Raw genomic sequence first — 68,288 nt, forward strand, 5'->3', positions numbered from 1 at the left:
AAACGTTCTCTCTCGAGACACCATCAACCGTCTCCCCTCATTCATAATCTCATCCAAATCGGAGTCAGCCATCGACGTAGCTGCTCTAGTCATACTCACACCCGAACCTTGTGCAGCCGAGACCTGCACCTCTTCAACGTGATCCATATCAAAATAACCTTGACCTCCAAAAACAGCGTCAAGATCAATATCCTCTGCAGCAGACACAACAGGCACAGCAGGAGCAGGAACAGCTTGAGTTGCTATTGCCTGTCGCGGTTGAGGATCTCTGAACTCGTCCCCACCAGCAGGAACATACTCTGGGTTGATTAAAAACCCAAACAGTGGAGTATGCCTGGGACGACGTTCAGGGTTGCTCCTCGCACTCGACGTGCGGCATTGAGCAAAGATACGTTTGCTCACAGATTCCACGTATCTTATCGGGCGTCTCTGAGGTAGAGTCGGAGCGACATGGTTCAATATCATCTGGATGAACCGTGGGTACATAATGAACCGCTCCCGAGACATCGCCCTCCTCTGCCTATCAATCTCGTAGAAGACCATTTGACTGAAGCTATAACGTTTGTTATAGGTCAGTGCAGTCATTGCAGACTGCATGGTCGCGCCCATACCGTCAGTGCCCGCCTTCCTCCCAGACATGCAAACTATCATAACGTGCATGAGGAAGCGCCACTGATCTAGAAGGAAACCCTTCCTCCTCTGGGTATCTCCTAATGGACCAGAGTAGCCCATTCGGAGAAACGCTCCATCACGGAACGGAGCTACGAACTCTGTAGGGTCATCCCTAGTCTCTTCACCGAATCGTAACGCCACCCGGATCTGTTCAGAATTGAACTGAACCTGTTGATTGTTCACCGTCGCTCGCATGACCGGGGGCTCAATACGACAGTCGTATTCGACCGTCTGCCAGAAGTCTTCGATATTCGGTAGAGATATCGGCAGTGTGTTTGTGATCGCATGAAAAATCCTCGAGCGCAGGAGGAAAGTTATGATCTCGCGGTAATCGTCCACACCTCTCGCCTCCGGGTCAAGTGTAATGTACATATTGTGACCCGGGAAGAATTGACGTTGGTTATCACCATCGTCTCCTCCTGCACCTCCAGCACCAGCTACCGCAGCCATATCTGCAACAAACTAACCAAGTTAGAACGACATAAAGACATAGCACAAGTTCGCTTTGTTACCATGAGCGAAGTTGTGATAAACTCTGTATAGGCGAAGTTAAAGTTGAGGCGAAGTTGGGAACAACTTCGCTTCAGCTTTAAGTTCGTCTAATTAATATTAAGTAAAAATGATCTAGGCGAAGTTAATGTTAAATAACCTTGAATAAATAACACGTAATAAATAACACGTAATCGGTAGTAATAACAAGTTCGCCGGAAAAGATATAAGTTCGCCGGATAAGTTTGAATAAGTTCGCTGGATTTTTTTAAAAGTGATGAACAGTATGTCGATTGAACATCCTTATATAGGGTCTGAGTTATACAGGCGAAGTTACGGATAACTTCGCCTAGGCGAAGTTAATCACAACTTCGCCTGTTTGACAACATCGCCTATATTTACAAAATCAAACCTTATAGTTTGAACATTTTTCAATTAACTCTTTAAAACTTCCCATTAAGAAATAAATGACATGATCAAGTCTAAGTAACCAGTTAAAAAATCATAAAACTATCTAAGTACAAAAACTTTAAAAGTTTAAAGGATAAGGGATCAAATTTCAGTCTCGATAGGGACTGCTACGTTTTAGAAAAGATCCGAACAGGAATCATACTAACTACGTGACTGTCACATAGATCCGTGTTTAGCTGTATTATGACATATAGAGACAGGTTGTAAGCAGGTATAACTTAAAGTGGTTTTCATCGTTTATGTGATACGAGTTAGGTTCGATTAAGCCTCAAAATTTAAGTGGGCAACAACTCAGAAATATTAATGTCTCCTATCTATCCTCAAAGCGTATTTGGCTTTCCCCAAGTCACCCCGAATTGACTTCGACCCATAGTGTCTGATTAAATTGTAAGTACTCTTCATCTGTTTCCCGTTCTTCTTCTTACTCTAAAATTGAGAAGTCTTGATATTTTGTCATCTAAAATGTTTCAATAACTCCAAATATTTTTTTTTTTTCGAAATAAACATAGACTTCAAAGTAGAAATTTACTGCAAGTCCCGAATCTGGATCACTGCAGTATCTTGAGACGCTATCTTCACGGGAATCAGAACACACATGGGCTCGTGTATGACCGGGTAATCGCTTTTCTGCCTATCATGCGGAAAGATATATATGAAGACATACAAAACTCTTAAGGAGTTTCCACGTAAAATCAAGTAAATTTAGTTTGTATCACTTATACTTTTACGCACCATAAAAAGTTACCATGACATACAATGACTGTCCTAAAGCCTTTTAAGCCTAATAACTGCACTAGTTAAGCACACAGACTTAGTATATCTATCATTTTCCAAGGTTGGATCAAATTTCCGTTTAACATAGCTAACGAACTTCTTACGAAGTAACAGACTTGAAAAACAATTTCATTTCCCTCTCCTTTCAAAATTTAAACATTATTCGCCCCGACCAAAACAAAGTCTTCAGGTAAACGGCTATCCCGAAGATCCAATGGATCAGCTGGACCGACCACATACCAGTATGTGTCCTTCTAACTAAGTATGATCGACTAATTTTAAGCGAAAGAAAGAACTCATCATAAACCGCCCCGGTCACTATCAGCAATCTGGTTAATGGCTATCCTCAAAATCTATAAGTAGAAAATGAGGACCAAAACATATCCGAAGACAAGTCCTTCAAACTGATGTAACCGACATATTTTTAAGCGATTAGTGACGGTTTTTTTTTTTTTTTTTTTTTTTTTTTTTTTTTAAATAACACAAGAAAAGCATGGTTACTCGGGATTGATCATCCCATTCAGTTCAATAAGGTTTTGAAATCTGGATTTGTCAAACGCTTTAGTATATAAATCAGCGAAATTATCAAGCGTATCCACCTTTTCAAGTATTATCAGTTTCTTCTCAGCACAATCCCGTATGAAATGATGACGTATGTCAATGTGTTTAGTTTTACTATGTTTCACGGGATTGTTAGTTACTGAGATAGCAGCTGTGTTATCAATGCAAATAGTAGTAAGTAAGAAATTCAGACCATAGTCGCGCAATTGTTGTTGTATTCAAAGAACCTGAGAGCAGCAGTTGGATGCTGCCATGTATTCTGCCTCACAGGTTGAAATTGCGACTGAAGTCTGCTTCTTGCATTGCCACGACACCAATCGGCCACCAAGAAACTGACATCCTCCAGTTGTTGATTTCCGACTCTGATTGCACCCTCCATAATCAGAATCTGTGTAAGCGACTAGCTCCAAGTCTCCTCCTCTCGGGTACCACAACCCCAGCTTCGGCTTGCCCTTGAGATACCGCAGTATCCTCTTTGCACCTTTCAAATGAGATTCTTTTGGATTTGCCTGAAAACGTGCACAAAGACAAACAGCAAACATTATATCAGGCCTAGATGCAGTTAAGTACATTAAAGAACCTATTATTGCCAGATATTGAGTTGGGTCCACATCTGCATCACCGTCTACTTCAGCACCCAATTTGTGATTGACGCAGATTGGAGTATCATATGGAGAACTGTCCTCCATCTTGAAGCGCTTGAGCACATCATGAACATACTTTGTCTGATGAATGAACATCCCGTCCTTCTTCTGATCAACCTGCAATCCTAGAAAGAAAGTTGGTTCACCCATAGCACTCATTTCAAACCTTTTCTTCATGACGGCTTCAAACTCCTGACACATGGAGACTTTTGATGCAGCAAATATAATGTCATCCACGTAGACTTGTACCAGCAGGATGTCGCTTCCATCTCTTTTGAAGAACAACGTGCTATCAATTTTCCCTCTTTCAAAACCATTCTCGAGCAAGTAATCCGATAAAGTTGCATACCAGGCACGAGGTGCCTGATGTAATCCATACAACGCCTTGCTCAACCTGTACACGTGATCTGGAAAGTCTGGGTCAGGAAAACCCGGAGGTTGCTCAACATACACAACCTCATCAACTTTCCCATTCAAAAACGCACTCTTCACATCTAGCTGAAACACCTTCATCTTTTCATAAGCAGCAAACGCTAAAAACAATCTTATGGCTTCCAACCTGGCGACAGGAGCGAACACTTCGTTATAATCAATCCCCTCTTGTTGATTAAAACCTTTAACGACCAGCCTCGCCTTGTTTCTTATAATAATCCCCTTATCATCTCTCTTGCACTTAAACACCCATTTTGTGCCTATCGCATGCACATTCTTTGGTTTTTCAACCAAAGTCCAAACTTCCATCTTCTCGAATTGAGCCAACTCTTCTTGCATGGCTTCGACCCACGAGCTGTCCTTTAAAGCCATTTGATAATTCTTCGGTTCAATGTGACTTATAAAGCAGGTATACAGGCATTCATTGATTATTCCTGTCTCCTTAATGCTTGTATAAACACAGGTGTGTTCATTCAAGCTACTTCTCGTTTGTACACCTGAGGACACATCACCAATCACATTATCCAAAGGGTGATCTTTATGAATTCTCGTGGTCGGAACAGAACCGACATGCAAATTATCTTCCAAATTAGAAGAGATCTCATCAATGGTTGTTTCATGCTGAGAGTGAAAAGGATTGATAAATTCTTCTTCAGCAGAGGCAGTAGGGGTACCGATAGTGTTTGATGAGGAAGGTTGACATTTATCAATCAGCTGTCTTTGCAATAGATTTTCTTCCTCATCAAGTATCATCTTCGTCGCAGCTCTTTCTTCTTCTTCAGAAATTTCCAAATCCGGTACGTTAAACGACTTAAAAAGCTTAACATAGTCGAAAAGCTCAGCAGGTCCATTGCTAGGTTTTGGCGGTTGGTAACTTGTGATGTCGGTGTTACACACCACCTCCACCTTGCAGGTCGAAGTATTGAAGACACGTCTGTTGGGAGTACCAACAACATAACCGACTAAGATTCCTTCATCGGCTACTTCGCCAAATTTAGAGTTTGACTTCAAGATCGAACAAGGGGACCCGAATGGTTCAAGACCACTCAAGTTGGGCTTCCTTCCATGCATAAGCTCGTAACAAGTTTTACCAAGTCTCTTAACGGTTAACACTCTATTCAGAACATAGCAGGCTGTAGCAACTGCTTCAGCCCAGAACATCACAGGAAGCTTTGAATCTGCCAGCATAGTTCTGGCTCCTTCAATTAAAGTTCGGTTCTTCCTTTCAGCCACTCCATTCTGTTGCGGAGTATACGGAGCGCTGTATTGATGTTCAATTCCTTTCTGAAGACAGAAGATCTCCATCTCAAAATTCTTGAACTCCGTCCCATTGTCACTTCTGATGAACTTAACTGTTTTACTCATGACGTTCTCAACTTTCGTAATCAAATTCTTCACCATTTGAGCCGTCTCATCTTTCGATTTCAGAAAATATACCCACGAATATCGCGAGTAGTCATCAGTGATCACCAAGCAGTAAGAAGTACCTCCTAGACTTTTTACATTCACGGGACCGAAGAGATCCATGTGAAGCAGTTCTAGAGTACTAGCAATAGAGTTGACCTTCTTGGTGAGATGGGATTTCTTGTGTTGCTTTCCCTTCTTGCATGCAATACATTTGTCTTCAAAGTTAAAACTTTTCAAGGGAACGCCCATCACAAGCCCATTCCTGACAATGTGGTTCATCTTCCGAAGATGAATGTGCCCCATCCTCCTGTGCCACAGTTCGGATTCCGATTCGCTTGCTTTCGTCATTAAACATGATTCTCCCGTGGCCATTTCAGTAGACCTCATATCCATCACATAAGTGTTTGTATCACGTGGAGCTTTCGTCACTATCCACTCGTCTGGTATCTTAAAACCAGACTTCAACACGATCGCCTCATTCTTCGTGAAATGAACAGTGTAATCCTTATCACAAATCTGCGACACACTCAGCAGATTGTGCTTCAACTCTTCTACAAAGTTCACATTTTCAAGAGTTATTTTCCCATTGGACACCTATCCTTTTCCAGTAATTCTTCCTCCACTTTCACCAGCAAAGCTAACTCTCGCCCCTTGAACAGGTTTTAAGTCGTGCAACAAGTATTTGTTACCCGTCATGTGCCGGGAACAGCCGCTATCTACAATCCAAAGACTGTGGGCAGCCCTGTTCAATTGTTCCTGCACAATAAAGCAAATGATTAGAATCTAGGGACCCAAGACCAATTGGTCTTGGATCTATACATCCCGTACTTCTGCTTTCCAAAGTTAGAATTTGGATAATTCCTGTCAGTCCTATTAGGAAATCTCCTTGGAAATTGAGTGTGAGGCCTTCCAAACCTATGTGTATTGAAAGTATTATATCTAGCGGTTTGGTTATTAGCATTGTTAAACTGAGGTTTGTTTCTGTGAAAACCTGAATTAGTTACATTTCGGAATTCTGAAGGGTTTTCATTTTTAACAGTATTAAAATTACCATTAGGCTTATGCTCAGTTTTAATAGGCCTCACACCTCTGACTTTCGGCGTCAGAGGGCAATCTGCAACAAGATGTCCTAACTTATTACACCTAAAACAACACCTATACTCCATTTTCTTTTCAAAGGTTGTTTTGGATGTCGAGGCAGTGTTACCGGCCGTTCGTCTCACATAAGGTGGGACGTACGGGTTGAGTGGAGTACTCTTTTTATAAGTTTTATCTTTTTCTCCACCAGTGGGTAACACTACCTTTTCTTTTGTCTTACCCGATTCGGACAACTTATCCGAATCCGATGAGACTGGACTCGTAACAGAAATTTTCACACTTGAAACAGGCGAACTCGTTTCGCCACTACTAACACTTGGTTCTTTACTCGTAACCTTGATTGGAACTGTCTGAGGAACTTCAAAATCAACAGATTTCTGAACACTAGGGTTAAAAGTGTAATTATGGTTATAAGGTGGTGGAACCTCGTGATAACCAATTCCTCCCCTCTTCGTAGAGGTACCTTGATCACTAACAAGGTGATCAAGAATAGCTGAGGAATTTCGGAACTGCTCAAGTTTTCGGTTCAGTTCCACCACTTTCACCTGGTGGTCAGCAATCTGCTTTTCTCGTTCAGCAATCAGTTTAGTCTTTTCTTCTAAAACCTCATAACTTAGATCAATTACTTCAATCTTTTCAGCAAGTTTTGTTTTTAAGCTTTTAACATCTTTTTCACACGCTTTTATTTTAACTTTGTAACTGTTTTCTCTTGCTTTCATAAAGTGATGATCTTCTTTAAGAGTTTTAAATTCAGCGTCTAAACGAACATACTGATCAGTTATGGTATTAAGTTGCTCAGACAAATTCTCACATTTAGTACAAATAGATTTAGAACTTACCTCGGAGAGTTGATCCTTGTTGTCTGTCATGAAAGCTTTTTCCTTACCAGTAGCTTTCTCTTCTCCGGTAATCTTCTCACGTTCTTCATTCTCAACCTTAGCCATATTTGCCTGTTCACTAGTTTCATTCGAATGCAGGTTCCAGTTGTATTCACCTGCTTCTCTGGACAACATGGCATTGATTTCCTTATTATTCCCAGTGTGCTGTGCAGGCCGGCCATGACCACGTTCAACTCGCTCGTTTCTGCATTCTTTGGCAAAGTGCCCGTTTTGTTGATAGTTATAGCACCTCACCTTAGACTTGTCGAACCCTGGCCTGCCACCAACAAACTTTCTCCCCGTCTTTCTCATGAACTTCTTCACTCTCCTCACTATCATGGCCATCTGCCATTGTAAATCCATCTCCTCCAGATCATCAGCATCGATCTGGTCATAGTCTTCATCTAGCATCGCTGGATCAACCACCTTTCCTTGAATATAGTTTTCATATGAAGCAATAAATGAAGCATAGAGGCCAAACTGCTCTTCAGCAGATTTGACGCTCATTGGCATCTTAGAGTAATTATTGCTTGAGGAACTTGAAGATCCACTAATCTTGCTTGCTGTCTGTTGAGTACCACTTGATCCACCCGCAACAAAGCAAACATCCCCATTTGAGTTTACTGACACTTGCCCCTCCTGTGAAGAATTAGCACCCGACTCACCCTTCGAGTAGTAGGCGGCAGAATCAGTCTTTGAACTTGAATTGGAGTTTACTTTAGCACCGTACATGCCTGGATCTTGAACCTGATCCATAGATGTTTCTTTTCTTACCATATTAAGCTCAAAAGTTCTGAGCTTGTTGACAGTGGTTTCAAGATCATAAGTAGGGAAGTCCTTGTCTTCCCTCATTAGCACAGTATACATCTCCCATTTTGGTGGGAGAGCATCGAGAAGTTTTCCCACAATCTCTTCTTCTCGGTAGGAAATGGAGTAGTTACTCAATTCAGTCATTAGATGATAATATCGAGTGATAATGTCATCCAGAGATTCGTTCTTTAAGTACTTAAAGACTGAAAATTGAGTCTTGAGCAACTTTATCTTTGAAGCCCGAATACCTACATTCCCTTCAAATCTGCTCTCAAGAGCTTCCCAAAGCTCTCTAGCTGATGTATACTTTCTGAACGTATGGAGGATCTCATGTGGAAGAGCCATTGTGATTGCAGCATGAGCCTTGCTCTCGGCTTCATACATCTTTTTCTCCTCCTCTTCCATTTTACTGTATTTCTTGATTTGGTCTCGACCCTCATACTCCATGATTGGTGGAATATATCCATCTTGGATGCATACCCACATTTTCGCATCCTGGTACTTAACATATTGTATGAACCGATCCTTCCACGCGACAAAATCGGTTCCCTTCAGCAACCTTGGGGCCTTTGTAGCTGACCCCGCTTCAACTTCCATCTTTACAAGCTCCGAAATGTTGATCGACGACATCCTTCTTGAAGACTAAGAAACCCGAAAAAAAATCTGATTAGGCGAAGTTAAGAAATTTCTTCTGAACAGTACTGTAGGCGAAGTTAAGGATAACTTCGCTTAAGTAATAACTTCGCTGGATTCTTCTTAAAATCGCGTGACTGGGCAAAGTTGAGAATAACTTCGCTTAGGGTAAGCGAACTTAGAAAGTAGGCGAACTTGATTAGAACTTCGCTGAGCTAGGCGAACTTGATGAGAACTTCGCTGAGTTAGGCGAAGTTGAGGAGTTAGGCGAAGTTGTGAATAACTTCGCTTATCCTTATATCTTCGCTGAAACCCTACGAATCCTGACGGCAACTTCGCCTGATGAACAGCAACTTCGCCTGACGAACTTAAACTTTCTGCAGATCTGAAAATCGAATTTTAACGACGATTTTGACGGTTTAAAGGCTTGAACACACTGGTAGGAGGCTAGAATGAGAAAAAACACCACAAACTCGTCCCGTGAATACCCGAAATGAGACGAATTCTACACCCGCGTGAATATCCCGAACCACACAATCGAGCAAAAGCTCTGATACCAATTGTAGGTTCCCTGGACGGATCACACGAGATATCCCGATATACACAGGTGCGGAATCCCTGTGTAGATCGTTACGGACGTAGAACACAAGCTCACAAACACACGAACACGATACGAACACACACACGTTATATTAATAACTCGAACCATGATACTTACAGACTCTCGACCTCACGTCACTCGACTCACTGAATTACACGTAAACTGAACTACTCGATCAACTACAAAACAGTAGACCGTAGCCTATATAAATACACGACAACTTCGCCTCAGGCGAAGTTGTCCATAACTTCGCTCGTTCAACAAGTTCGCCTAGCCGAACTTGTCAACAACTTCGCTTGGTTAACAAGTTCGCCTAAGCGAACTTGTCAACAACTTCGCTTTTACAAACAAATACACAAACAATATTACAGACTCGATTACAGACATTAGACATATGAACTACTGACATCTATGCACCAACAGAGATGCTCACCTTTATGGATGCTTCCTCTGGATTTCAACAAATTCAGATGGAACCATCTGATCAAGAGTATACTGCAATCATGACTCCTACCGGCATATACTGTTATATTGTTATGCCATTTGGACTAAGAAATGCAGGGGCAACATACCAAAGACTGGTCAACATGATGTTCAAGGATCAGTTAGGTAAAACCATGATAGTCTACATAGATGACATGGTGGTGAACTCAAAGAGGGCTGAGGATCACCTTAGGGATCTTGAAGATGCATTCAATATCCTTGACCAGTATAACATGAAACTGAACCCGTCAAAATGCCACTTTGGTGTTAAGGCCGGAAAGTTTCTGGGATATGTGGTGACTAAAAGAGGAATTGAAGCAAGCCCAGAACAGATTAAAGCCATAATCAACCTAAAATCGCCTGAAAATGCCAAGGATATCCAAAGGCTCACGGGAAGAATAGCTGCTCTCAACAGATTCATCTCAAGATCCTCCGAGAAATGCAAAGACTTCTAATACATTATTAAAAAAAGAATAAGAAGTTTGAATAGACGGAAAAGCATGAGGCTGCACTCAGAGCCTTGAAGGATTACTTATCCTCAGCTCTAGCTCTGATGAAGCCTGTGGATGGAGAATCCTTATATCTATATCTAGCAGTGTCAGGTAATGCAGTAAGTGCCGTCCTAGTCAAGGATCATGAAGGTGAACAACACCCAGTGTACTATGTAAGTAAGAGTCTTTTAGACGCAGAAGCCAGGTATTCTCATTTAGAAAAGTTAATCCTTACTTTAGTTATGGCTTCTACTAAATTAAGACATTATTTTGAGACTCGTACTATTATTTTGAGAACTAACTACCTTGTTAAGAATGTTCTTAGAATGCCAGAACTGTCAGGTAGGATGGCTAAGTGGGCTGTAAAGCTGAGCGTATACGACATTCAATATGAGCCTAGAACAACTATCAAATCGCAGGCACTCGCAGACTTTGTGGCTGATTTCAGCAGTGACATGCAGAAAGAAGCCGACTTGGAGGTTCAAAAACTAGATCAAACCAAGGATCCTTGGATCCTCTTCACAGATGGAGCATCCAACGTAAGAGGAACGGGATTAGGCATACTACTGAAATCACCACAGGGGGACATAATACCCCCAGTCCATTGCATGTGCATTTCAAGCCACCAACAATGAGGCAGAATATGAAGCACTCATCGCAGGTTTACTTTTAGCCAAAAACATGAGGATCAGGTATCTTCAAGTTTATATGGATTCTTTGCTTATAGCTAACCACTTTAACGGTTCTTATACTGTGAAAGGTGAGAATATGGTCAAATATTTAGAAATTGTGAAGGAATTGGCAAAATCCTTTGAGTTGTTTAGTATAATACAGGTACCAATGGAAGAAAATGTCAGGGAAGATGCTTTGGCAACTTTAGCCTCATCTCTAAAAATTCCAGAAGAAACGAAGATCCTAATTATTCATGTTCTCTCACCAGCAATAGGAGAACAAGAAGTGGGGAAGATATCGAATGACAAAAGAAATTGTACTTTGGATCCATTATCCTTGAATAATCAAGAATCATGGATCCTCCCGATCAAGAAGTACATTCAAATAGGAGAGATTCCAACCACTAAGAATCCTAAATCCTTTAAACTCAAGTTATCACAATATATTTTATTAGATGATATGCTATACAGGAAATCTCTTGCAGGTCCATACTTGAGGTGCATCGAGGATCCTGAAATCCATGAAGTGCTCAAAGATTTTCACGAAGTTGATTGTGGTAATCACACCGGAGGTAGAGCCCTGATTTCTAGGATTCTAAGAACACGATACTTCTGGCCAACAATGAAGAGAGATGCAATGAAATACTCAAAGAAATGTGATGCTTGTCAAAGACATGCAAACATCCTTCACCGGCCAGCAGAACCTAAGTATCCTATATCCTCTTCATGGCCTTTCATGAAATGGGGTATGGATATTGTAGGCAAACTACCTAAGGCACCAGGAGGAAAAGTATTCATGCTTGCAATGACGGATTACTTCTCAAAGTGGATAGAAGCAGAAGCTTTTGTTCAAATACGCGAAAAAGAGGTGATATCTTTCATTAAAAGAAATATTATTACTAGATTTGGTATCCATTCAGAAATTATTTGTGACAATGGTTCCCAGTTTATCGGAAAAAAGAACCACTAACTTTTGTGACAGCTGGGGCATCAAGATGATTACCTCTACTCCAGTGCATCCTCAAGCTAATGGCCAGGCAGAATCAAGCAACAAGATAATTATAAACAACTCGAAGAAGAAGTTAGGAACCAAGAATGGTAAATGGGCTGAAGAACTACCATATGTTCTTTGGGCTGACAGGATAACACCCAAGAATGCAACGGGCCAAACACCCTTCTCACTGGTGTTAGGATCAGAAGCTGTTATTCCTACAGAAATGGTGGTTCCTACGGCTAGGACAAGCATCCGTGATCCTGAGGCCAATGAAGAAATCCTCCTTGAAGATTTGGACACTGTTGAAGAACTCAGAGACCTAGCCAAGATCATAATGGCATCTTATCAACAAAGGGTAGTTGGGGCATACAACAAGAACATCAGGATCAGAAGATTTCAAGAAGGAGATCTAGTTTTGAGAAAATCATTCCAAAATACAACCAATCCGGCTGATGGAAAGCTAGCACCCAAGTGGGAAGACCCTTATCTGATCGAGTCGGAGGCAGGAAAGGGGCATATCATTTGCTCACTATGGAAGGCAACAGGTTACCAAGAGCGTGGAATGCTATCCACCTCAAGAAATACTTTTTCTGATCAGGATCAAGTATCCTCTGAGGATCAAATATCCTTAAATGTAACATTCATTACTTTTCAAACCCGAAAACTCGAACCATTTTAAATTTTCGGTTTTGTTTTTATTTAAATTTATATATTTTTATAATATTATTAATTAATCTCAATTTTCATTAATGTATTTTATGTGATCATTTCTATGCAATTATACATTTCACCACCTTTGTAGTATTACATACTCATATAAAACATTCATAATCAAGATCAAATATTTAAGTACATGTCCAATGCAATTTACTATAACTATTATATAACTACAGCTACTACTTTTATTTTTTTAATTATTATTATTAATTTTATTATTATCATCATCTTTTCATATGTTACTTAACTAATAATAACTAATGAATGTTTTAATTCAATAAAATTTATTAAAATAGTTAAACATTTTGAATACCCTATTAAACAATTTTTAATTTGTGTTTTAATTATATTAAATATGATTAATTTTCATAATTTCCTTAAGACATAACAACTCTATATTTTCAATATAAAAGGAGGACAAATCCTCCATTATTTTCACACCTCAATCCATTATTTTCTTAAGTTTAAGAGCACTAACAAGTAAGTTGTTACCATTTCAAGCATTTTATAGCTTTTGTTTTGATTTTATCTTGAATGTTCATACTTGTTCATAAGTTGTTCTTCATGATCATGTTACTTTTATCATAAAAATATTATATTTTGGTTTTAAGAATCATTATGATCATGGATATCCAAGATGAACACTCTGATTTTTTCTAAATTTTGGATCAAGCATAGTTATTTTGCAAGAACAAACATGAATATATATTTATCTAAATCTTATGATTCGTTGATCATCATAACTTATAAACTTTCTTTTAAATAAGATTATTTATAAAAATTTCTTTTATTTAAAATATTTTACAATAGATATAAAATACTTTATATCTGTGAATTAATAATTGAGTAAATTAATTATTGTTTATTTTATTTCAACATAACTACTATTAATATTTTTCTTTAAGAGAATTCATGCAAAACATTTAAGTTAATTAATTAATTATGTTACTTGGAAACAAATGTTTAATCATAAATTGTTATTAATATTATTATTTAATCTTAAATTAATAAGTTATAATTATTTGTCTATAAATCATTCTTCAACTAATAAACATCAAATGATTTATATAAACTTTATTCATTTTTGTTAAACTCATTAAAAATCCCTAAGTCCCCATTTACCATAAGTTAATTAACTTTATAATTCCGGTAGCTAGTCCTTGATTTTTGTATCTTTGTTATTATTTATAGTTTCGTGAGATTCAATTGCTTCGTTTGTTAACTCGCTTTCGGTTATTATTTCAAATTGTTTCCAATATCAAAGGTGAGTTTCTCACACCCCCTTTTTACCCTTTTTAACTATTTTGGGGGTAGCATATATATCCTATCAACAATTCAATTTCGTTTATTTATTATTACAAACTACAATTCGTTACATGGACTTGTGTGTTTACTTGCTTACTTGATCAAAGATTACGTGCTCATGGTTTCCTCATTAAGTATGATCATACGCCCCCCTATGCACTTAGGACCTCGATGTTATGAATGGAATAGGGACCCCCGATCCGAGTATGTTGGTTTTTACCAACAGAAAAGACACTTACTTGCGCTATTATCCGAGTATGTTGGTGCACAATCCCAACTGGAAAGGACCTTACTTGCACATTTATAGTTGTTCATGGAATTGTATGGTTTTTATATACTTGTATCAAAACTTGTGTGAACTCACCAACTATTCAATTAGTTGACTTTATTTTATATATATGCTACAGGTACCTTATTTAGAGATTGCTGCCGTGACGAGGACACTAGAACTTAGGTTATATTAATAAATGGACAAGTTGTTAATTGTTCTTGTATTTCCATTATATTTCTTGTTACAAACTTGTGTACTTGACGTTTAAATTAATTAATGATAATAGTGTCACTTAATAGTGTCACATGTGTTTTGGGCAATCTGTACGTCACACTCGGGCGTATTCCGCTTTAGCCGGGGTGTTACATTAAAGGTTCAAGGATCCCAAAATTGGTAATATCTATCCGATCATTTATTCATTTTTATTTTTTTCTTATTTAAGGATAACATATTCTTAATACTTGTGTTTTCCAAGTTTTAAGTAACAATGCAGGATGATTAGTAAGATATTCAATGATCAAGAGGTTGGCCACCTCTCCTTTATATTTAAGGTACTTTACTATTTTCCTTGGCCTAGCCCACGATTGGATATGACCCCCGATGGTCATATCCCCTAAGGTTTAAAGGTTTTCACCTTTCTTATTAATTAGAGTTTCTACACTCTCGCCTGGAGCACACGCTATCCAATGTATAGTCCGGGGCAGCGAGACCAGTACACGCTTAGTGGCTGACAATTTCGTTGTCTTCGGCTATATGGAGGATCCTACGATTTATGGTAGACGTACCATACCACCGGTTTATAACGTTTTCACGTTATCTCAAGACAAAGGTTTCTAACATTTTCATGTTAACTAAGGTTTTGGCGTTTTCACGTCACTCACGTTGGGCTAAATCCCGGTTTGGGCGAGTCCCCGGTTGACATCCGTATCCTTGGGCCAGTCCCCAGTTTGGGCTTGTCCCCAGTTTTTGGGCTTGTCCCTAGTTTAACACCAGTTTGGGCTTGTCCCCAGTTCACGGGCTTGTCCCCAGATTACACGGGCTTGTCCCCAGTTCACGGGCTTGTCCCCAGATTACACGAGCTTGTCACCAGTTTATTTTATGGGCTTGTCCCCCGTTTATTGAGTTTAATCCCAGATAATATCAAAAGTTATTTGCATCAGGTATCATAAACTAAATTCTGGGGGTCACCGAAGGATCAATACTTATGGATTCAAAATCCTTTAATTCAGTTTTTTAAGGATTGCAAAATGATCAATACTTATGGTAACTTAGGTCTAACCAGACCTTACGGTATGATTTATGTTTATCGGTTTACACTTATTTGATTTCAGTTTATATCTTTATAGAAATAAGGATTCATTATTTTTGATCCTGGTTTATTTTTATAAGGATTTAAGATCCTGGTTTATTTTTGCAAGGATATTCTATCCTAAACTTTTTACTCAAGATTATTTCTTAAAACTTTCAATAAAGCTAAAGCTTTATCAAACAAACTTTCAAAATAACAAGTAACAAGCAAATAGTCAAAATATGTCGTTTATTAAACTTACTAACAGTTTTAACCCGGACTTCACCGTTCAAAATATGGACCATCTATCCTGGTTAAACATATGTTACTAGATGTTCATGATTTGCAGGGAGAATAAGAGGAGGTGGATATATAGCCGGAAGGGAAGTTCCCAAGGAAACTCTATAGATATATGATAATTATATCTAGCTTGTCAAATCTCATTTGTTTTGCAGGAAGTTTTGAATTCAAAGGCAAAATGACAGTTGTGATCTTATATCAACCGGCATTTTGGGGGCAATTGTTAGGGCATGGAAATTTGACACTGTGGATACGTTATCCTGGCATATGTTCTTGGATCAGTTATCTTTAGTCAGATCCTGCCAGGATCAAGGATCCTCAGTATTAATTATTTACTAACGATTGTTTATCATGTGTAGTCTTATATTTGATAATTATAACGGCTCCAGGACCTGGTCTACCATATATTTCGTTACAAGGCACCTGCAGCACGTGGTCAAATGGCTGTAACACGTTTAGTGGGGGTAATGGCGGATTTATAGGACTTCTTGTTGAGTCACCAATAACTGAGTACTAAGGATATGTTATTCTTGAAGACGTGTCTGGATCAATTATCCTTCCGAAGAGTTCCAGAGCTATTGCAGGATTATGGATCCTCAGTATTTGGTGTTGTTAACGGTTGTTTCTTATATGAAGATTGATATTTATCAAGTGCAACGGCTCCAAGACTTATTCCATTTGATATCTCGCTAGTAAACTTATCAAACACGTGGTCAAAGTCGTGGATGAAGCTAGTGGGAGTAATGCCTTAAAAATAGGACATTAGTTATTATTATTTTTTTGTATATAACGAGATTATGATCAGCTAGGGTTACACACTTATTACCTCACACAATTTAGCAGCTCTCATAATTCTCTCCAACAACATACACACACACATAGCAACTATTGTAATTCTGATCATAATCTCCAACCCTTGTAACATCCATTTTTTATATTAATAAAGTGGTGATCGACAATTGTCACCCGGGGTTTTTTTCCTTTGATCTAAATAAGATCAAGGGGTTTTTCCTCGCAACAAATCGCTGTGTTCTTCCCAGTTTCGTTCATATAATCACTGTTACCGTTTTAGCACTAAACCTCACATAACAGATTTGGATACATTATCCTTAGCAGATTTTTGTCCAAAACAACAAGCATGTCGACGACATCATACTCTGATGAGGTTACTACTCTCCATGCTGTAACAGGTTCATATGTTTAATATTTATCATGTTTTATATTACTTACATGAAGAATTGATCAACAAGAAGTTGGATAAACATGCGATGGGGGTCGGTTGCATCTCATGAGTATTTTTATTTTTGGTAGTATATGTACGATGAAATCTTGATTGCACCCTAAAAGGTTTTGACACAGATACTATGATTATAATGACCCAAAAGAAAATTCGACTGTGGTTAATCATAAACTTTGACATCAATCATAAAGGAAAACTAGTTTAGAATTTGAAAATTTACAAACCAATAAAATTTAAAATATTCAAATATTTTTTAATTAAGATTTGGATCCATGTTTTTAATAAGGATAAGGTAGAATTATTTTTAGCTAACCCAGTTGGGAGGCAACGGGTTTTGAGCTAACATGGAGGAGAGACGATGATTTTTGAGCTAACATGGCGTAGAGATGACGATATTAGCTAATATGGCGGAGATGTGGCGAGATAAGAAACATATTTTCTTGATTTTCTAACGTAGAGGCGAAAAGGAGTTAGTAAAGGGACAAAAGAAGGATTTAAATTTTGGAAAAAAATATTTAGAATCTCTGTATAAAAATAAAACATTTTGAGAATTTTCCCAAACTTAGATCATGAAAGTAATAATTGACATTCAGGGGATTTTCCTTTAATATGTTGCGTATAATGCGTAGAGACTTTTAATTTATATAATGTTTTTTTCCAGTGGAATTTGATTATAGTTAGGGTGTGGTAATGAGTTTCCGATTTTTTTCACGACCAGCTAGTATGGGGAAATAGAGCTTCATCCGCATTAATTACATATAACGCCCTTATGTTCAAGTATATTGTTATTTATTTAGTTATTATTGAGTCTATTTGGGTTATGTTTTATCTCTTTTGAGGACGCACATGTTATGTTTTATCTATAATAGACTATCTCGAAAAGTGTTGTATCTCAAACGGGTCAATTTGAGTTATGTTTTCTCTCTTGACGGGTATATTCCAGTTATGTTTTATCTTTAACAGGACGAGCGTGCTATGTACTATCTCTAATGGGATGAACCCAGATCATTTATTAACTCTTAACGGGTCAAACTCAGGTTATGTATTATCTCTAATGGGTTGATTGGGTATGTTTTATCTCGAACCGATACCGACCAATTTCTATTTGTGTACGTCTTGGACGCACGATAAAAAAACGCATACATTGAACAGATATGACGCGAGGCGCCGAGGCATCCACTAGTTTTTTGTAATACTACTATTACATGTAACAAAATAGATGGCATGCTGCATGTCGATCATATATGTGACATGCAACCACAGTCAGTTCGACGCAATTTTAACCACAATTTTGCTCTAATATGTACGCTTAACTATGATCTTCTTCTCTCATTTACAGTTATTGTGCCCAAAACAATGGTGTTATTTAGGATATTTGTCTAAGGAGTTACAATTCCTATATGGACTATTAGGTTTGTTCTACCATGCAAATAAGTAGGGCTATCATTTTTATCCGCAACCCAAAACTTGAACTGCATAACTATTAACCCAAACCCAAAAGTGTACTCACGATACCTGAGCCTGGATATAACATACACAAGTACAACCGAACTAATACGAGTCGAATATTGAATATTTTTTAATGGGCTTCGGGTAAACCTAAATAACCTATTTGACTAAGTCTTCTATTCAATGATTATATCTTCTGCCTTAGTCTATTCAATGAATATGGCGGCCTATCAAATGATGAGTAATGAAACCAGTGGCGGACCCAGAAATTTATTTTATGAGGGCAGAATTTTTTCCCAAGTCGGTTGCTTATCGCATAATGACTAGCCAATTTCAAGCCGAGTCGGGGCACGTAATTAAAATAATAATGCTAAATTAAATTTCAATTATATAACAAAACTATATCAACCGTCACTAGATATCAATAACAAAAATACACCCGTACATTACTCTCAAGAAGTATATAAAACTAATTCTATAAACTATTACTTAACAAATACACACCAACACATGTAAGTTAAATATTAATATGTTTAAATTGTCTTAGTTTTTTTAAGATATACCTTTTCATATGAAAAAATAAAATTGAATAAAAATTTTATAACATTTCACTTTATAAACTACAAAAGTTATATTAAGGAAACAACTAAAAACCAAAAAGTTATTGAATTAAATTAACATATGAATATATAAATAAATCAAAAGTTAAAGAGACCCATTAGTTTTAAATCTTACCATCTTAATGGTTGTAAAGTGTAAATTATAAAAGCCAAAGGACCTTAGTGTGTTTCTCAAATCTTTAGTGATAGAATTAGAAAATACACTTATAAAAATAAATTAAAAATAATAAATCAACTTCATCTTTCTTTTTCACCTCTTCCTCCTGAACACCAAACAGAAGTTGCACACTTGTAGACATTAACCGCGGCCGAAAAAAATTTTGAAAATTTATTTTTTTTCCTTCTCTTTTCACCCAGATCCTCAGCCCCGTTTATGGAGGGCGGTGTTAAAATTTCATGGGGGCGGTGTCAATAAATCGCATATATACTTAAAGAAGATAAAATTTTAAGGTGGGCGGCCGCCCCCCTTCTCCACATACTAGGTCCGCCCCTTAATGATACGTAAAAAAATGTAAAGAAAAACGAGAAATCATGTTGGTTTTTAAATATTACGTGGTTCATGGAGAAAATTTTCATATTACATCATGATGGTATTATTATATAGCATGTTTTAGGGGAAAAAATATAAATCTCTCTCAATTTACCTTACATATAGATAAGGAAATATTTTTTATTCTACAACTATACATCTTTGACAAGAAAAACATGTCATCCTTGATCAGTGTTAACGTGATTCACTTTTGATTAGTGTTAACGTGATTTGTGATTGTGTATGATGGATTATGTAGTTTGTTATTTGCTTATGTAAGTTAAATTTAAAGATCATATATTTGCTTGAATTTTAGCATATTATATTTTTTTTTAGCTTTTTAGGCCAAACACTCGAAAACCTATTAACCCGTAATAAAAGCTGAACCTGAATAACCCTAACCCGGGAGAGATTAGGGTCAGGTATTAGTACTCAAAATAAATTTCTCAAACCCAAGAGGCTAAGATACCAGACCCGAAAAACCCGAAAGTACAACCCATATAACACCCCTACTAATAAAGTAATAAGGGATGTGAGAATTACCTAAGGTGATTCTTGCACAACATTGGGAACTAATAATCCTCGATCCCCCCCCCCCCCCCCCCCAAGGTCGTAGAATATTTGTAACATTCTATCCCTCATCCTAATCAATATTATATTTTTAATCCACCAAAAGTTTATAAATTTGTTTTTTTATATTATTGGAGTGAAGACTTCCTGATATAAGGTTATCTATCATTTAAGCACATTTAATTGTAAAGTTCTTTCATTCCTATCCATCACCCAAAACGCATTAGTGAAACACTGAAACATGAGATCTAGTATTCTTTATAAATCCGACACTTATCTTGTCCACCGTTGGATTTGTTTAGGATATTACAAGAACAACACATTGATTTATTGTTTATAAAGAATATAAATTATATATCCAAAGTTGAGAAAAGTAAGTGTTTTTTAATCATTGTAATGTCTGAGGTGACTACATAATTTAATTCGTTTGGGCCCTAATTATTAATATAAATTTTATTTGTCTTAATTTAAAGAAAGGTTAAAATTGTAAGTAATTGGTTTCGGACCAAACGAGAAGGTGAAGGAAGTCTCTCTCTATTTCTAGAGTGCGTATGCACATACGTAGCCACCGTAATCATTTTCCCTTCTTCACGTTGATGACTTTTAAATGGTTTCAATTTTTTTAACGGTTATTTAAATTACTTATAAGTTACTGATAAATTTGATTATTTTTATTTTATCCTCAAAATATAATCTGTCATAAGTGAGAAAATCCCCTAACCTAAGGTATTCGTGACCTTGACAATCACGTTTTGTTTGAAACGAATGGACTGAAGAGACAAACGAAACGAGTAGATCGTCGATCTTATAAAAGAGAAGTAAATGTCGAAAGATATCAAATATTTGTCATATCAACTGACAACGTACCTCCAAGGAAATGCCTTGGTTCTAGCTCACATGAAAGGAATAACATCCATAAAATATACGGAATTTAGTTTATTTTTTAATTATTCGTATGTTTTTAGTATATATATTTTTTTAAATTTTAGTGTATTAATATTTAATGAAATATTATTTATTTTATTGTTATTAAATTTAGGCAAGAATTTAAATAATAATAACAATAATTGAGTAATAACTGTAAATAAATATGAGGTGTTATACCACTACATCATTTTTGTCACACTATGAAGCAAAATGGTCTTTATGTTTTTCTTCTAGAATGGGTTCGAATCTCTAAAACCTCAAACTAATAATGGATTATTGAGATTCCGTCTCAAAGCTCGAATCAAGTATTGGTGATTGGTAATTGTAATGACTTACTGCGTAGTAAAAAGAGGTAAACCCTCGATTTACACATGAAAAACCTATAAGAGGGGGAGGGGGTGGTTTCATTTCCATCACCCATCACACCCAATGGGATGGTGACACCTCACCCCAACCAAATCCATCACATGTTATAAAATTTAGTAGGGGTGGTGGTGTGTTGTGAAAGGATTTTTTTTTTTTTTTTGCAACTTAAAAAATAAAAACAATATTTTACTAGAACATAATACAACTTCATCATCATTCTCATTCATTATTATCATACTCAGTATATCTCACCAATATCAAAGCTATGATAGGGTGTGAGTAGGGTAAGATGTAGACAGCCTTTTACATCTACATTTAAAATAAAGAGGCTGCTTCCGATAAGACCCTAGGCTCGATCGGAAAAATTAGAATTAAAAAATAAAAGTTACAATAAACGTCTACTCCTCGTCTGAATCCAAAAATTCCAAATCTAAATAACCTATAAGTTCAGCTATATCCCATCTCAACCGATGGTGAATATTGTCATCCCGCAAGTCTATTGCACATCATCGGGAACGGGAACTTGAGTAGAAGGATCCGGTACCCAATCTGGAGAAATTGCATGTCCATATTCTTTTATTAACATATTGTGTAATATGATGCATGCATACACGTAGCTAGAGATTGTGGGTTTTTTCATTGCACGAACCGGTCGACTAAGTATGCACCATCTACCCTTTAAAACATCGAAAGCTCTCTCGACATCTTTCTTTCCGATTCTTGCAACTTCTTGAACGCTTTTTCATTGTCCTCGACAGAAACGAAAAGGCGTTCACAAAAACAGTCAAAACCCGCCAACGGTAATATTCTTGGTTTAACCGCGTGATGGCCATCACGCACAAACCCCCATTACGCGTGATGGGGGCACCGACGGCGGTATTTGTGAGGCTATCACGCGTGATGGCCGACCACCACGCTCCACCCCGTCCCCTCTAAATTTAAAAGCTTTTTTGAACCCGTAAGGCGTATCCTGTATACACCTTAATTTTACATACCAATTAGATTCGTTAAGAAATGAAAGTTAGATAAAACTAAAAACATAAAAACATTTTTGGATAAATAAATTTGAAATGGATACATAAAATTCATAAGTTGCTTCAGTTAGACTGAGGGGTGTGGGGGCTTCAAAGGGGGCGCTAGAGCCCCTCCGCTCACGCCCCCAGGCGCTAGTACCACACCAAGGGGGCGCTAGAGGGGGCTCCAACACCACCCGTGATCATGGTAGCGGGAGAAGAGAGAGAGGATGTGGGGCGCTAGAGGGGCGCTACCCACACCAGGGGCCAGGGGCGCTAGCGGGGGCGCCAACACCCCCCTAATCCAGTTTCTCTCTCTGTCACACGTCAAATATTATTAGTTCTTGGCTCTGCTAGAGCCCCCACACCCCTTAGTCTTACACAAATGTTGGCGCTTTTACCCGACAATCCCCTCGTAAATTGTAATCGTACGTTAGCCGATCCTGTTCATATTTCGAAGTTGCAAATTCCAACATGACGTACAACTTTGATCTGCATATCTTACAAGTATTCACAGCAGACTAGCTTTTACAATAAAATATACAATAATTAATAATAATAAATGCCACATAACTCAGCAGTATCACTATATAAATCGTCCACGGAACAACTCAAACCATCCCAAAACCAAACTTGAAACTACAATCACATATTAATCTGTTCATCTAAAAATGGCCGACGAGGTGAAGTTGCATGGAGTAGACGGAAGTCCGTTCGTTTGCAGAGTGAAAATTGCTTTGAATATCAAGAAAATCGACTACAAATACGTCGTAGAAGATCTAAGCAACAAGAGTGCCGATCTTCTCAAATACAATCCTGTCCATAAAAAGGTGCCTGTGTTCGTACACAATGGAAACTCGGTCTCGGAGTCGCTTGTGATCGTTGAGTACATCGATGATGCTTGGAAAGCAGTTCCGATTTTGCCTCAAGATGCTTACGAGAAGGCTCAAGCTCGATTTTGGGCTAAGTTCATTGATGATAAGGTAATTGTTTTCATAATTTTATTATTTTTTTTAGAATTGAGCTATGGGAGTTGAAATGAATACGAATCGAATCAGGATCATGGCTTTTTCATTAAAGAAAGTATAGGATTCTGGCATTGAAATATGATAACACACCTTTTATAATTAATGTCACATATATACCTTATTATTTGAAAGTTTTCCTATATGCTCAATCAAAACAAAAGTAATGTATACTTTTTATTTGTATTTTGATCAACATCAACTATAATCAAGATGTTCATATCTGAAATTTGAAGTTTTAGAAAAAAGTTGGTAAAAAAATTGGGCTAAAAATTGTTAAATAAACTTTTTTTAAGTTAAAATATGGGGGCATAATGATCATTTGTTAATTGTTTTTTAATTAATTGGGTATATTCGATGTTGTAACTACTTTGTAAATATTATAATTTGCATCACTATATATGATTTTTAAAAGACCTTAAGCAACATAATTTTAATCAGAAAAGAAGAATGAATGCGATCTGAACATAATCAACACCTTAAAACATAATAAATGTACATTTTTACAAATGGGGATATTGATCTTTTTTTAATTACCTGATAACCATAACTTATTTTACATTTATTGTATTGTATGTTCAGTGCATTCCTGCATTATTCAAGGCCATTGGCAGCCATGGAGAGGAGCAAGCTGTTGCAGAAGCTCATGAACAACTGCAGTTTTTAGAAAACGAACTGAATGTCAAAGGTAAGAAGTTTTTTGGAGGTGGTGACATCAACCTGGTTGATATTGCTGCTACTTTCATAGCATACTGGGTCGGAGCAGCTGAAGAAGCATTAGGAATAAAGCTGGTGAGCAAAGACAAGTTCCCAAAAATAAAAGAATGGGATGGTAACTATATTAACAGTCAAGTTGTCAAGGATGGTCTGCCTCCAAGGGAAATTCTGGTTGCTTTCTTCAAGAAGCGGTTTGGTAATGCGTAATAATTTTGTTTTGAGAATAAAGTTTGGTGTTTGAATAAGCAGACCAGAATAAAGTTGCATGTAATGTTACAAGTAACCTTTTCGATGTTTTGACATTTTGTTGAAGCTACAATGCCTGATTTTGTTTTGTAGTTTTGTTTTGCTTATAATGAATAAAATGTTTGATTTTATGTCAGAAATTTGATATTAAGGGTCCTTATACCTTATTTAAGGCATAAGGTATAAGTTACAATGTTGTAACTTATATCTTATACACTCACAAAACCCAACTTTCTCAAACACCTTATAACTTATAGCACATAAGTTATAAGCTATAGGAGCAAAAATAAGGAATCCCAAACAACCCCTAAATATTTACTAAAAGTGTTACAAAGATTAAATCTAACTATATCTAAATATACTATTAAAGCAATAGACTTCATGTCAAAATCCCCCTTCCTATTGGTTGTTCACTAGAGTTTTCATGTATATCAATAGTTTCTCCATTTTTCATCTTAATTAAATAAATCAATAATAAATTAAAATAAGATTAATCAATTATCTTAAAGTATTTTCTTTCATCTTTAATTTAATGTTTAATTTTGAATTTGAATTTTGAATCTTTTTCAATTATGTTTCTACTTAATAATTATAATTAATAATTAATTATGATTTATTTATTATGTATACTATAAGTATAAATATGTTTTGAAACTAATTTTATGTTATTATTTTTGATTGATGATTGATTTTATTCACACTCTTTGTTTCTTCTCAGCAGGTTTAATAGTTTTTAGATAATATATAATTTAAATAATTAATATATATTTCATCAATAGGATTCAATATAAAGAGAATATGAATTTAACTTTAGTATAATTGGTTCTACTATTATATTTAAAAAAAATTATCAAATTGACCGGTTTGTACCATTATCGTAAAATTTAGGAAAGAATCACCCCTTTGGTTAAGGAAATTGGTTAAGGAAATTGTATAATTACGGAATTTCTAAATTTGAATTAATTATTGTAGCTTATTTGATTATTTGATTAAGTATATGATTTAGTATCATTAATTTTTACTATAATTACGGATGATCAGTCAATCGGTTAAGTAATCATTATTTTACATAAATTTTACATAAATATAAAATTAGAACTAATAAATTTTACGTAAATATATAATTAAATGTTGATTTTATAACTTTCAATCATATGATTCAGTACTTCATTATATAAAAATTTATTGTAATTTTATATATTATAGACATTGTTATTTTATAAATTACATATACGGTGTTATAGTTGATAATTAATTATAATTTTATAAATAAATAAATTACTAATTTATATTTTTACATTAGTAAGTTTATTTCCGTTTGTTTAAATATAGTCAGCATTTAAATTTAAATTAAATAATATTATATTTATAATAATCTAAATTTGGAACATTACATTTTAGTAAATTCAAAATTTGAAAATCCATTAATCCTAATTCCTTACTTATCGTTCTTACTCTAAGTTTTTTTAAATTTTTTGAAATTCTCTAATTATTTGTTTCTAATCAATTCACTGTATACCTTCCTTCTATAATTTAGTCAACCATAATTCAATCCGTATAAATAGTTAAGTTTCATAAGGTAATTCTTACACCTTCAAACTCTCTTTAGCAAACACCATTAGCTTTGCGTCTAAGGTTTTTATTTTGTGCTGTTTTCATATCGTCCATTCTTTTTTAGTTTAAAAGTGTTATTATTCTTAAATGAATTTTTTATTTTTTTGAATTTTTCACCTCTAGAAAGAAGATCTCAATTTTTGAATTAGTAAATTATATTTCTACATTAATAAGTTTAATTTCGTATTTAAATATAGTATAGATTTAATTTATGAACAATACATTTTAGTAATTGAAATTTTAAAAAATAATTAATCCTAATTCCCTAATTTTTGTCCTTATTTTAAGTTAATTTAGTTTCCCTAATTTTTTGTTTCTAATTACAATAGGAATTTCGTGTATAAATACCTAACATTCATACGGTAATTCTTACACTAACAAATCCCTAACCATTTTAATCTCTCTCTCTCTCTCGGCTTATTCCTCAACCGTCTCCTATATTCCGGTAATGGCCAATTTTGTTATACGTTTTTCCTGTAAGGTTCTATTGTTTCAGGTAAGATTTCCGGCAATGTTTTATATTTATTTTAATTGCTATATAATTTTTTTATAATCTCTTTAGGTTGTAAATCAAAATCCAAGATTGAATTAATATGTTGAAGTTATTACGGTTTTCCGGTAATGTTTTATATTTATTTTAATTTTTATATTACTTTGTTATAATATCTTTAGATTCTATATCAAAATCCAAGATTAAGCTGATAATTTTCCGTTTTTGATTGTATTTATATTAATATTTATATGATTTTTTCTTATAATCTTTTTAGGTTATTTATCAAAATCGAAGATTCAATGGTCATGTTCACTATTTCGTTTTTTCCGGTAACGCGATTCAAATTTTCCGGTTGTAAGTTATAACATCAATTTTACATTTTTTCACATGATTCAAATCTTCCATAATTTGTAATATATTTATTATGTGATATTAATATTAATATTTAATTTTATCATTTCAGGTTATTGTCCCCAACTTGGTATAGCTAATTTCATGGATTGAGAATTGTTGGATAAGATATCTTTTATTTTTGTTTAATATTGATTTATATTTATGTTAGTATTCATGTATTTATTTATTTTTCACAATTTATGTAATTTAATTGATTATTATATAATCCTGAAATTAAATTTAGTTGATTATTCTATAATCTATTAAATTATCTATAGTAAGATAATCAATCTTATATTGTTGTTGGTCAAATTCCAATTATATTGAATATGTTTAAATAACATTTACACATTTGATTATATTGAATAGGTTTAAATAACAACAATTTGAATAAATTAACGATTTGACTCAATTTGACCATTTATATTGAATAGGTTTAAATAAAATTTACATATTTAAACATAATTCTCATTCCTAATTTGACTAATTTTTTTAACCCTTTTTAGTTTTTTGAATACCATCCATAAATATAAACTCATTTCATAATTATTCAATATTCATGCATTAAATAAAAAAAATATTAGTTTCTTCTAAATATTTCAAGTTATTGTGAATTTAATGTCAATTTCAACTAAATTCCTTAAGTGAATAATAAAAATTATTTATTTGAACCATTTTGATATTCGAATTCTTGACCACTTACAAAAATAGGTTATATAGTTAATAATCCGGTCCTCACGTACATTATAGAATCTTTAATACATTTGACCAATTTAATATGTCTTTATTATAATTTTTTAATTACCGTGTTTTAATTAAGGTAACCAATAAATTATTATTGTTAATTAATTAATGTATTTACGTTTTTATAAAGATTCTTATAATACGTGTTTTAGTTAGGTTATGTGATATAATGTTTTAAACACGATTAATTACAATATAATTAAATTTGATATGTTTAAATCCACACCATATTTCAAGCTAGAGAATAAAATTAGTAATGTACAAGAATAAGTTAGTAATTGATATTTATTACCATTAATATAATTAATCATATCAATTAAACGAATTTTGGTAACTGGTATGAATTGTCAATTCCAATACATCTAAATTAGACCTAGTTAACAATAACATAAATAATTAAGCCTAGAATATAACTTTGTTTAGCTTTATAAAAAAATAATGTATACTAATTAAGCCTATATATTAAAATAATTTTTACTAGAGACGGGATATGAAATTGAAAATTTTAATTGAGTCAACTAATTAAAAGTAAATGTATAAACTAACTTCAAATGATGTTTATTATACGGGATATGATACAATTAATTAAGCCTATGTATATACTATATTTCTTTATTAAAATGATGTTTACTAAAGAAGGGATAATTTACTTTATGATAAATCATTTAATAGTTTTCTTAATTTACTTTATGATTGTGACAATCGTCAATTCCAGGTTAACTCCGTTAACTCAACTCCGTCAATTCAAACTTTAAGATCGTTGAATCTATAACGCACACTTCATTACATTTAAACTAGGGTTTAAATGACGCTTAACACTCACTACATGGGTAGTCTTTCGGGATTTGCACCGAAACGCAAACGAGTTGACGCAAACGATTGATAAATAAACGACAAACGTAAAAACAATAATTATATGATTATTATGTGTTAGGATTATGTGCTATGTGATAATACTATGGTCATGTTAACTTATTGTCCAAGTATGATGGAATGTTCTAGAAAAACAACACTTGAAAGTAGAAGGACTAGAGTGTAACTTGTTTGCTTATAAATATATCCTAAACTAAACCCTAACCTATTATTATTATTCCTTCCAAATCCCGATCGGAGCTCTCACCTCCCCTCTCCAAGGCTGCCGTCACTTTCATACACACATACAAACCCTAATCAAGTGTTTAATCCAAGAACTAGGTGCTAGGAAGGTATAATTGATCATCCTTTACCTTCTTGTTGTTTAATTTTGATGTTTAATGGGTTAATTAAGAACCCTAGGCAGCCGATTTTGATAAGTATGTATGAGTTAACATGATGGTTGTTGAATTCATGATGATTGATAAACTAGATTGATATTGATACATGATTGATTGTTGTTCTTGATTTGAATTAAAACACAAACCCTAATCTTGTATGTATGGTGTGATTGATATGCATGGATAGTAGTTATAGTGTCTAGAGGGTTATATGGATGCATAATAGTTCATAGATTGTTATTTTGTTGAGTTTTGATGTGAACAGATTCTGGACAGAATGTATATACGATGTTTAACTGACTGTAACGAAGTGTAAACGTGAAAATTGATTGAAATTGTGGGTACTGCAGTAAACTAGGTTGAGTCTAGTTTCTATAAAGTATAAATTCGTAATTTTTGGATAAGTGGAAGTATACTTTTATGATTTTACAAAAACGTGATGCAAAGCTGAGCTGTTAGACCTGCTGTTAGGTTATATTGTAAATTCTATATCTCATGAACTACGAGGCCAATTGGGTTGGTTCCACTTCTGGAAGTTGACTCACTGAGTTAGGAACCAAACCCAAGTGGTCTTGCATTTATTGGATTTTTCGTTTACCGGGAATTGCAAATAACATTCTGTTGTGCATGAATCTGACTGATATGAGTTTACTGTAGTGTTTTGATCATTATGAGAAATCTATATGGAATAAAAATAATATAAAATATGTTCTGGAAACCTAAGACATGTATGTTTCAGTGGTGATTTTTGGTGAATTAATTGAGATGATATGATCGGTGAAATAGTACAATCTTTCAAGTAGAAATTCTGTCACAATGAAACTAGCTGCTGAGTTGTGTAGGAATGCATGAAATATGATAGTTTTTATATAATTGTTGTATTTTGACCAAAATACCCTTGCGGGGAATAGTTGCTAGTTTGATTGCCATGAATTGACCAAATTGCCCTTATGGGGAATAATGGTTAGTTAGTCTTTGTTTGTTGACCAAAATGCCCTTACGGGAATAATTGCTTGTAAGTACGTTATTAATACATGACACGAAAGTAATTGCTCACTCGTGTATCGTATCACAATTGTACTTGTTTAAATCACACACGGTTCACAAACGAAACACGAAACATGATACGTGCATAGGTATTATGTGCCGAGTCTAGAGACTCGTTAAACGTTCCGATACTTAGAAAATCTCTTTGTTATTTTAGAACGCTAGAGAGTTTTCTACGACGCGCATCACTCGGTGATCTAATTTGGAATATTCTTCGCAAACAGTGAGTTCACTTACCCCGCTCTTTGAACTGTTTTCAAACGTTTTTCACTTGGGGGAGATAACATACTCCGATAAACGCATTTTTGAGATAAACACATATTTAAGATTTTGTTATAAATTATATATATCACTTGTAGAGGCTAAGCGGCACGTAACCCTTGAAGTCCCACGCATCGAACCGGTTAATATTTGGAATAGCGAGTCACTGTTGAGTAGTACTACTGGGTTTGACAAACCCCACCCGACGCTAAGCTCAACTGGAGGTTGAGTGGGTGTAATTTTGGCTAACACTTACCATGGTCTGGGTTGACCTGGTGACGGGCACTTGATAAACAGTCAGCTTCGGTCTCGAACCACTTAGTAATACTTGTTGTATAGATTAGCTACCTATCGATATATAATTTGACATAACATTATCTGGTAACACTTAAACGCTGTAACGTGGTTACACACTTAAACGCTGTAACGTGGTTACACACTTAAACGCTGTAACGTGGTTACACACTTAAACGCCGTAACGTGGTTACGCAAAACATTTAAACGCCGTAACGTGGTTACGCAAAACTTTTAAACGCCGTAACGTGGTTACGCAAAACACTTAACGAAAACGCTGAACTCAAACGCTAAACGATTTATCTTATATAACTTGTGAACTCACCAACCTCGTGTTGACCCCTTTTAGTATGTTATTCTCAGGTAGCCGAGGCGGGGCGCGCGGTTTAGGAGCATGCATTAATTGTTAAACATCTTACTCTGCAAACTTAATTTTAACATTTACATTTGGTTTTAAGTCGTCCTGCGTGACGCAACTTTTGAATTAAGGTTTTACGCTTCCGCACTTATTTTTCATTTAAACGTTTTCTTGGGTTTGGTTATAACTAATGATTCCGATCCTGCCAGTTCACACCCTCTGACGGTAAAACTCCGTTAGTTGATTTTGAGGGTGTGACAGATTGGTATCAGAGCCATTGGTTATAGCGAACTAGAAGCTGCATGCATACTAGACTATAACCGCGACGACCCATTAGTTATAATGATACGCACTGCATAGGTTTGTGTAGTCTTGAAATCTTATTTCCTTATCTCCTTCACTCATACGCGCGCATATACCCGGCTTACCTGTAGGAATGTCGACGCCACCCTCATCATCATCCGATTCGATGATGCATGCTCACGGGAAGGAACCGCAGTTACCTACTGCCTCGCCACCCCGTGTAGTCCCGGAACTCGAAGCTCCTGCACCAAAGAGGTACCGCCTATCCGGAGGCTTGTATGACAACAACGTTAGCTGGGAATGGTACCCCAACATGATCAGACGTATGGTCTACCGTGAACAAGTTCCCCCATTGCCTCACCCGAACCACCCTGCTTACCCTAACACTCTACCACCTATAACCGAACCTGTAGAGCGAGTTCTCGCAGCTGTCGTTTCTTGTTTGGAGCGTGATGTGGGTTACATGCGCTACACTAGAGAAAATGTTGCCAGACTGTTTAAAGATGGAACCGAGACTCAGGAGGAGATTGCCCGCATGGCAGCGGCAATGAAAGAAATGCAAGAGACTAGTGAGCAACAAACCAAGGTTATGATGAAGATGCAAGCCGAGATGATAGACTTGCAAGAGCAACTCCAAGAAGCAAGGACCCGAACCGAAATAGCCTTAGAACGTTGTGATATCCTACAAATGCAGATTGCTCAGAACGCAGCCGACCCTGAGGCAGAGCCTGAGGCCGAGCCTGGGGCAGAGCCTGAAGTAGAACCTGAAGAAGATCCCGAAGAGGAGCCTGATGTAGAACCTGAAGAAGATCCCGAAGAGGAGCCTGAGGAGGATCCCGAGGAAGATCCCGAAGAGGAGCCCGAGGAGGAACCTGAAGAAGAACCGGAGGAGGAACCAGCTAAGGAGGAGGCACATTCAGAGGTGTCCTCAGATGACGACATCTAGTGAGGATGACACTTAGATGGAGGGGTTGTCTCCATCCGAACTATTATTTTTCTATAATTTTAAGGATTGATTGGAAATACTTTGTAGAGAATACAATGGTTTTAATCATGAATTTTTAATTAGACTAATAAGTGGCAGTGATGTGTCCGCGGATGGTGGATCCGCCGAGCAAGAGAATAGAGATGTACATTGATGGGTTAGCACCACAGATTCAGGGTATGGTGACGTCTTCCAGACCAGCCACGATCCAACAAGCGATCCGTTTGGCTCACAAACTGACGGATCAGGCTGTGACCCAGGGTGCGTTACCACCGAGGGGTTCGACTGTTAAAGCCCGTGACAACCCGAGTAATGACCACGTCAGCAACAGTAACAACAACAGCAACCCGAACAGCGGGAAGAGAAAGTTCGACAACACCAGATCTTCATCCTCGAACCTCCCACCGCAACAACACTACCGTAAACCCGAGTTCACCCGGAGCTTTAACACTCAGAATCACAACAACAACAACTCCAACAACAACGGTAGCGGGCAGGTTTCGAGCGGATATGCTGGGAAGTATCCAAAGTGCAACAGGTGCAACTATCATCATGTTGGCCAGTGTGACCGTGTCAAGTGTCAAAGATGCGGAAAGATAGGTCACCAAGCGAAAGAATGTAGAGGAGACCTTGCGGCAAAGGGTGCTCCTAAGCAACCGATGACGACTAAGGGATGTTTTGAATGTGGACAGGAAGGTCATTTCCGGAAGGATTGCCCCAAGCTGAAACATAATGACAACAATGGGGGCAATGGAAGTGGCAGTAACGGTGGAGGAAATGGCAAAGGAAGAGCGTTTGTGATTGGATCGGGTCAAGCCCGCAATGATCCGCATGTGGTGTCCGGTAAGTTCCCTGTAAACGATTATTTTGCTTCTATTTTGTTTGACACTGGAGCTGATAGGAGTTTTGTGTCGAAAGCCTTTAGCCAACTTTTAGACCTTACTCCAACCCCGTTAGACGCTAAGTTTCCTGTTGAATTAGCTAATGGTAAAACTGTAGTAACAACTCATATACTTGCGGGATGTAAGTTGAAACTGTCAGGTCATATTTTTGACATCGACCTTATTCCTTTTACGCTTAGTAGTTTCGATGTCGTTGTCGGCATGGACTGGTTATCCGAGAACCGAGCGGAGATTATATGCCATGATGAAATAGTCCATATTACCACCCCTTCCGGCGAGATCATTTCGGTCCGAGGCGAGAGAAGCGGCATGACCAACAGCATCATCACCCTTATGAAAGCACAGAAGTATCTACGAAAGGGTCATCCGGCAATTTTGGCGCAGATTGTTGAGAAACCCGCGGAGGAGAAACGAATTGAAGACATACCGGTTGTGCGAGACTTTCCGGAAGTTTTCCCGGAGGATTTGCCCGGACTCCCTCCTATTCGTCAAGTCGAATTCCAAATCGAGTTGACACCCGGTGCAGCACCCATAGCACGAGCCCCGTATCGGCTCGCACCGGCGGAACTTCAGGAGTTGTCCACCCAGTTGCAAGATTTGTTGGATAAAGGTTTTATCCGACCTAGCTCATCGCCATGGGGAGCCCCTGTCTTGTTTGTCCGAAAGAAAGACGGGACTTTCCGAATGTGCATCGACTACCGGGAATTGAACAAGGTGACGGTCAAGAACCGTTATCCTTTACCCCGAATTGATGATTTATTTGACCAGCTTCAGGGATCGAGTTACTACTCGAAGATCGATCTACGATCCGGTTACCACCAGTTGAGAGTGCGCGAAGAAGATATTTCAAAGACGGCTTTCAGAACACGGTATGGTCACTACGAGTTCTCGGTTATGCCTTTTGGCCTAACCAACGCGCCAGCCGTATTTATGGATCTCATGAATCGAGTATGCAAGGCGTACCTCGACAAGTTCGTGATTGTTTTCATCGATGATATTCTTGTCTACTCCAAGAACGAGACTGACCACGAAGAGCACTTAAGGATAATTCTGGAACTACTGAAGAAGGAACAACTGTATGCTAAAGTCTCGAAATGTGAATTTTGGCTTCGCGAGGTTCACTTTTTAGGACATGTGATCAACGAGAATGGTATCCATGTCGATCCCGGTAAGGTAGAGGCCATCAAAAACTGGGAAGCACCTAAGACTCCGACTGAAGTGCGACAATTCCTAGGACTGGCCGGCTACTATCGGCGTTTCATCGAGGGATTTTCAAAGATTGCTCAACCCCTCACCGCTTTGACTCACAAGGGCACTAAGTACAACTGGGGTGACGCGCAAGAATCCGCTTTCCAACTGTTGAAAACCAAGCTTTGTAGCGCCCCTATTTTAGCCCTCCCCGAGGGAACAGAAAATTTTGAGGTACACTGTGACGCATCTATACAAGGTCTCGGTTGTGTGCTGATGCAACTCGAGAAGGTTATAGCCTACGCCTCTAGACAACTACGGGTTCACGAGAAGAACTACACGACCCATGATTTGGAACTCGGAGCTGTGGTGTTTGCTCTTAAGATATGGAGGCATTACTTGTACGGTACCAAGTTTACCATTTACACCGACCACAAGAGTCTCCAACATATCTACGATCAGAAGGAGCTGAACATGCGACAGCGTCGTTGGGTCGAGCTGCTCAAAGATTATGATTGTGCCATCAAGTACCACCCGGGCAAGGCCAATGTGGTGGCCGACGCCCTCAGCAGAAAAGAAACAGATAAACCCAGACGAGTAAGAACATTGCAACTTACGATTCATGCCAGCTTACCCGATCAGATTCGCGATGCGCAACTGGAAGCTTGGAAAGATGAAAATCTTCCATCGGAACTCATGCGGGGCATGAACAAGCAACTTGAAACCAGATCGGACGGGGTCCGATATTTTGAGAACCGGATTTGGGTCCCACGATACGGAGAGTTGAGAACTCTAGTGATGGACGAAGCTCACAAGTCCCGATATTCTATCCACCCTGGCTCAGATAAAATGTATCATGATTTAAAGGCACTTTACTGGTGGCCGAACATGAAAGCCGACATTGCCACCTACGTGAGCAAATGCTTGACTTGTGCCAGAGTCAAGATTGAATACCAGAAACCATCTGGTCTACTGCAACAACCGGAACTCCCAATGTGGAAATGGGAGCACATCTCAATGGATTTTATTACGGGTTTGCCTAAGACACCGACGGGATGCGATACCATCTGGGTGATCGTTGACCGGTTGACTAAATCGGCGCACTTCCTAGCGATTAAGGAAACAGACAAAATGGAAAGACTGACTCGTGTCTACATGAAGGAAGTAGTGTCGAGACACGGAGGCCTGTCTCGATCATTTCCGATCGAGATTCTCGTTTTACCTCACACTTTTGGAAGTCGCTGCAAAGCGCACTGGGCACACGTCTCGATATGAGTACCGCATACCATCCTCAGACGGATGGGCAAAGTGAACGGACTATTCAGACCCTGGAGGATATGTTGCGTGCATGCGTCTTAGATTTCGGAAAAAGTTGGGAACCCCACTTACCCTTGGTAGAGTTTTCGTATAATAACAGCTACCACGCAAGTATTAAGGCAGCGCCGTTTGAAGCGCTGTACGGACGGAAGTGTCGATCACCACTCTGCTGGGCAGAGGTGGGTGATAGCCAAATCACTGGTCCGGAACTGGTACTCGAAACCTCGGAAAAGATTGTTCAAATCCGAAACCGCATGGCAGCAGCACGAGATCGCCAAAAGAGTTACGCCGACAAGCGCCGAAAACCTCTCGAATTTCAAGTAAACGATCGGGTGTTACTCAAAGTCTCACCTTGGAAAGGTGTAGTTCGCTTTGGTAAGCGAAACAAACTCAACCCACGGTATGTTGGTCCGTACCGGATAACTGAGCGCATTGGTCCGGTGGCGTACCGACTGGACCTACCAACAGAACTCAGTGGCGTACACGATGTATTCCACGTTTCAAATTTGAAGAAATGCCTATCTGATGAAACCCAAGTAGTCCCTTTGGAGGAACTACAAGTCGATGAACAGTTACGGTTCATTGAGGAACCAGTTGAGGTTTTGGATTGGGAAACCAAAACGCTCAAACACAGCAAAATTCCAATCGTTAAAGTTCGTTGGAACTCGAGACGTGGACCGGAGTTCACGTGGGAACGCGAGGATCAAATGATGAAAAAGTATCCCCACCTTTTTGAAGGGCTAACCAAACACCGAAAACCGCGAAACCCGGCAAACCGTCAAACATCACCGGAGGTATGAATTAAATTTCGGGACGAAATTTCTTTTTACTAGGGGATGATATGACAAACTGAAATTTTTCTTCTTACTCTTTCAGACTCTCATCACGACTTGACTCAAATTTTCGGGACGAAAATTCTTTAACAAGGGAATGATGTGACAATCGTCAATTCCAGGTTAACTCCGTTAACTCAACTCCGTCAATTCAAACTTTAAGATCGTTGAATCTATAACGCACACTTCATTACATTTAAACTAGGGTTTAAATGACGCTTAACACTCACTACATGGGTAGTCTTTCGGGATTTGCACCGAAACGCAAACGAGTTGACGCGAACGATTGATAAATAAACGACAAACGTAAAAACAATAATTATATGATTATTATGTGTTAGGATTATGTGCTATGTGATAATACTATGGTCATGTTAACTTATTGTCCAAGTATGATGGAATGTTCTAGAAAAACAACACTTGAAAGTAGAAGGACTAGAGTGTAACTTGTTTGCTTATAAATATATCCTAAACTAAACCCTAACCTATTATTATTATTCCTTCCAAATCCCGATCGGAGCTCTCACCTCCCCTCTCCAAGGCTGCCGTCACTTTCATACACACATACAAACCCTAATCAAGTGTTTAATCCAAGAACTAGGTGCTAGGAAGGTATAATTGATCATCCTTTACCTTCTTGTTGTTTAATTTTGATGTTTAATGGGTTAATTAAGAACCCTAGGCAGCCGATTTTGATAAGTATGTATGAGTTAACATGATGGTTGTTGAATTCATGATGATTGATAAACTAGATTGATATTGATACATGATTGATTGTTGTTCTTGATTTGAATTAAAACACAAACCCTAATCTTGTATGTATGGTGTGATTGATATGCATGGATAGTAGTTATAGTGTCTAGAGGGTTATATGGATGCATAATAGTTCATAGATTGTTATTTTGTTGAGTTTTGATGTGAACAGATTCTGGACAGAATGTATATACGATGTTTAACTGACTGTAACGAAGTGTAAACGTGAAAATTGATTGAAATTGTGGGTACTGCAGTAAACTAGGTTGAGTCTAGTTTCTATAAAGTATAAATTCGTAATTTTTGGATAAGTGGAAGTATACTTTTATGATTTTACAAAAACGTGATGCAAAGCTGAGCTGTTAGACCTGCTGTTAGGTTATATTGTAAATTCTATATCTCATGAACTACGAGGCCAATTGGGTTGGTTCCACTTCTGGAAGTTGACTCACTGAGTTAGGAACCAAACCCAAGTGGTCTTGCATTTATTGGATTTTTCGTTTACCGGGAATTGCAAATAACATTCTGTTGTGCATGAATCTGACTGATATGAGTTTACTGTAGTGTTTTGATCATTATGAGAAATCTATATGGAATAAAAATAATATAAAATATGTTCTGGAAACCTAAGACATGTATGTTTCAGTGGTGATTTTTGGTGAATTAATTGAGATGATATGATCGGTGAAATAGTACAATCTTTCAAGTAGAAATTCTGTCACAATGAAACTAGCTGCTGAGTTGTGTAGGAATGCATGAAATATGATAGTTTTTATATAATTGTTGTATTTTGACCAAAATACCCTTGCGGGGAATAGTTGCTAGTTTGATTGCCATGAATTGACCAAATTGCCCTTATGGGGAATAATGGTTAGTTAGTCTTTGTTTGTTGACCAAAATGCCCTTACGGGAATAATTGCTTGTAAGTACGTTATTAATACATGACACGAAAGTAATTGCTCACTCGTGTATCGTATCACAATTGTACTTGTTTAAATCACACACGGTTCACAAACGAAACACGAAACATGATACGTGCATAGGTATTATGTGCCGAGTCTAGAGACTCGTTAAACGTTCCGATACTTAGAAAATCTCTTTGTTATTTTAGAACGCTAGAGAGTTTTCTACGACGCGCATCACTCGGTGATCTAATTTGGAATATTCTTCGCAAACAGTGAGTTCACTTACCCCGCTCTTTGAACTGTTTTCAAACGTTTTTCACTTGGGGGAGATAACATACTCCGATAAACGCATTTTTGAGATAAACACATATTTAAGATTTTGTTATAAATTATATATATCACTTGTAGAGGCTAAGCGGCACGTAACCCTTGAAGTCCCACGCATCGAACCGGTTAATATTTGGAATAGCGAGTCACTGTTGAGTAGTACTACTGGGTTTGACAAACCCCACCCGACGCTAAGCTCAACTGGAGGTTGAGTGGGTGTAATTTTGGCTAACACTTACCATGGTCTGGGTTGACCTGGTGACGGGCACTTGATAAACAGTCAGCTTCGGTCTCGAACCACTTAGTAATACTTGTTGTATAGATTAGCTACCTATCGATATATAATTTGACATAACATTATCTGGTAACACTTAAACGCTGTAACGTGGTTACACACTTAAACGCTGTAACGTGGTTACACACTTAAACGCTGTAACGTGGTTACACACTTAAACGCCGTAACGTGGTTACGCAAAACATTTAAACGCCGTAACGTGGTTACGCAAAACTTTTAAACGCCGTAACGTGGTTACGCAAAACACTTAACGAAAACGCTGAACTCAAACGCTAAACGATTTATCTTATATAACTTGTGAACTCACCAACCTCGTGTTGACCCCTTTTAGTATGTTATTCTCAGGTAGCCGAGGCGGGCGCGCGGTTTAGGAGCATGCATTAATTGTTAAACATCTTACTCTGCAAACTTAATTTTAACATTTACATTTGGTTTTAAGTCGTCCTGCGTGACGCAACTTTTGAATTAAGGTTTTACGCTTCCGCACTTATTTTTCATTTAAACGTTTTCTTGGGTTTGGTTATAACTAATGATTCCGATCCTGCCAGTTCACACCCTCTGACGGTAAAACTCCGTTAGTGGATTTTGAGGGTGTGACAATGATAGTCATTTATCAAAATTAATTACTTTTTATAATAAAAATGGTGAGACTAACTTTTCTAATATTATTAAATATCCCAAAATTCAAAATCATTTGAATAACCGGATTAAAATCACATTCAATTACCAAAATCACATATCATACAATTTACCATAATTATGCAAAATCATCAGTTTTGAATTAATTGTAATTAAAATCTTTAATTATTCTATATATAAATGGGAAAATGTGTTGACTTTTTTTACTTTTAAGAAATTAAGAGATTCATTTTCACAACATTTGGTACCAAGCTTAATAACATATTTTCAAATTTAATTTTTTATAATATTTACTTAAATTTATATCATTGACTTTTGTAAGAATTATTAAAAGCTTTTTTGAGGCAGTTTTATGGTGATGACGCCCCATGTGGAGGTATAATGATTAGGAGGAATAATACTATTATACAATAGTAAGCTTCAATTACTACTAAATATTTAAGAACTACTAAAAATTATTTTATTCACCTTTTGTATGTATTAAAAAATGAATACATTATTAATATCTTACTAATGTAAAATAAGATATCAAAAGGCTATATAAACTATTATCTCATGCTCAACCTCTAATCGGGTGTTAGGTAAAAACCTCAATTTATTTGGTGTTTGTTGTATAAGGTTTTTTACTTTATTTTTCGAAAGCTTTATAAACTATTTTTTTTTATTATAATTACATATCTTGAGCTTGACAGTGGAATTTGAATACAAGGTAATTTCTTACTTTATATTCATCAATTGCGTAGTTAATTTAATTTTGACCTTTAAATTTATTAATTACTAATTAGTTATTAATATTTCTTCCATGATGATTTAGATACAACACTGCCCATTTTTTGGAATTCCAAAACAACATTAAGGTGATTACAAATTGCATATATATTTATACCGAGGGCCAAATATCTTATTTACCTTATCATTACTTTACAAATTAATATTTTCATTATTAAATTTAAAACCTTTTTTACATTATAATAATTAGTAAGTCCTCCTAATATAGTACTGTTGTGGTTGATTTCATTTCGCAAAAATAAGATGGAGAAGATGTTAATGGCCAAGTGCATGACTTTTCGGGAGGAAAATAAATAGATTGGTTGCATATGAGCAAGATTTAGATAAAGTCTATTAAACTCATTTATAAAGAGTACTATAAAAAGAGAAAGTTCTGTTTCTCTAATATATTAAACTACTTTCCAGCCAAGATCATTGTGCAATTTGATTTTTTATTATCAATATATCATATGTTGTGGATACTTGTCTTCATGGATATAAAGATTATTAATACATATTAATAAATAAAACCAATATTTTAAGATTTATACATATTGTTGGGCTGAATGAGAACTACTAAATATTTAAGAACCACTAAAAATTATTTTATTCATCTTTTATATGTATTAAAAAATGAATACATTATTAGTATCTTACTAATGGAAAATAAAATACGTCACTATATCGAATGGTTGCCACATCCGAACTGTTATTAGCAGCCATATGGATATGTAGTTAGGCATGTCAAATTATGCAGGTTCGTGTCATGATTTAGAACATGTTTGAGTTAATATGGGTTATTAACATCTTGAGTTCAAGTCACAACAAGTTCAAGTCAATATTAGAGTGCATACAATTTATGGCTCTATGAATCGCTAAACAAGTTATATAAGCCAATTGATATTTGTAACTGTTTAGTTATTAGCTATTAAAAAACCAATTTGTTCCTTTTTATGTTTATCAACAGCGAAATGCTACAAATTAAAGTATAAACCTTATATACAAGGAAGTATTTAGGGAGTTGTAGATACTAAATTTATGATACTTTTGTTAAATAAATAGTTAAATTGTATAGAATTTTCTTCAAGTTTATTTTAAATTATACTTCAAGTAGTTCTTCCTACACCTTGTAAAAGCACAAGGTACTTAAACTATCAAAATAAAAAAACACGAGGCTCACAGTTAGATGTCAATCCTTACATGTTGAAGATCTAAAATAATTTGCGAATTGACTATTGGATATAGGTGAAGTGAATGTTTGGGGGGGGGGGGGGGTGGGGGTTCAAATGACGACAGATGAATGTACAAATTCCGATGATTTTCTAATTAACAATTCATTATATCCAATATTTGATTTAATAGACTTTGTCTATCCTTCGAATATAGACAAGTTCTATTAACTTACTTTCGAGGAAGAGAAATATTGTCAGTTTGAAATTATATATGTTTATTAGACGATTTCTATATTTTCACCCGTGGTGCCCACGAGACAATAACCTAGTATAGTTTAAATTAAGTCAATTTTATATTATATATATAGGGTTGAGTTATTCTACAAAGGCCAATAAAAATGAGACTTGTAAGAATCCATAATTAAATGACATGTGTCAAGTAGGAAACAAAAGAAAAAGGGTATATAAGTAATATTACACATTTTCTCTCTCTACATGCAAGTCACATGTTAATTTTTATATCATTTTTAAACGTTTATAACTTTTTCATATAATATTTTTTTAAATAAAACTGACCATAATAACAAACATTTTTTTTATCTTTAATTTGAGTATGAAGTTGTTATATAAAAATAAAAAAAAATTACAGCATTGTGTCGTTTTGCTATCATTGTGTTTTTTTTCTTCATTGTGTCTTTCTGTTTTTCAATGTGTTTTTTGCGCCATTGTGTCTTTCAACTGATAATTGTGTTCCTTTTAAATACTAATAACACCGTTGTGTATTAATATGTAAATATAATAAAAAAAAATACCAACAAAATATCTAATACATAAAACACAATGATAAATACATACTACATAATAACCTAAAGCGTAAAACACAATAATGAATACATATAACACAATGACCTCAAACGTAAGACACAATGGTAAATACATATAGCACAATGACTTGAAACGTAAAACACAATGGAATCTACATATTACACAATTACTTGAACGTAATACACAATGAACATAATACTATTTTTGTCAACTTAAGTGAATGTTGAGCACAATGATAAGTACAAAGACAAATGTTGAGCATGGAAACACAATGACGAACAAAAAGATACAACGATGTAATCTTTGTTTTAATTTTTCTTTAATATGCATACCAATTGAAAAACACAATGACCAAAATCTATAACATAATGTATAGAAAAACTCAATTAAAAAACACAATGGACAACTAAATAGCGCAATATAAAAAACTCACTAACTTTTTATTTTTATATAACAATATGATATTCATATTAAAGATAAAAAAGCGTTTGTTATTAGTAAAAAAAATTTCTAAAAAAATATTGTATGAAAAAGTTATAGACGTTTTAAAATGATGGAGGAATTGACATGTGTCTTACATGTGGAGAGAAAAAGTTATCATAAGTGGGTTATTACATTCAAGCCCTTCCCATCAATTATTATTCTTAACTTAACACTAGTAGAAAAACGAGCTTTAGACGCGGTTGTGTTTTCTTTTTTGGACGCGGTTGACACCCAAAATCGCATCTAAAAAGGTTTCATGAATTCACAAAAATCTACTTTGTAAAAAAACCGCGTCTAAAGCTACAAAACAGAGTCAAATGATATGGGGCTTATTTTTTAGCCGCGTTTTTAGTATAAACCGCGTCCAAAGCTCTAGGTTTTAATTAACCATAATACACTTGTAATTTGTGGTAATTCTTTCTGAGAAATAAATTTGAACCGATATATAATAAACATGTAAACAAACATCTGGTATTCTGAAAATTTGAAGAAAACAAAATAAAACAATAAAGTTAACGGAATTTGAAAAAAATTTAAAGTGTTTAAAAAATTGTATACTTATATTTCTGTGTTCAAAAATCAAAATTATGGATAGGCTTTTAATGCTATTAAATACATAAATTTTGGAGTATACATTCCAAATTTTATAAAAATGAAATGTTAACATTTGATGCTTTATCATGTAGAAAGATATGTTTTTTTTAAAAAAAAGATAATAGAAATTGATGCAGCGGTAAAACGATAACGAAGATCTACTACGTTGATTCTGTGAATACCCGTGATGAACTTCACAAAAACTCCCAATTCCCACCAAAAGGTCAAGAAAGTGAAGAGAAAAATATTTATTTCTGAAATTCAAATATGTCCATTCACATTACATAAACATGATATAAATAGAGTTTCTAATACGAAGTGGGCCCAAAAAGGTCGTGGGCCAAATACAAACCCAAAAAGAAAATTGTAAAAACTGACAAAAAAAACATAAAAATGCCCACAACTTTATTTAGGAGGTGTTTTTGGGCTTCGGACAGGGGCCAAACCGCCATAGGCTATTCGCCGCAGTGTGCTTCTCATCTCAAGCTTCGATTTAACTGGTAATTGGCTTGAAACGGAGCTTCGTGGGCCAAGTTATGCCTATTTTCGTGGGACACCTTTGGAAGCACATCATGGGCCTCCATATATAACATGACACATTCTCCAATGCTTGGGCCTCCATCATTCCCTCCTGGATAGACAAAATTCAACCTCGAATCTGCAGTGACCTCATCATCAGACGAATCCCCATGAAACGGCAGCAAATGTCGGACATTGAAAACAACCGAACAAAGAATATGGCTTGGTAACTTTAGACGGTAAGCATTAGAATTTATCTTCTGCGCAATCTCCACTTGCCCAATTTTCTTGGCTGACAATTTATTATACTCAATAACTGGAAAACGTCTTTAGTCAAAACAGCCCAAACAAAGTCACCCATTTCAAAATCAACTTGCCTACTATTTTGGTCTACAACTTGCTTGTACTTTGAATTAGCGTGGGCCAAGTTTTCCTGCACCACTGTATGAACTTCTTGTAACCCCGTCACAAAATCTTGTACCTTCTTGGGAACAGAACCTGGAACAAGTAGTGCCATCAAATCGAGAGGACCCCTGGGCTTAGCAGAATAGACCACCTCAAACGGGCTAAAACTAGTACTCCAGTTAACCGCATGATTATGATCAAACTCCGCCTGACATAACTTTTGATCCCAAGACTTCACATGATCACCCACAAGACATCGTAAAAGATTACCAAGTGATCGATTAACAACCTTCGTTTGCCCATCCGTTTGAGGGTGGTAGGCACTATTGAAGTTAAGCTGAGTGTCCACCATTTTCCATAGGCTACGCCAAAAATGACTCAAGAAACCATGCAAACGATAGACATCCCAGAAGAATAACTGTGCCACATTAACTGCGCCTGTCGTCTTTTTGCAAGGAATAAAGTGCACCATCTTCGAAAACCATTCAACAACAACAAATATCGAATCGTTCCCCCTCTGAGTCCGAGGCAACCCCAACAAAAAATCCATACTAATATCAGTCCTAGGCTGTGAAGGAACATGCAAGGGCATATAATGACCCGCATTAGTAGCCACGCCCTTTGAGACTTGGCAAATTCGACACCTTTTAACATAACGATCTACCTCTTTCCTCATAGTAGGCCAGAAGTAAGAAGACTGCACCAACTGTAAAGTACGATCACGACCAACATGACCCTCCCCGTGTAACTCCTGAATAATTTTCAATCGAAGAATGGAGTAAGGAATACATAGCTGATTCGCTTGAACAAAAACCCGTCATGCAAAAGAAAGTCTGATTTCTGACCCGCTTGCACACCCTGCAACACAACCGAAAAATATGGGTCAATGGTTAACTGCTCACGAATAACATCCAATCCCGGCACATTGACTCTCACGGATACAAGCATATTTCCCTTCCAGCTTAAGGCATCAGCAACTCGGTTTGAAACACCAGTTTTGTGTTTGACCACAAAAGTGAACTTTTCAAGAAATGCTAACCAACGTTCGTGTTTATGAGATATCTTGTCTTGCGTGCGAATATGCCTTAAAGAATCATGATCAGTGAATAAAACAAACTCTTAATGAAACAAATAGTGACGCCAATGCTTTATAGCCTGAATCATTGCTAAAACTCCAGGTCATAAGTACTATATCTCAACTTTGCCCCTATTAACTTCTCTCTAAAATAAGCAATAGGTCGACCCCCTTGACTGAGAACCCCGTCAATCCAAACCTTCGAGGCGTCAGTATGAAGTTCAAAAACTTGCGAAAAGTCAGGCAATACCAGAACTGGTACGGTAGTGAGCTTTTCCTTTATAACATGAAAAGCTAACTCTGCCCCCTATGTCCATACAAAAATCTTTCCCTTCATGCAATCTGTAATAGAGGCCATAATGGAACGGAAGTGTGGAATGAACCGTCTATAAAAAGAAGCAAGCCCATGAAAACTGCGGACTTCAGTAATGGTGGTAGGAGTTGGCCAGTTTGAACATCTGCTACTTTAGACTCATCCACCTGTATCCCATCACAAGAAATAACATACCCCAAGAACAAAACTTTAGGGGTCGTGAACACACATTTCTTTGTTGCTGCATAGAAATTGTCTCTGCGAAGTAAGGCCAAAACCTTCCTTACATGCACGATGTGCTCACTGAAAGAAGCACTATAAATAAGAATATCGTCAAAATATACCACCACAAACTTCCCAATAAAAGGCCTGAGCAACTGATTCATCACACACATAAAAGTACTAGGCGCGTTTGATAAACCAAAAGGCATCACCAACCACTCGTACAACCCTTCACGAGTCTTGAAGTCCGTTTTCCATTCATCCCTAGGTCTAAGACGAATCTGGTAATAACCACTCTTCAAATCCAACTTTGTGAAAATAGTAGCACCACTATTCTGGTCAAGTAAATCATCAAGTCGAGGAATAGGAAACCTGTACAGTAATATTGTTGATGGCTTGACTATCAACACACATCCGCCAGGTGCCATCCGTCTTTGGAGTTAACAAAGCAGGAACAACACAAGAGCTCATACTTTCACGAACATGATCCTTAGAAATCAACTCCTCAACCTGTCTAGGCAACTCTTCATAATCTCTCGGGCTCATCCTGTAATGTGGCCTATTGGGCAATTGCGAACCAGGCTCCAAATCAATATGATGTTGGATGTCACGCAAAGGTGGCAGTCCATCCGACAATTCATCAGGGAAAACATCAGAAAATTCCTCAAGTAAGGAATCATAGCTTCCGGAATCTCAACCTCCTCGGACACCGGCTTCCCTATCAAAACAAAAACACAATCTGTCTCCACCAACTCACATTCAAACTGACTAATGGTCAACAGGTTACCCGAATGCTTTGTGGCTAACTGCTTGGGCTTGCTAGGAACAAGAGGTATCTTCACCCCACCAAACAGGAAGCTATAAGAATTGGACCGCCCGTTATGTTCTATACTTCGTTCATACTCCCAAGGTCTACCCAACAACAAGTGATATGCATCCATAGGAACCACATCACACCAAATATCATCTTTATATGTTGTATTAAAGGAAAAAGAAACAAGGGCCCTCTTAGAGACCGTTACCTCACCACCTTTTTTAAGCCATTGAAGCTTATAAGGTTTCGGGTGACTCTCCGTCTTCAAGTCTAACTGCCTCTTCAGAAATCAGATTGTCACAACTTCCATAATCGATAAAAAACATGCAAACCTTCCCCAAAATGGTACATGTGGAGTGTAAGATGTTATGCTTAAGCCATTCGTCCCTATCAGCCTTTGGTGTATAGCATGAGCGCCTGACCACCAAGTTCACCCCCACATCACTAGTCACAACCTCTTCCTCATACTCGGGTTCTTCATCATACTCTGGGCCCTTTTCATACTCTTCATATTGTTCATCGTCAGATTCAACAAACAAATGCCTCTTACCCGCTTGTTTACAGTCAACTTGCCGATGACCTGTCTCACCACAATTGAAACACTTCACCCCGCTACTACTAGGCACGACACGAGGTCTCCTCCACCACCCGACCCCGAACATCCCCCAGCAGGGGCTGGTGAATACGAACCGCCCACCCGACGATTTTGTTTTTCAAAACCCAATGCCCGTTGGTGCGCCTCAGAGACTGTTAACGGATCAAAAAGGTTAACAGAATCCATGATCTGAACCCTTAAACCCCCAATATACTGAGCAATGAGTTGTTCATCGGTTTCTTGAATATCATTACGAGCAACCAAATGCTAAAGCTTGGTCGTATATTCATCAACCGACCTGGATCCCTGCTTCAGATTATGCAAGCGTTGATACATCAACCGTTGAAAGTTGTGGGGCAAAAGTTGGTCCGCAAACACTTTTTCATCTTGTCCCATGTCACGATCCGTGACTTCCCGAGTCTATTTCGTGTCAACTTCAATTGTTACCACCATGCTGACAGCCTCCCACGTAGCCTGGTAGTGATCAAAGGTACCCGCTTATTCTCAGGAACCTCTCGGAATTCAAACACCTCTTCTACAATAACCAACCAATCAATGAACCCTTCCGGATCCAAACTAATCTCATCAAATTCTGCGATATCAGTTCGGATCCCAGCATCCCAACGCCAGTTGCCATCTCCATGTTCTTGCCTTGGTCCCCTCTCATACCCCTATTCGGAAGACGAACCATCATTACCAAAAAAATGGATTATCAAACTCACACCCTCCCTGTTTTCAGGGGCCTGCCTTCTACGATTAATCAAGTCAGCCATTCGATCAGTGAGTTGATCGACCACTTGATCCAACCGTTTCTCCACTCGTGCCATAAATCTTTGTTCCAACTCTCGTTTGTAAACCTCATCAATTGCTCTACTTCTCCATGGAAAAATTTTTGAGCCAGGAATTCGGCTTTGATATCAACTGATGCAGCGGTAAAATGATAACGAAGATCTACCACGTTGATTCTGTGAATACCTGTGATGAACTTCACCAAAACTCCCAATTCCCACCCAAAGGTCAAGGAAAGTGAAGAGAAAAATATTTAGTTTTGAAATACAAGTCTGTCCAACACATTACATAAACATGATATAAATAGAGTTTCTAATACGAAATGTGCCCAAAAAAGGCCATGGGCCAAACACAAACCCAAAAAGAAAATTGTAAAAACTGACAAATAACATACTTGATTTAGGAGGCGTTTTTGGGCTTCGGACAAAAGCCAAACCACCGTAGGCTTTTTGCCACAATGTGCTTATCGTCTCAAACTTCGATTTGACTGGTAATGGGCTTGAAACGGAGCTTCGTGGGCCAAGTTATGCCCATTTTCGTGGGCACCTTTGGAAGCACGATCATGGACCTCCAAATATAACATGGCACGTTCTTCAATGCTTGGGCCTCCATCAGAAATACTATGTGAAATAAAGAGGCGGTGGGCAGTTAGAAAATATGTAAAGAGGCCGTAAACAATCTAATACATAAATAGATCAAAGTTATCAGACATGGTTATTTACAATAGGGTCGGTTCCCAAATCCTACGAATGCCAATATTGAGTCGAGCGAGACCCGAACCGATTAGACCTGGTTAATTATATGCAATAGGACTGATTCTCTAATGATGAGAATGCATGAAACGAGCCCGAATCGGATTAACTACTACAAAATAACCAGCTACATAATGTTGTGTGTAATGGGCGACATTGGGGTTTTTTTGGATGGCATTGGGCTACAACACCGCCACACAAGCGATAAGTGGGGGGGGGGGGGGCTAAATTTGTCACCGTGTTTGTGTTTTTTAGGGTTGAAAAAATAATATAATAATAATTAAACCTTCTTTTTTCAGGGGGTGGGGGATGGCAATTCGAAATGGGGCAGCGACACAGCTTGCTGCTCGATTACCTTCTATTTCGATGTAATCACTACCTTTCGGTGACATTTATACTTGATATTTATGTTGTTGGTATTCTAGCAATAATAATAATAATATACATTTTCTTCTTTTCTTTAAAAATAATTAAATTGAAAATTCTAAAAAAAATGGTGCAAGACATAGACCCGTTTTTGGATTTGACCCGCATTATCTAACTATATAAACTCTTACCCGGTTTCTATATCCATTTCACAAACTCTAAACTAGTCGCTCTCTCTCCATTGTTCCGGGTAAGATTTAGTGCTCTTCGCATGCTTTGTACTTGATAATTTTGCCTAACCTTTTTATTGTTATTCAAATAAAGCTTTCCATGGATCGTGTATTACATGTAGGGGTGAGCAAACATGTCAGACCCGTGATGCCCGATCCGGACCAGTTTAGTGTTACTCTCAAGATCGGGAAACCTGCCTTATTATAAATAACTGGGTTTCATCGGTTATGGTCTTGCGAGTCTTACCCGGTTTATGCTCACTCCCAATTACCCGAGTTTCTACTAGCGTATTTTCTAATTTAAACTTTTTTGAGATATTCATGTTTAAAATTCATAATTATGGATAGATTTTGAATGATTTTAAAAATTGAAAGTTTTATGTTATATTAAATATGATATTAGTAATAAATAAGGAAGATATTTAAAAAAGAAATATGATTTATACATAATATGATTTTAAACGTATAAATTTGGATTACACATTCCAAAAAATCTTAAAGTTTGGTGCTATCTGTAGCAAAATATTTAATAAAATTAAATGATAGGACCTGCTTGATTTCAAAATAATAGACCACGAATTCATTCTTGATTTACCTTGTATTTTTAAAAAATAAAAAATAAAATATTATGTGAAATAAAAGGGCGGCTAGTTCCAAAAAATAAAAACAAAAAATAAAGAGGTGTTAAACATTATCCCTCTAAATTCCAAAACCCAAACTAAAGTTAATTCACGTAGTTAATCTCACAAGTTTGATAACCTTCTCCTTGATCTGTTCAAGCCCTAAACCCCCCCCCCCCCCCCCCCCCAACCCAACACACCCACCCACCAAATCATCACATTTGGAGCTAAATTTTGCAACAGTTATGAAGAAAAGCCATTTGTTATTATTTTCTGCTTCTAAAAAGTATCAATTTTTGCTTTGCTCATTCTAATTATTAATTTATTTTCCAATTTTGGTTAAAATTGTTGGCGGGGTTCTTCTTTTATTGATTCAGAAATGATTCTGAGTTGTTGATTTATAAACCAGTTTTTTTATCAAGCGTGTAGGTACACTTTTAGCTTTTATATTCAGTTAGATTTTTGTTTAAACAGATTTGAAGTAATTAAATTTTGCTTTCGTATGATTCTAGTCCCAGTTAACTCATATGGACATGTGGTGTAACATCCTACTTTTTGGTTATAATAATAAAATAAATTTTGTTTATTTTATAGTGTGTCGTTACCAGTTTAGATAAATAAACTATAGGATGATGGGCTTGGACTTTAGAAGATGGAATAAGAGAATGGAATGGGCCTTTGGTCCATGGGTTTAAGGGAGTATAAATACCCTTAAACCCTAAACATTTCCATTTTTATCCATCTCTACACCATCAAAAACACACACAAACACTATCCTATAACCCGAGTCAAGATCCGAAGGCGAAAAAACAAGATTATTAGTGCAAGAACGTTGAGACGAACCGAACCTACATCAAAGACCAGCTCGTGTTCGTATACCGACTCGTTTAAGGTACGTTACAATTAGAGATTGTTCATTAGGGTTCGCATTGTTTGGGGAAATCCTAGATCTGCATAAAAGTGATGAAAACGAATCAAACAAACCAATACACAATGAAATTCGTTAACATTTGACGGTTTAATTGTTTGATTAAATGACCCGTTTATATAGATGCCTAAATCGCACCCTATAAACACGAATGTTTGAACGATTGAATGGTTAGGGTTTGTAGGCGATGTGATTACGAGTTCATGGACACCAAAATCGTGTTGTTTCGTTAAGATTTGAGGATTCAATGGTAGGAATCCGTTTCTGTTGACTATTTGTTGTTCTTGGCAATTTTGACTTTGACCCTGAGTCAAAGTCTGGATAAGAATTATGCAATTCTTTATGGTTAGATAACGATTTAGTTGGCCATTCGTTAAGTTCAGATAACAAATCAAATGATTCGTTATTCACCCCCTTTCGCTATGTTCAAGTAACGAACTAGGTTATGCTAAGATAACGAATCAAGTGATTCGTTACCCGCCAGTTCGCTATGGAAAGATAACGAATTAAGTGATTCCTTATTTACCCAATTCGTTATGATAAGGTAGCGAATCAGAGGACGAATCAGGTGATGAAAAGATAACGAATTAGCTAACGAATTAGGCTTAATTCGTTATGGAAAATGAGTTAGCGAATTGGATAATAAATTAAAATCCTAATGGAAAATGTGTTAAGACAGCTTAACCCCAGCCAGGGGCTCTGCCCCTTGGACCTCGCTAGGGGCTGCCGCCCCTAGTACCCCGCTGCCAGGGGCGCTGCCCCTGGACCCCCGTTCATTGTGGGTTATATAAAGATAGAAATACGATATGAGTAGTAATAGTTAATTGATACCTGTAAATATTATACAGTTAGCCGTGCACAGCTCAAGAAGTGAATAACTATTAACGGTGAACGTAACAGCATTCAGGTGAGTTTCTAGCCCCATTTCCTTGTTATGTTTTCGAGGCTGTGTGCATATTCGATGTGAATGTAAATACACTTACCTTAAATGGTAGGTGTCTGTCTTAATGACGAATGTGATAGTTATGAATGTATGCTTGACAGTACGTGAACGACCTTCGGGTATTGCATGTATTGTTAAGGCAAGTATAGTGTAGTATGTATGATATGTGTATGAGAATAAGGAAGTATGTACGACTACGATATGTATGATATTAAATGTATGGATGTGATAATGGAGATGATAATGAAAGGTAAGGTAAGGTTAAAGGGTTGCATACCCTAATAATATATGAGAAGGTTAAAAGGTTGCATACCCTAATAATATATGCGAAGGTTAAAGGGTTGCATACCCTAATAATATATGCGAATGTTAAAGGGTTGCATACCCTAATAATATATGCGAAGGTTAAAGGGTTGCATACCCTAATAATATATGCGAAGGTTAAAGGGTTGCATACCCTAATAATATATGCGAAGGTTATAGGGCGTAATGCTCTTTAAAGCGTAAGGTATGGTTATGCAAGTACGAAAGTATGAAGTATGTACGAAAGTATGTAGTTATGAATATGTTGTATGTGGTATGATTAACTAGAACTCACTCAGCGTAGCTGACTTTTAGTATGCACGCAGGTGAGTAGAATGAGACAGCTGGCTTGAGCGGGGGCACATGGCAGAAGAATAAGAGTCTGGCATCTGAAGACCTATGACGTATTTAATTAATGTTTTGATTTGAAAGACAATATGTTCGTTAAAGACAAAGTTATGGATTTGATTGTAATGTGTATGAAAGATTTTAATATTCCGCGAATGTTTTAACTAACTCTGATATTTAGAATTGTGTTTATGAGTAAATCCAACGTCAAAAGTGAGGCACCGGTAACGGGGCCTTACATGTGGTCCATTTGTATGCTGATTTTTTAGCTTCCATTTGTATGCTGATTTTTTAGCTTCCATTATTTCATGTTTGAATTAATTTTGATGGATGATTTCCCTAGTTAACGATGTATTTTCTATTTATTGTTTTAGATGTCAAGTTCGTCCGAATTTCATAATGGTACTTTTTTGGGCGATACTGCTATTCTTGACAATATAGATAATGTGGCCTTTCTCGACTCCAAATTTGATCCATTTGAACAGCTTCAAAATCAACCCTTCAACAACAAACGGTAATTAATTTGTTTGTTCTACTTCTTTTTATAAACTACCATGTAACTGATCCTCATTATCTGCATAGATTTGGTTCAAATAGAAACACATTGAACTAAGAAAGTAATAATACTTAAAATAACATGTGCTAAACACCAACTAAGTACACAAAAAAGTCATCTTGTATAAAACTTGGGGACGGAAATGAGGCTGAAGTATGTGTGATTATGCTTATTAGTCAGGTTATTAGCTCATTACTTCACTTGCCATTCTTTAGTTATATTTTCAATTATACCTAAAATGTATAAAATAATTAATTTTGATTTCATCTGATAACAAATTGAATTTTGTTTTAGATAAAAACTACCCGAACAAAGTCGATTCAAAAGCCTCAAATTCAACGACAAAAGCCGAAGCAAACTAGGGCAAAGCAAAATAAGGCTAAAGGTAAAAGAAACCAAGCTATAGCTAAACTTACATATAAAGTTTTACAGTCCAAATGAGTAAAACTAGGTTTGGAGAAAATTAAAGAAAGACCTGAATGGCATCAAAATATGGCCCGTCGATTAGAAATGAATTGAAAATGAATTTGATTCGGAAATCTAACAACGATTTAGGGCTTCTCTTATTCACAATGAAACGATTACAAAGAAAGAAATCTCAAACTAAATGATTGAGTATTGAGAGAGAATTACAAAGAAAATGAAATTGAAAATATTATCTAACTAATCCATAATATGGTAATAACTACCATTAACAACCTAGACTAAAAGTGTCACCTTTAGTCCCTTTAATTAAACAAGTTGTGTATATACTAACCATCTTTACAAGAATGACAATAAGCCCCATAGATTTATATTACCAATATCTGCATTTGACTTTCGTTGACCAAGGCATATATATCATAACAATCTCCACCTTATGCCTTTGTCAACTAAGGGGCTGTTTGTTTTAGGTCTGAATGAAACCATTCAGAGGTAAGGGTCTGATTTTATAGGGCCCCGTTACCGGTGCCTCACTTTGGACGTTGGATTTACTCATTCACATAGTTCTAGTAATCAGAGTTAATAAAAACTTTCGCGGAATATAAAAACTTTCGTTTAAAACGTACACATTAATCCATAACTTGTCTTAATAAACATATTGTCTTTAAACATAAACTATTAAACGTCTTGGGTCTTCCAATGCCAGCCTCTTATTCAATGCCAAGTGTTCCCCTCAAGCAAGCTGCCTCATCCTATTCACCTGCGTTCATACTAAAAGTCAGCTACGCTGAGTGAGTTCTAGTTAAACATACGTCATACAATACATTCATCCTTACATACTTTCATTCATAGTTTCATACTTCATTTATACTTTCATACTTACTTACATTCATATCTTACGTTATAAAGAGAATTACGCCCTACATGCCTCGAGTATTATTAGGGCTCGGTACCCTCCTGCCTCGAGTATTATTAGGGCTCGGTACCCTCCTGCCTCGAGTATTATTAGGGCTTGGTACCCTCCTTCCTCGAGTATTATTAGGGCTCGGTACCCTCTTTCCTCGAATATTAGTAGGGTTCGGTACCCTAGTTCTCGAATATTAGTAGGGTTCGATTCCCTCTTCGTTACCATACAACCATACGTCATGCCTCGAGTATTATTAGGGCTCGGTACCCTCTTCGTTACCATACCGTAACCTTTCTTTATTTACTTTAAAACATTCATAAACATACATATCATACTTACATTACTCCTAACCTTTCAACTTATTTGTACGTGCAATATCCGAAGATCGTTCACGTACCGATAAGCCATCATTCCTAACTTTCACATAACCACATAAGGCATACACATATCACTTAGGATAAGTGTATTAACAATCACATCGAGTATGCACACAACCCTGAAAACATAACATAGGAATGGGGCTAGAAACTCACCTGGATCCTGTTGCGCTCGCCGTTTATGGTAATTCCTTTCTTTAACTGGGCTCGGCTAACTGCTAAATATATATTTAGTTAATTAACCTTTTACTTGATTATGTTGGTATTTTAGTTAGCCATCATATTCCTAAGTTGGGCTTGTTTAATTAGAATAGGACTCAACTATCTGTGGGCTTAGATCAGATCCAGCTGCCCATTAAGTATCTGGGCCCAACTGGATTTAGGCCCAAAACCCAACAGAATGGGGTGGCCGAAAACATGGCCGAGAACCCTTTGGCAGAGAACTCATGACCGAGAACCATGCTTGACCGAAAACACATGTTTGGCCGAGAACCTGGTCACCGAAAACTCTTGTTGGATTTCTGTTGACCGAAAACCATAAGGTTTGACCAAGGGTCCTCAAGTTTGGCCGAGAACCCCCAGCTCAGTTCATTTTTCCACCTTGACATTTCTTTCCTTAGGTCAGTTAACCATTTTATGGTTTATATCATGAACTTAACCACTTTTCACCATCATTTCAGCCGTTATACACCCATTATCACCTTGACTACAAGATATAACCCATTTTAGACTTAAAGCTTAGACCTTTATGGTTTAAAACGTTCTAGGCTAGATCTAGGGTTCATCTTTGAGACGTATACCATCATAAGGCCATTAAGTTCATTTTAATCATCAAGTTTGTATTTTCATGAGACATCTAGGTCCAATCTACTCTAGGATCAAGTTTCATGGCAAAATGTTCATAAAAATGTAACCTTAAAACGTAAAGTACATACCTTTATATGGTTATTAGGTCACGGCTAGCTTGTTATGAATTATTGATCTTGTATCTAGCTTGTAACCCAAATATCTATCAATAAAAGGTTTGATTTTTTATCTCAGTTCCTTGATCTAGCTTGTTGCCGAAAGAGGAAGGTTTGTGTGTGTTTTTGTGGTGTAAAATGGATAAGATGGATGGAATTGGAAAGATTTAGGGTTTAAGGGGTATTTATAGTCCCTTAAGCCCATGGACCTAAGGCCCATCTTTCCTTTTTAGTCCATGATTAATTATCTTTAATTAACCTCCTTATCTTTCCCATTTTTTACCATTTTACTATTCATCTATTTACTCAAGTAACTTTTCCATTATAAGAAATAATATGTAAAATATTATTATTTGAAAATTCGGGATGTTACAGATTCGGTCAGATTTAGATCGTTTGGTTGAGTTAAACACCACATCTTAATGGTTCAGCATACCTCTTAATGGTTCAGCTAAAAAATGTTGTTGAATGGTTCAGTGGACACATATGCCCCTTACCCTGACATACATTTGCCCATCTCTTTCTTCACCACTGTTCTTTACCTTCACGTCGTTGACCACCGCCAAACACCAACCACCTTCGCAAGCCAATGACCACCACCATCGCACGCCGTCGACCACCACCATCGCACGCCGTCGACCACCACCGTCGCACGTCGTCGACAAGATGGGACATAAGAAGGTTTCTTTGTTTCCTCCGGCGATGAAGAAATGAAGTAGAGTACCCAGCTTGTTTTTTTATAAGTTTTAATATAATAATGATAATGTGAAGGATGAGATATTTGATATGTATACAGCTGGATTGCATTCAAAAGCATTGGGGTTTGATATTTGTTAATTCTTTTTTACAGCAATTTAATGTATATTAATAATAGAGCATGGATTTTTTATCTCATTTTATAAGTTTATTTTTATTATTTTTAATCTAAGATTAATTTTCAATAAATCATCTATTGTATTTAATTATTATTTGATTATTGTCCTAATTTATATAATAGGTTGGATCCATTAAAAGAATTTATATACATCGCTGAATAATTAATTTAATATATTTAAATTTTATATTATTATTATTATTATTATTATTATTATTATTATTATTATCATCAAGTTTATAATTCTTGGATTGCTAAAAAAGTTATATACACTACAAAATATTTGATAAATTGCTTGTTCAGACTGACTCTATATTAATAATTTATAGGGGTAAAATAGTCATTCCGAATAACTATTCAGATGTCTAACCAAACAGTCTTTACTCATTCAGCACTTGTTGGCTCAGACCCTCTTAATCATTCAGACCTCTTAGTCATTCAGCACTTAATGATTCAGTATTTGCCAAACAGCCCCTAACATTAAAACTAATCACCAATATGTATTAAATCCAAAAAAGTGTTGAACTTTGGACCAGACATAACTTTGGTTAACATGTCTGCTGCATTTAACTCAGTATCCACATAATTAACTTTAATCTCATTTGAACTAATTATTTCTCTTATATAATGCATCTTTACTAATATATGTTTGGTTCTCTCATGATAAATGAGATTCTTTGATAGCTTAATTTCACTTTGGTTATCACACAACACCAAAGCTCTATCAACAATAATCCCCAATTTTGACACAAACCCCTTTAGCCACATACACTCCTTAACAGCTTCAGTTAATGCGACATATTCAGATTCAGCAGTTGACAAAGCTACCACCTTTTTCAATGTTGACTTCCAACTTACTAAACCACCATTTACCATAAATGCATACCCTGTGACAGATTTACCCCTATCAAGATCTTTGGCAAAATCTGCATCTATATACCCCTTCACCATCTCCACTCCACTACCACCTTTACCAAACAATATACCAACATCTTATGTACCATTTAGATACCTCATAATCCACTTAACAACCTCCCAATGCTGTTTACCAGGATTACATAAAAATCTATTGACTAGGCTAACAACACATCCTAGATCAGGTCAAGTGCAAACCATTAGATACATTAAGCTACCTACTACACTAGAAAAATGATTTTTTTGACATTTCCTTTACCTCCACCTCATTCATAGGTGAGTCCTTCTTTGACAGTTTAAAATGCTGACCTAAAGGGGTAGAAACTGACTTAGGGGGTGTTTGTTTTTTCACAAAAGATCTTCCTGACCTCTTTTGTCTGCTCCTCGCAGACCACGCGAAGACATTGAGGTTTGCAGAGTGTTTGTTTTTCGGAAGACAATTCATTAAAAAAGGTCTGCGCGCCCTCTTCTTGGCGCAGATATGGACCACTCACTTCTCAGCTCTTCTAAACATCTTCCACACCATTTCACACCATCAGTCTTTACATTTCATTACACCATACATCTCAAAACCCTAGTCCCCTCTCTTCAACCCACCCTCCCCCTACCTCCGGCCGCCACCCATCCACCTCCACCTCCGGCGGCGCCGTTCCTCCTCCACCACCGGCAGCCACCCAACACCTCCGGCCCCGACCCTCCACCTCCACCTCCGGCGGTGCCGTTCCTCCTCCACCACCCGCAACCACCCAACATCTCCGGCCCCGACCCTCCACCTCCATCTCCGGCTACGAGTCTCATGAATTCTTGTTTAGCGGGTGCTCGGAAGATGTAGCACAGGTTGTTGATTACATCCGGGCTCGTGAAACGAGCAGCCCAATATCTAGCTTGAGATGTTCTCTATAGTTCTTAATGCATTAAGTTGAGTGATGTCTGATTGTCATCTTCACCTTTGCTTGATGTTACTAGTGAGATTAGTGTATTTGGAACCTGCTTAAAAAGTTGAAAACTAGAAACTAGATAGCGGGTGGGTTAGATGGATATGGTTGTAAATCAAAACTCAACAGTGTTTGTTGATATAATTTTGGGTTTAGACCAATTGACATGTTTCTTTTTAGCTATTTTTTTAGTTCTTCTTTGAGGAATGTTATTGTGGTTTTTTTTAAATATACTATTATTTAAATTTCTATATTGAATGATTTTTATTTAACTTTTAGTTTATTTAAAAATTATTTTTTTATTTTAGTACTTTGCAGACGTTAAAAAACAAACAGTGTTATTCTTGCAGACTGCAGAGGTTTGGTCCACCTCTTCTGCTACAGATGCCTGCCGATGTGGTCCGCAGACTGCAGACATTTTACCTCTTAAAAAAAACAGCACCTTACTAAAGCTCATAAAGTAATTCGCTAAAACCTTCTTCACATAAGACTTTTGAGTCAACTTCAAGATCCCAGCAGCCCTATCTCTTGAAATTTTCCATGCCAAGAATCTTCTTTTCACACCCCAGTTCCTTCATATCAAACTCCATTTTAAGTAACTCCTTTGTAGCACTAACCTCTTCTTTTTCTTTGCAGGCCACAAGCATATCATCCACATATAGTAACAAATACACAAAAGACCCCTTTGTATATTTCTTAAAATATACACAATTATCAAAATTACTTATGTTAAAACCATTTGACACCATATAGTCATCAAACCTTTTGTACCACTATCTTTGAGACTGCTTCAAACCATATATAGTGATCTTTTTAACAAGCAAACTTTATCACTATCTTTCTCCATCTCAAAACCCATGGTCTGCTTCATATAAATTTCTTCTTCTAAATTCCCATGAAGAAATGTTGTTTTACATCAAGCTGTTCTAATTCAAAATCCAATATTGCACATAATGACAATATTACCCTTATTAAAGCATGCTTCACAACTGGAGAATAAATCTCATTGTAATCCACCGCTGCCCTTTGAGTGAATCCTTTGGCAACTAATCTTGCCTTGAACCTAGGAGCCTCTCTTTCTTCCAATCCTTCTATCATCTTATAAATCCACATACAACTTACTAACTTCTGATCTTCAGGCTTGTTGACTTGCACCCATGTGTTATTCTTCTGCAATGATTCCATCTCATATTTCATTGCTTTAACCCACTCATCTCTATGCTCAGAGTTAACAGCTTCATTATAAGTCAATGGTTCATTCACACTTTCAGATTCTGCAACACTAAAGACATATGCTGAAATGTCTTCACTGTTCCTGAATCTTGAAAGTGGTAAAATGTTTCTTTTGATTCTGTCTTGCTAAGGTATAACTGGAAGTATTAGTACTTGTGCTTGTACTTATACTTGAACTTGGATCACCACTTGAGACTTCAGTTTAATTTTTTTCTCTTTCATCATCATAAAATCAACTCCACCTTAAACTGACCATTTTGCCCCTCCTTTTCCAAATTTTTCCCAATTATATCTTTATACATTACATCCTCCTTAACACTACATATCTATTGATTATGACTTTAGGTGTACCTTCATCCATTCTTCACAACCTATACCCTTTAACACCACTAGGATAACCCAACATCACACACTTGACAGCCCTTGGTTCAAGTTTTCCCTGATTTACATGAGAAAAAGCAATTGAACCAAATACCTTCAAATTATCAAAATTTGCAGGCTGTCCTGACCACATCTCCATTGGTGTTCTCATATCAATGGCTGTAGAAGGAGACCTGTTAACTAAGTACACTGCTGTACTTAATGCTTCTGCCCAAAATACCCTTGGCATACCAGCACTAATTAACATACACCTTATCTTCTCAAGTAAAGTCATGTTCATCCTTTCAACTAGACCATTCTGTTGTGGAGTTCCCACAACAGTCAAATGTCTAGCTATGCCTTTATCTTTACAAAACTGACTAAACAATCCATTACAAAACTCAAGACCATTATCAGTTCTCAACTTTTTTGTTTTCCTTTCTGTTTGAGTTTCAACCAAAACCTTCCATTCTTTGAACTTCTCAAAGGTTTCATCCTTATGTTTTAACATATATACCCAGACCCTCCTTGAAAAATCATCATTTATTGAGAGAAAATACCTGGCACCTCCTAAGGATTGTACTTTTGCAAGACCCCACAGATCAGCATGTACATAATCAAGTATATTCAGTGTAGGATGCAATCCTTTCTTAAAGCTAACCCTCTTAGCTTTCCCAAACACACAATTATCATAGAACTCTAACTCATAGTTCTTAAGAGCTTTAAGATAATCTCTAATTTCAATCAATCATTGTGGACTAATATGTCCCATTCTTCTACGCCAAAGCATAGCTTTGGACTCCACGTCTTTCTCTGCAACATTTGCAGACCCTTTTGACAGAACCTCACCATCCAAGAAATAGATATTATTACCCTTCCTTGTACCAGGCAGAACTGTCATGGAACCCTTAACCACTTTGACCTTACCATTTTTTAGATTTAATTGATAACCATTGCTCTCAAAGGTCCTAAGAGATATTAAATTCCTTTTTAAATCAGGAATATACCTAACATCTTCAAGCTCAATCTTGGTTCCATTATCTAACTTAGAAGAAATAGAACCAATACCTTGAATCTTTCAATGTCTAACATCTCCTAACTTCACAGACCCTTGATCCATTATTCTCAAGTTCTTGAAATACTCCTTTTCAGGAGTCATATGATAAGAACACCCGGAATCCATAACCCATTCACTAGACCCTTGTAACCTCTCGAAAAATACCATAAATATTTTGGGTTAAAATTGTTGTCTTCAAAAATAGAAGGACCCAAAAATATTTTAAATATGGTAAGATTATAAGTTGGAAGAATTCACTAACTAATAAAATGAGGGAATGGATATCCATCCCACATGGAAAGAAGGAAGGAAACGTAACTCTTTCACATGGGTATAAATAAGGAAGATAAATTCCATCCCACTTTGGAACCTCTTTATAAGGGATGGAGTTTCCATAGTAATATTCTTTTATGCTTAGCATGCACCCAATGGTCCTAGCGGAGGGTGCAGAGCACCCGACGTGCATGCGCTCGGGAAGGGGATCGAGTGAGGACGATGGCGATGGCGACAGCGACAGCGAAGGGCGATGGACGCAATGTGTCACTCTTTGCACTTCGCACGCTCGCATCGCCTCGAGCCGCCTTTATGTTTTTGGAAAGTGGAAAAGAGATTTTTTGACCCATCCTGAGACCCCATCGCGTATCGTTATGGGTATGTCACAGAACCCCAAAGAGGGCAGTATCGCGAGACACGATCCCCCAAGTCACAAAGTCATCGTGTATCGTGATGACGTGGTCTGACAAACGGTGACACACGCCCCGCAACGTGTCCAGCCACGTGGCACACATGGCAAGCCTACTGATTACGCAGCAAAGCAAGTCGCGATACGCGATGGCCTCCCAAGGTCCCATCGCGTATCACTATGGAATAAAATATTCAAAAAAGTTGCCGCCATATACATAGCGATACGCGATGGGTAGCCTGATCAGCTCTATAAATAGGGCTTCAAGTCCATTCATTTCATTATCACAACCTCACTCTCTCTCTAAAAACCACTCTCTCACTACCTCGAAAAGCGTGCCACCGACCCGATACTTATACCTCGTAATCCGTGCTGAAACACGATGTTGCCTCGAAATTAATGCCATCACGAGAAGAACCTAAGTTTTACCTCGAATACATGACGATGAAGATCGACAACCGGCGTGCCTCGATTTGCTTGGAAGTGCTGCCCGAGAATCTAGAAAAAGTATAAACAAAACAAGGTAGCGGTTATGCCCGAATAAAACATTAATATATTATTAAAAACGCTTAGACCCTAGTCAAGTGTATACTCAATACCTCGAGAATAAATAATGAAAATATAAATAAGGAGATATGATATAAAATAATTCTTTGTTAATAATGAAAGTATTATTTAAAGTTACCTAAATAATAAATAAAGAAATAATGTACACGTTTTGTTCGAAAAGAAGAAATGTAGTGTTTAGAAAATATAAATGATTGAACTAGAAGTTCAAACATATTTAATAAAGAAAAGATATTTGAACTAAAGATTCGAATAGAAATATAATCAAGGTAAAGATTCTACAAAATAGACTAAAGGTCTAAAGATTGATTATTGATCTAGTAATAAAAAATGGTTATACACTTACTATAGGTCCGAGATAACAAAGAAAGAAAAACTCGATCAATGAAGTGAATATGATCTTTCAAAAGGTGAATACGCCCCAAAATTTTAACTAGTTTAATCGAGTCAATTAAGTGATTACATGAGATTACGTATCTCTAAAACATTAAGAACAAAAGGAGTCGCTGGCCCTCAGGCTGTCATGAACGTTTGTCTAGATCATTTCTTATGTGGAAGACGGTGGGAAAACCACGCCACACCTGGTTATATGCCTCCGCCATGATGTGCCGGACCTAAGTTATGCTCAAGAGAGAGTAATCATGTGTATACTGATGGTAGCTAAGTAACATCGAACGCTGCGGTGTTTGATGAGTTGTTTCGAGTATAGCTTAAGTTTGTATTTTGTGTTTAAGTTTTAACTTGATTATTCCTAAGCCACGATGGGCCGAGACCTAAGTTATGTCTCAAGGGGTAATTAAGTAAATAAAATACTTTATGTGTCAGCTTATTCACCAGCATGTGTTGCTGACGTATTTTCAAACTGTTTTACAGGTAACGTAGGATAGGCGCATGAAGAACCGAAGTCGTCACTAGGCGATCTGATGGCTCAGATCATTTTGTTAAATATTAAACTTGAATGGTGGTTTTATATAAACAATGAATATTTTGTAAACATTAAACGGGTATTTTATAATCCCGTATTTTGATATGTAAATATTAATATTTTGATCCACGCAAATATTTCCGCATTAACCCATAACTCTGATTCATTTACAAAAACGGTACAACTGTGAGTCACACGCCTTGGCCTAAGGTAGGGGTGTGACAGATTGGTATCATAGCCTTCAATCTTAGCGAATTAGGTATTAACTAATAATACCTAAGCTTCGATCCAAGTGAATAAGAATATCTATTATTATTTGTTTTATATAATTAAGGATAACATAGACTGGTAACCCTTTCTATCGCTCTTCAATCTAAACCACCCATAGATGTCGTTCAAAAGAGTGATAGACGGCTTTATGCGTGACGCAAGAAGAGCTGAACGCCCGAACCAATACTCCCGAAAGACACATGAGTGAAGATGACTATGAAGACTTCTTTAACCAAGATCATCAGATTGACCGACCCACACCAGTGCATTTTCCCGGCACAGAACAACTACCAATAAACATACCAAGCGATCCTCCGAGGCAAGAGTATCATCCCACAAATATCCCAATTTTCCATCCGTCAAACATTCCAGATTATCGTCCTTCTGACATCCCAATGTATCACCCGTCCAATGAGATGCTAGCGAACAAGTAAGTCAAGGTTGAACCCGAGTCCGACTCATCAAGCTAGATGCAATGTCATTCCGACCAAAGACGATGGCATTTCGGAACACCTGCCCATAACCCCACCGACATTCACTCCAACTCCTACAATGGACCTTCCCGAAGACCAAATATGAGAGTCATTCGGTCGTACGAAAGATACCACCTCGACCCTGAAATAACTAATAAAGCAATGGACATGGAAGAAGAGGAAGACCCAAAAGAGGAGGATCCAGAAGAAGATGAGGAAATCTCTGAGGAAGTAAGTACTATAGGGGAAGAGCCTTCAATCTACTCAAAATATGATTGTCCACCCGATGAGGGTTGTATACATCCCTTCTATAATAGAAACCCGTGTTATGATCCATAAGACCCATATGTACAATATATCCAAGGAAGAAAGATCAGATTTCCACCCGATTTTCCTCCTTTCCAAAGTATGATTCCAACGATTTCTGAATAAGCAAATGAGATCCGGCAACATGAAGCAGCAGCTAAAGCTTTCTTTAATCATCCAATTGAGGCAACATCATCACCATATCCAAAGAATAATTACGACATCGTGATGATGGGTTACCATGACCCACCGCCTCAATAAGGATATCCAACGTCATGCCACAATCCCAGGAGGAATATATGGATCAAGCTTTGCATGAGACTGATGAATTGAGGAAGAAGGTTGCAACCTAAGAAAGCAAGAAGAAAAATATAGGAGATAAACTTCTCCACAAATGCAACAAGATGAAGAAGATGATTTAAAGTAACAAGAAGGACTAGGAACCTCTTCAAAAACATTGTGTGTCTGATAACGTGTTATGTTTGTACTTAGAATATGAACGTTGATCGTTCATATAGAATATATATATATATATATATATATATATATATATATATATATATATATATATCAAATGTTGATATATATATATTTATGTGTAATGTGTATTGAAGTAATATATATATATATATACACACATCCTTTGACGATATATATATATATATATATGATCAATAAAACTATGTACTTTAAGAATAGAATAAATTTATTTCAGAATGTCAAACCAAGAAAAATCTCAAAATGCGAAAGCTTCTCAAGGAGAAGGAAACCACGCACAAAATGGACTTGCTCAGCAAATTCCTGAGCAATTAATGAATCAAATACAAGATAGGATAGCAAAAGTCGTAAGGGCAGAATCAAACCGAAGAAGTGAATCTAGGAAAACCGAACACACTCGAAAATCAATAAAATCTAAATCACGCCCTAACCCATCTCATCTCGAAGAAAGTGTACAAGAATAAAACGTAGGTGGTGATTTCATTCGTAAATTTAAGAAACTCGAGATCGAAGGTTGTTCATTCAAAGACTTCAAGAACTTTGGCCCCAAGGAATTCTATGGAGATAAGGGCGCCATTGCGACACTTAGGTGGCTAGAGGAGATGGAATCGATAGTTACAAATGCACCGAACAAGAAAAGATTCAATAGACGGCACAAATGTTCAAATGAGAAGTATTAGAGTGGTGGAACACTATGATTTTGAGCAACTTGAGAGAACTATTATATCAACTTTTGTGGGAAGAATTCAAAAAAGTGGTGCTAGCAATGAAATTGTGCACCACAATAGGAGCTAATAAAAAGACCCGCGATCCCACAGAAAGACATCACAATTCCCCCCTTTGCCGGATTATTTCCGATGTAATCATAAAAAGGCTAATTACTTGAAAACGGCTCTTCTGCTCAGAAACGAAATGTTCCAAATGTTCCTGGAACTTATTGCTCCCAGTGGACCCTTTGTATCGATATGCATCAGGATCCTGATTCATGGATCTCTCGGTTCGATAAAAAAAAAGAGTTTATCTTATTCGTATTATCAACTACTATAGGATGAATGTTTTTTATGTGATGCTAACGATTTAATAACTATCTTTGTAGCTCCAAAATGTTTCGGTTTATGCTCCTACCAATCTGGATACAAATGATCATATTTGATCATGGAATCCCCATTTGAATGATTCACGATTGATCTTTTTATTAAGTTTTGCCCAATTCATGAGACCAATCAAATTCAATTGAATTTCCTTAACCACAAGGTGGTTGGAACTAATCTTCGCGAATATAATACCAAGTTCCTAGAGAATTGTAGACCAGTGCCCCAGTTGGTGATGCCAGAATCCAGCAAAGTAACCTATACATATGGGGACTTCAGCGAGATGGTAAGGTCTCACTTACCACAAACCGCCGATTCCGCCATGGAATTGGCTGGTTACCTGATGAATGGTCTATCCGCAACAAGAAAGAAAACAAGAAAGTGGTGTCCAAGTGACCACAAGAAGATTGGAAGCGCTGATTCAAGGGAAAAAGTGTCAAACAAAGGAAAAGTGGAACCAACTCCAATTACACTCAATGCAAGATCTGTAAAAATTACCATAAAGGCCGATACCACTTCACTACGTCTGCGACAACTGTGTGTGAATCATATCACAAACCAGGACATGCAACGCCTGAATGCTGGAAGACGTCGATGACTTGCTACAACTGCAAGAAAATGGGACACCTCAACTTCGAGTGCCCACAGAACAAACCCGCTACTGGTGGTGCGGGAGGAAGCGGCCACAAGAATGAGCCGAAAAATGGGAATGCAAGAGTCTTCGTTTTTGACACCAAGAAAGTGGCCGACATGCTGGAAACCATCACCGGTACGTTCTTAGTTAACAACACGTATGCTAGAGTTTTATTTGATTCAGGTGCCAATCTAAGTTTCATAGATTATAGATTTTAAAGTCTATGAAACGAACCTCTAAAGAAATTAAATAAAACTTTAAGCGTCGAGACCGCTAGTGGTGAATTAGTTAAAATTTCTAAAGCCTTAGAAAACGGAAAAATCTTTTTAGCAGATTATGTTTTACCCATTCAATTTTTGCCCATGACTCTTGCTGGTTTTGATATAGTACTTGGTATGGGCTGGTTATCCGATAATCATGACCATATCATTTTCAACATTAAAACTATAAAACTTCGAGCCCCGGATAAACGAACCATTCGAATTGAAGGGGACAAGGATGCTGGCCAAGTTAGGATAATCTCCATGATTAGAGCTAACAATTGCTTGAACCAAGGATGCTTAGTATTCATGGCCTACATCCCCGAAGAATCAAAACCAAAGGAGATAAAGGACGTGCCTATTGTCTCTGAATTTTCTGACGTCTTTTCCGACGAGCTACCATGGATTCCACCCGATCGAGAAGTCGAATTCAGAATTGATCTATGCCTGGAACTGCACCAATCGCCAAAGCCCCGTATCGATTAGTGCCAACCAAGATGAAGGAGTTGAAGAAGCAATTAGACGAACTACTCGAGCCTTGAACAAAGTAACTATCAAGAACCGATACCCGCTACCTCAAACTGATGACATATTTGATCAATTACAATGAGAGAGTTATTTCTCAAAAATAGACTTACGTTCAGGCTATCACCAACTGAAAGTCCAAACCGAAGACATCCCGAAAACCACGCTCCAAAAAAGGTATGGACATTATGATTTCATGGTCATGCCGTTTGGTCTTATTATGCCCAAACCGCGTTCATGGACATGATGGACCGAATCTGTAAACCTTACTTAGATAAATTTGTTATCGTATTCATCGACGATATACTTAGTTATTCTAAGTCACAAGAAGACCATGAACTACATCTCAAAATTTTGCTCGATCTACATAGAAACAAGAAATTGTATGCCAAGTTCTCAAAGTGCGAATGTTGGATTCACGAAGTGCAATTTCTTGGTCACGTCATCAATATGAACGACAACATTGACTCGTTGGTCAAAGGAGATGATGATATACTTAGACTCGGGAACAAGATCTGGGTACCAATCAAAAGTTACCGCCAGATCCATCGCGATACGCGATGGATCGTTTTCAAGGACCATCACATATCACGATGGGTAGCCTGATCAGGTCTATAAATAAGGCTTCAAACCTATTCATTTCATTATCACAACCTCACTCTCTCTAGAAACCACTCTCTCACTACCTTGAAAAGTGTGCCACCGACTCAACACTTATACCTCGTAATCCATGATGAAACCAGACGTTACCTTGAAATTCGTGCCATCACGAGAAGAACCGGAGTTTCGCCTCGAAGT

The 68,288-nt window shown here is 36.9% G+C and overlaps 1 protein-coding gene and 1 pseudogene across 1 annotated transcript; one reads left to right on the top strand and one right to left on the bottom strand.

Moving 5' to 3' along the window:
- The first annotated feature begins 23,105 nt into the window (after nucleotides 1-23,105).
- LOC143615639 (putative glutathione S-transferase) lies at nucleotides 23,106-24,653 on the top strand. The gene is made up of 2 exons (XM_077088718.1): nucleotides 23,106-23,687; nucleotides 24,312-24,653. The coding sequence occupies exons 1-2, from the start codon at nucleotides 23,376-23,378 to the stop codon at nucleotides 24,651-24,653; spliced, it is 654 nt and encodes a 217-aa protein (XP_076944833.1). The 5' UTR covers nucleotides 23,106-23,375.
- Nucleotides 24,654-45,737: 21,084 nt separating this feature from the next.
- On the bottom strand, nucleotides 45,738-48,208 carry LOC143615640 (uncharacterized; annotated as a pseudogene).
- Nucleotides 48,209-68,288: the final 20,080 nt, after the last annotated feature.

The sequence above is a fragment of the Bidens hawaiensis genome, unplaced genomic scaffold (genome assembly GCF_021521415.1).
Source record: "Bidens hawaiensis isolate Kalapana, Puna unplaced genomic scaffold, B.hawaiensis_p1.1 tig00043657_1, whole genome shotgun sequence".
NCBI lineage: Eukaryota > Viridiplantae > Streptophyta > Magnoliopsida > Asterales > Asteraceae > Bidens > Bidens hawaiensis.

What these genes read in the sequence shown, in the direction of transcription:
- LOC143615639 (XM_077088718.1), top strand. Translation starts at nt 23,376, where the DNA reads ATGGCCGACGAGGTGAAGTTGCATGGAGTAGACGGAAGTCCGTTCGTT. An exon ending in CTAAGTTCATTGATGATAAG is followed by an intron (nt 23,688 to 24,311) that starts GTAATTGTTTTC and finishes TTGTATGTTCAG; the next exon opens with TGCATTCCTGCATTATTCAA.